The sequence below is a fragment of the Leptinotarsa decemlineata genome, unplaced genomic scaffold, assembly GCF_025532065.1.
Source record: "Leptinotarsa decemlineata unplaced genomic scaffold, Ldec_3_MD MMD2_tig00003557_RagTag_RagTag, whole genome shotgun sequence".
NCBI lineage: Eukaryota > Metazoa > Arthropoda > Insecta > Coleoptera > Chrysomelidae > Leptinotarsa > Leptinotarsa decemlineata.
In genome coordinates, this window is record NW_027412590.1 from 2736176 (window position 1) to 2808264 (window position 72089).

Here is a 72089-nt window from a genome sequence, read left to right on the forward strand (position 1 = left end):
AGTGAAACTACATTTTTATCAAGACTCGTTCCTCCGATCGACTTTCCACACGAGTACTTTTATTCATAAAATTGTCCAAGTAACCTTAATTTGTTGAAAAATATTGAAAAATATCTGTCATTTCAAAGTTTTGGGGTGTGGACCATCGGGGGTAGTCCGTTCCTGACTTTGTAGCAAAACAACTGACTCCTGCATGAAAGCTCATCGAAGGAATTCATTTGTTTAGTCAATTATCAGAATTTGGATGATTTTGAATATTCACTTGAAAAGTTATCAAAGAAAAACATTTTTCATTTTGTAACTTCGAGGGCCCGTTACTTGGTAACGAAGGATTTTAGGAAAAAAAGTTATATGAAGTACTGGTGATATTTTGACCCCATCTATACATTCCCGAGAGGAAAAGAGGAAGTCCAGGGACACCCTGTATATATATATATATATATATATATATATATATATATATATATATATATATATATATATATATATATATATATATATATATATATATATATATACTCTAGAAAGGGTAATGCAGTCAAGCAATAAATAGATTAGTACTTTTTGATCATTCCCATATTAATTTCAATTCAAGAGCCACCGGTATACAGCTGTTTCAGCCTATTGGGCATCGTCAGTACCGGGCAGGCGGTCCTTGATTGAGGACAAAATAAGAAAAACCAAGGAAGTACTTGATGAAAATAACTGCGTTAACGCAAGCGAAACATAAGTGGAACTACCTATTGGTGTGACACCCAAGTCAACTTGCCAAGTTGACTTGGCAATATTGCACGTAATTATTACACCCAAGAGATTTGTATTTCTACTCCGTCGCTCTGGTTATATTGACTTGCATTATTATAATCCTGACAACTTGAATATATTTATGTCTGGGAAGTCTCTGTTAATATTATAATATCACATTTGTATTGAATTTTTCCAGGTATTAAACACATTTCATTCTATTGATACTTCTAATATCAGTTTGAAATATCGAGGAGTTAGGTTCCATAATTGTTTTCAAAAATGAATCTAATTCATTGTCACGATTTATTTTGGTGGTTTTATATTTCGGAATGTCAAAGTCTCCCAAATACTGATCCATTTCCATTCAAGATATATACTGTTAAAGAGTTTTATAGTTGTCATGTATTCAGTCGAAGCGGCAACACCGCAGCGAATTCAGTTGTCAATCAGGCATCACGATGGTTTACATCTATTGTATACAATCATTATTGTTAACCATAATTTATAAATAAAGTTCATCAAGGAAGTAATTTAGAGAGTTACCAATGATGCACATATTTGAAACAATCAAGATTTCACATGATGACAGCGGTAACGTGTTCTGAATTAGTCTAAATCACTGAATCACTTGTTTTTGTGTTTGTGCTGCCAATTATTAGGTCAGTTGTTGCTGAACAATTGATTTTGCCGAATTTATCCGTGGAAGTCGACAGTTGAAGGTAATAAAAAGATATTTCATCAAATTCCTAAAACAAAACTATACAAATTTTAACACAATGGGTGATCAAACAAGAGCTCCGGAAGAATTCAATTTTAGTGGTGATCTCAGTGGAAACTGGAAACTTTGGAAACAAAAATTTTATCTTTACCTAATTGTGAGTGGAAAAACCTCCAAAGCAGATCCTGTTAAAAATAGCTATCCTGTTAAATTTACTTGGTGACGAAGCTGTAAAAATCTGTAATACTTTCGAGTATGAAGAGGATGAAGAAAGTGAAAAATTGGCCACTGTTTTATTAAAATTTGTACCGTGTTTATGAACATTTCAAGTTTTTCAAACGGGAATAACTTTCGTGTGAAACGATTGACCATCTAGTTGCTTCACAGCTCTGAAGCAACTAGCATCTACATGCGATTTCAAAGAAAACAAATTTCTAATTCGTGATCGGATTGTATTGGGTGTAAAAGATCCACGTGTTCAAGAAAAATTTCTTCCCCACCTTGAGCTAACGGAAGCAATTAATATTTGTAGATCCATGGAAGCAAGTGTCGCAACTCAAAAGGAAATATCGAACGATACGGTGAGTGAAATAAAAAGGCGTGATTGGAATAACAGTAGTGGTGACAGTGTAGTGTCCTCTCATAGATATAATCAAGAAAGGGGTTATCAGAGACGTCCAGGCAGTCAAGTCCGATATAGGGGTCATTGTGAAGAAGCTGGTAGCAGTCAGACTATTGAGAATAGAGGTAGTATAACTTGTAGATGTTGTGGCCAAAAACATGAACAGGGCAAGTGTTTGGCGGCAAACCGTTTCTGCAATTTTTGCACTCAAAAAGGACACTATTTCAAGTATTGCCCTCGTAATAAAAACCAAGTTCATGAAATTGTAGGGGTGGAGATGATGAAATTGAGCACAATGATGTAAACTATCGTGAATGTAATAATTAAATCTGTTTAAAATCTGTTTAAAATCTGTTTTTCCGTTAACCAGCTGTCGCACCCCTACGAACGACAACCCCCAGAAGTCGAAACTTGTGCGAGCTAAGGATTAACGAGGTCTTACCTTTTAACGTGTGATTCCTAACACGTGTGATTCCTACTCTATTATTTGGACTATTACGAGCTCAGACATCAATGCAATTAAATGGTTTGAAAATATTTTAGTATGCGGTGTCAAAACTAGAGTTGAAATTGATAGTGATATCGTTAATACCCTTAATAAAAATAACTTTTGTGCTTGGAACATACCATTGGAAAAACTTTCAGGTATTTCAACTCTGCCCTCTTATTCGGGACACAAAATTGATGTATTAGGACGAATTTATCTTGATTGTCAATGTGGTGAAAAAATGGAAAAAATTTCATTCTATGTATTGAATTCTAAAATTCAAAGTTCAATTTTGGGACTTTCTGCCTGTCAATTTTTTGGAATCCTTCCTGAAAAATCCCATATTATGGCATACATAACTAATAATGAAAATGTTGAAATTTTATTGAGTTCGTACAGTGCAGTATTTTCGGGTATGGGGAAAGTTAAAAAACATTGATATAATTTTGTCAGAAAATGCCATACCACATATTAGCGCCCTTAGAAAAATTCCTTTGGCTTTGAAAGAGAAAGTTAATCTAAAATTGGACGAAATGGTAGCTCAAAATATTATTTCACCTGTCACTGAGCCAACTGACTGGGTGCATCCAATTGTTGTTGTTCCAAAACCCAAGGGCGATATAAGAATTAGCATGGACCCAAGAAAACTTATTTAGTGTGAAGTTAGCCACGCTTTTCCATCCACAATTTCTGACATGCTGACTGCCGATGTTGGGATAGAGGAGATATTGTAAGCAGTGTTGCCAAGTTTCTCATAAATCTAAGGCTGGTATTTAATTGGGCGATATCATACAAATGAGCCGAACAAATCAAAAAACATTTTCTAAACGTATATACAAAGAGAACTTGAAATGAAATTTGTCACTGATAATTATTGATAACCGTATTGAGTAAGCATAGGAAGCGTATTGACAGTACCGATTTTGACACGCATTATTATTTTTTTGAAGATGAATACCTACTTCCTATTCTCTGACAAAACTTCGTATTTTACAAATAACGGCAAGAACTTCGTGAAATTTTGTGGAATACCTTTTAGTGCACTAATAGAGTGAATCATTAAATCAGCGTGACGTGCCGTATCGCCTTGATTACAATATTTTATACTTAGGAAAATAAAAAAAATCACGTATTCCAAAAACACTTTATTGTGAGATTTTCACTAAATTGTTTTACAAAAACGCAACACGTGTTTCGCCATACAATGGCTTCATCTGGCGTGTCTTTCAACAATGAGTTGAAAGACACGCCAGATGAAGCCATTGTATGGCGAAACACGTGTTGCGTTTTTGTAAAACAACTTAGTGAAAATCTCACAATAAAGTGTTTTTGGAATACGTTAGTTATGGATTTTCATCAAGTATCGGCCGATTCCATCATATATATAAAAAAATCATATTTTCCTATTTACGATGAGTAACCCCATGGAATTTGGTAGAAAACCATTTGCTTATGTGTACTAACAGGGTGACTCCTCAAATTGGCGTCACCTGCTGTACCAACTCTGATACGAATTTTTATTGGTGGGAGAATGAAAAAGTCATATTTTCCAATCTACGATGAGTACCTTCATGAAATTTTGTGAAAGACAATTCGGAGGGGTGTGGTAACAAGGTGAATCATCAAGTTAGCGTGACATGCCGTACGGACTACCATACGAATTTTTATTGTTTGAAAAATAGAAAATTCGTATTTTCCAATCTACGATGAGTACCCCCATAAAATTTTGTGACAGACCATATAGAGGGTTGTGCTATCATTTGTGAATCATTAAATCAGCGTGACATACCGTACGGACTGCGATACGAATTTTTATTTTTCGAAAAATAAAAAATTTGTATTTTCCAATCTACGATGAGTACCCCCATGAAATTTCGTGACAGACCAATAAGAGGTGTGTGCTAACAGGGTGGATCATCAAATCAGCGTGACATATCGTACGGACTGCGATACGAATTTTTATTGTTCGAATAATAAAAAATTTGTATTTTCCAATCTACGATGAGTACCGCCATGAAATTTCGTGACAGACCAATAAGAGGTGTGTGCTAACAGGATGGATCATCAAATCAGCGTGACATGTCGTACGGACTGCGATACGAATTTTTATTTTTTTTTTATTTTTTTTTATTTTTTTTTTATTTTTTTTTTATTTTTTTTATTTTTTTATTAGTCAATGGGCTATGCTTGAAGACTGGCAATAAACAAATCTAAAGCAAATGGAACTTCAAACGTTCAAGCCAGTCTCTATATACCTACACAGTAGGTTTAATGGACTGACGCCTATCAGAAAACAACTACTCCCCTGGCTAATACCACGAAGGGCGTTGGATTATATCAGACAGGCGTCAGTGCAGGAATCTTCACAGAAAATGTCCTGCATATGCAATTGGCAATACAACTGAAAGAGTCGACCTTCAATTATGGAACGGGCACACTTGCAGACCGGTTTCGGGCTTATTAGCCACTCATCAGTGCAAGATAGTGACCATCATCGACCTAAAGTCAATGATATTCCACCATTGAAAATCGGAATTCTTTCAGAGTATTTCATTCCTCTTCCGAAGTTGGAGCGAACATCAAAAATGTCACTCCATCTAGTGAACGAGGAACTAACCAACTGCACATCCGTAATTTGCCCGATTCCTCTAAATAAGGAATAAAAACTTTCTCATTAGTCAATGGGCTATGCTTGAAGACTGGCAATAAACAAATCTAAAGCAAATGGAACTTCAAACGTTCAAGCCAGTCTCTATATACCTACACAGTAGGTTTAATGGACTGACGCCTATCAGAAAACAACTAATCCCCTGGCTAATACCACGAAGGGCGTTGGATTATATCAGACAGGCGTCAGTGCAGGAATCTTCACAGAAAATGTCCTGCATATGCAATTGGCAATACAACTGAAAGAGTCGACCTTCAATTATGGAACGGGCACACTTGCAGACCGGTTTCGGGCTTATTAGCCACTCATCAGTGCAAGATAGTGACCATCATCGACCTAAAGTCAATGATATTCCACAATTGAAAATCGGAATTCTTTCAGAGTATTTCATTCCTCTTCCGAAGTTGGAGCGAACATCAAAAATGTCACTCCATCTAGTGAACGAGGAACTAACCAACTGCACATCCGTAATTTGCCCGATTCCTCTAAATAAGGAATAAAAACTTTCTTATTAGTCAATGGGCTATGCTTGAAGACTGGCAATAAACAAATCTAAAGCAAATGGAACTTCAAACGTTCAAGCCAGTCTCTATATACCTACACAGTAGGTTTAATGGACTGACGCCTATCAGAAAACAACTACTCCCCTGGCCAATACCACGAAGGGCGTTGGATTATATCAGACAGGCGTCAGTGCAGGAATCTTCACAGAAAATGTCCTGCATATGCAAATTACGGATGTGCAGTTGGTTAGTTCCTCGTTCACTAGATGGAGTGACATTTTTGATGTTCGCTCCAACTTCGGAAGAGGAATGAAATACTCTGAAAGAATTCCGATTTTCAATTGTGGAATATCATTGACTTTAGGTCGATGATGGTCACTATCTTGCACTGATGAGTGGCTAATAAGCCCGAAACCGGTCTGCAAGTGTGCCCGTTCCATAATTGAAGGTCGACTCTTTCAGTTGTATTGCCAATTGCATATGCAGGACATTTTCTGTGAAGATTCCTGCACTGACGCCTGTCTGATATAATCCAACGCCCTTCGTGGTATTAGCCAGGGGAGTAGTTGTTTTCTGATAGGCGTCAGTCCATTAAACCTACTGTGTAGGTATATAGAGACTGGCTTGAACGTTTGAAGTTCCATTTGCTTTAGATTTGTTTATTGCCAGTCTTCAAGCATAGCCCATTGACTAATAAGAAAGTTTTTATTCCTTATTTAGAGGAATCGGGCAAATTACGGATGTGCAGTTGGTTAGTTCCTCGTTCACTAGATGGAGTGACATTTTTGATGTTTGCTCCAACTTCGGAAGAGGAATGAAATACTCTGAAAGAATTCCGATTTTCAATTGTGGAATATCATTGACTTTAGGTCGATGATGGTCACTATCTTGCACTGATGAGTGGCTAATAAGCCCGAAACCGGTCTGCAAGTGTGCCCGTTCCATAATTGAAGGTCGACTCTTTCAGTTGTATTGCCAATTGCATATGCAGGACATTTTCTGTGAAGATTCCTGCACTGACGCCTGTCTGATATAATCCAACGCCCTTCGTGGTATTAGCCAGGGGAGTAGTTGTTTTCTGATAGGCGTCAGTCCATTAAACCTACTGTGTAGGTATATAGAGACTGGCTTGAACGTTTGAAGTTCCATTTGCTTTAGATTCGAATTTTTATTGTTCGAAAAATAAAAAATTCGTACTTTCCAATCTACGATGAGTACCCCCATAAAATTTTGTGACAGACCATATAGAGGGTTGTGCTAACAGGATGAATCATTAAATCAGCGTGACATACCGTACGGACTGCGATACGAATTTTTATTTTTCGAAAAATAAAAAATTTGTATTTTCCAATCTACGATGAGTACCCCCATGAAATTTCGTGACAGACCAATAAGAGGTGTGTGCTAACAGGGTGGATCATCAAATCAGCGTGACATGTCATACGGACTGCGATACGAATTTTTATTGTTCGAATAATAAAAAATTTGTATTTTCCAATCTACGATGAGTACCGCCATGAAATTTCGTGACAGACCAATAAGAGGTGTGTGCTAACAGGATGGATCATCAAATCAGCGTGACATGTCGTACGGACTGCGATACGAATTTTTATTGTTCGAAAAATAAAAAATTCGTATTTTTCAATCTACGATGAGTACCGCCATGAAATTTCGTGACAGACCATATAGAGAGGTGTGCTAACAGGATGGATCATCAAATCAGCGTGACATACAGTACGGACTGCGATACGAATTTTTATTATTCGAAAAATAACAAATTCGTATTTTCCAATCTACGACGAGTACCCCCATGAAATTTCGTGACAGACCGATAAGAGGTGTGTGCTAATAGGTTGAATCATCAAATCAGCGTGACATGCCGTACGGACTGCGATACGAATTTTTATTGTTCGAAAAATAAAAAATTTACATTTTCCAATCTACGATGAGTACCCCCACGAAATTTTGTGACAGACCAATAAGAGTGGTGTGCTAACAGGATGGGTCATCAAATCAGCGTGACATGCCGTACGGACTGCGATACGAATTTTTATTGTTAGGAAAATGAAAAATTCATATTTTCCAATCTACGATGAGTACCCCCATGAAATTTCGTGACAGACCATTTAGAGCAGTGTGCTAACAGGATGAATTATCAAATCAGCGTGACATGCCGTACGGAGCGCGATACGAATTTTTATTGTTCGAAAAATAAAAAATTCGTATTTTCCAATCTACGATGAGTACCCCCATGAAATTTCGTGACAGACCAATAAGAGGGGTGTGCTAACAGGATGGGTCATCAAATCAGCGTGACATGCCGTACGGACTGCGATACGAATTTCTATTGTTAGGAAAATGAAAAATTTCGTGACAGACCATTTAAAGCAGTGTGCTAACAGGATGAATCATCAAATCAGCGTGACATGCCGTACGGACTGCGATACGGATTTTTTCATTTTCCTAACAAGAAAAATTCGTATCGCAGTCCGTACGGTATGTCACGCTAATTTGATGATTCACCCTGTTAGCACACCCCTCTATATGGTCTGTCACAAAATTTTATGGGGGTACTCATCGTAGGTTGGAAAATACGAATTTTTTATTTTTCAAACAATAAAAATTCGTATGGTAGTCCGTACGGCATGTCACGCTAACTTGATGATTCACCTTGTTACCACAACCCTCCGAATTGTCTTTCACAAAATTTCATGGAGGTACTCATCGTAGATTGGAAAATATGACTTTTTCATTCTCCCACCAATAAAAATTAGTATCAGAGTTGGTACAGCAGGTGACGCCAATTTGAGGAGTCACCCTATTAGTACACATCAGCAAATGGTTTTCTACCAAATTCCATGGGGTTACTCATCGTAAATAGGAAAATATGATTTTTTTATTTTCTTAAGTATAAAATATTGTAATCAAGGCGATACGGCACGTCACGCTGATTTAATGATTCACTCTATTAGTGTACTAAAAGGTATTCCACAAAATTTCACGAAGTTCTTGCCGTTATTTGTAAAATACGAAGTTTTGTCAGAGAATAGGAAGTAGGTATTCATCTTCAAAAAAAATAATAATGCGTGTCAAAATCGGTACTGTCAATACGCTTCCTATGCTTACTCAATACGGTTATGAATAATTATCAGTGACAAATTTCATTTCAAGTTCTCTTTGTATATACGTTTAGAAAATGTTTTTTGATTCATTCAGCTGATTTGTATGATATCGCCCAATTAAATTCCAGCCTTAGATTTATGAGAAACTTGGCAACACTGCTTACAATATCTCCTCTATCCCATCATCGACAGTCAGTACGTCAGAAACTGTGGATGGAAAAGCGTGGCTAACTTCACACTAATGAAACAAAACTTAACCAGTACATCAAACGGGGAATTTTTGAAATTCCCACACAGAACGTGTTATTTCCACCATTAGTTGGTGCAAAATATTTCAGTCTTTTAGATGCTTCATCAGCCTTTCTTCAGTTGCCATTAACTTTCGAAAGCACATTTCTGTGTACAATTACTACCTGTTTTGGTAGGTATCGATACCTCAGACTTCCATATGGAATATCTTCAGCCCCAGAGATTTGTCAAAGATGTATCTATGAAATTCTAGATGGCATTTCAGGACAGGTAGCATATTTTGACGACATTTCGGTATACGGTCGTACACTTGAGGAACAGAATCATAACCTTAAAATTGTATTACAGAAAATCCAAAGTAGAGGACTTTAGACGCTCAGTCGTGAAAAATCACAGTTCTGTGTCAGAAAAATACAGTTTTTGGGACATATCATCAGTGACAAGGGAATATACCCTGATGATAATAAAACCCCTGCTATCCGTGAGATAAATCCGCCAAAGTGCAAAAAGGCTTTGCAACGTTTTTTAGGAATGATAGTATACCTTTCAAAATTTATTTCTAATCTCTCAATTGAAACAAATACATAAAGAAAACTCTTGAGTGACAAAAATGAGTGGGTCTTGACTTTGAACGAACAAAAATGTTTCATTCGTTTAAAACAATTGATTTCTAATGCGACACCATTATCGTATTTTGATCCTTCAAAGGATGTAGTACCTACTTTCCGTTGATTCTGGACCATACGGTTTCGGTGCTTTCATTAGTCAAGATAATCAGCCTATCGAGTTTGCATGTATTTCGTTGACTCCATCTCAGCAACGATACAATCATATCGAAAAAGAGCTCTTGGCCATTGTTTTTGGTTGTGAGCAATTCAGATACTATTTATTTGACATGAGTGGATTTAAAATTGACAGCGATCATAGACCACTACTGGGACTTCTGAAAAACCCTTTCGATTACATGACACAACGAATTCACAGACTTGCTATGAAACTACTGCAATATAGATTTACACTTACGTTGGTTCAAGGAGAAAATATGCAAATTCCTGATACATTGAGTCGTGACCCAACCGAAGAAACTATAAATACGGACTATCTAAAAACAAACAAAGTATTTTCTGTAATAGCAACCAGACCAGAGAATGAAAAAAGATTAAAAGAAACAATCAATGATGATCTTGAACTCCAAAAACTTAAATATTATGTCTTGAACGGGTGGCCAAAACACAAAACTATTGTTCAGTGTGGAATGAAAAAGTACTGGGATATCAAAGATGATATCTTTCCACACAAAGATGTGGTTTTTAATGAAAAGCGGCTTATCATTCCACGTAGCCTCAGACAAGAGTTTTTGAACTTGATGCATCAATCTCATCATTTATTACCCTGGCTGGTCTAGAGATATTGAAAAGCTAATTCTTTCTTGTCCATTATGTCAATCATATACTAAATCTAACCCTAGAGAACCTTTAATGCCTCATGATATTCCTCGCCTCCCATGGCAAAAAATTGGCATAGATTTTGAATCTATTGGTACTCAAGATTTTCTTGTCACCGTAGATTACTTCAGCAAATTTACTGTTGTAAACTAATAAAACAGGAGAGACCGTGATTTCTACTTTGAAAAATATATTCTCAGCAAACGGACAACCTCAAGAAATTTTTTCAGACTGTGGACCACCTTTCACGTCATATGAATTTCAACAATTTGGTAGAAAATATGACATCATCGTTTGTTTGAAGGTAATTGACAATGTTTCATGATGAATTTAATTAGTTCGGACTTCCATTATCTTATATTATATAAAATGATTTGAAATCCCTGAAATGATAAAAAAAGAGGAATGAAAATGAATAGCTCAAGACACAATTATATTAAGCAAAAACCTGAAATGAAAATTAGTGAAGTAAAATCCAAGTGAAAATGAAACAAATTGAAAAAATATAAATACAATAAAAGTTAAAAAGTTTAGAGATTCCAAGTCAAGGTAATTCAAGACGTTTTGATTGTAAGGTATCCACAGTCGTCTTCGGGTGATGTCATATGACATTATATTGTCAATATCTAGTCCATACTACCCAAAATCTAACGGAATGGTTGAAAGAGCCATCTAAACTGTCAAGAGCTTACTTACTAAAATGATTCAAGATGACGGGGATCCATTTTTGGTGATTCTCAATTATAATACCACGCCAAAACAACATTTACCTGCTCCTTGTGATTTTCTCATGGGACGTAAACTGAGAAAAACATTGCCAGTAAGCCAACAAGTTCTTGCGCCAAGATATTTAATTCAGGGTATAAGAGAGAAACTAAAGTGTCTTCAAGAAAGCCAAAAGAGTTATTATGTTGTTGGCACCAAAAAACTCGACGATTTTCAGTACAATCAGCCAATATTAGTTCAAGAAAAATGTCGGAAATGGAAACAGGAAACTATTTTGAATAAAATGGGCTCCAATGATTATAATGTTGAAGTTGATGATGCTCATTATCGTCGAAATAGGCAACACCTTGGACCATTACGAAAATCGACATCTTCTACTGAAAATCCTTAACAAATTATCATAAACAATGAAGAAGTTTCCGAACCGAAATGTGAAATTGGTATCCAAAATACTAAGTTCACTAATGAAAGTGAAATCACAACTAGAAGTGGTCGAATAGTTAGAGCTCCTGATAGAATAATCTTGTGATTTTTGTTTTCTTTTTTTTTCTTGCCACACATGATACTACCGATTTTTTTATCATATTTGATAATACTGCTTCAACAACTCTTAATTGTAATATGTGTAGATATATATTCATGTGTGTATATGAGTATTCATTCATTAATGATATAATTTTATAGACATTCATTTATGGGATAATTAGAATTTTGCTTTCATTCTTTCATTTTTATGAAAAGGAGCATGTCATGTATTCAGTCGAAGCGGTAACACCGCAGCGAATTCAGTTGTCAATCAGCCATCACGATGGTGTGCACCTATTGTATACAATCATTATTTTCAACCATAATTGATAAATGAAGTTAATCAAGGAAGTGATTTGGAGAGTTGTCAGTGATGCCCTTATTTGAAACAATCAAGATTTCACAATAGTGAATTCAAATTCCAAAGCTATTTTGAATTGGAGAGGAAAGTATCAACAAAAATGAACTATACACTTTTTTTCATTCATGCTAAAAAATTAAGAAAAAGAATCAGTATTAGTACAGTTCTTGAAGATTAAAATTTCACATTCGATTACGGAGAATTCTTGTAGATATAAGTTTTTCACTTAACGTTGAGTTAGAGGGTTGAATTTTCTTCTTTCTGATTTCTGTTCTGCTGTTGATGGATTCGAACGTTATTCAGTTTTGTTCGATTTCAAATCTTGTGGTTTTTCTATTTTTTTACTCTCATTGATTTGAATATTTTCTGATTCATTTCCAAAGGAGTTGCTTGTTTCAACCGTATTAACCAATGTTGCTTATTCAATAAAATTGCCGAATATCGCTGTTACTATTTATATTTATTAGTTATGGTTTGTTTGAAAAGAAGAAGGCAATGAACGTACCCCTCTGGTTTTTAAGACACATGCAAATTGCACTGTTTTCTCGAAGTAGGATAAATTTCACTATTCTCTAGTTCATACTAACGATTATATTGCAATTATTCAATGAGCGATTGAGCTGCGTGTAGGTTCAATGTAGAGTTCCAAATGAGACATGATTTCCTATTCTAGAGTACAACACATGTCTTGGTACTTATAAAAAAGAAAGAAGTTGAATGGATTATTTTTTATGACTCCATCTGAAAACTCAATTCTCAACTGTTTCATTGATGCATGAATTTTTTCAAAGACTATACATTCTGTTCAATGTTTTAGAATATTCTCTACTTATATTTTTCAAGAAACACGAAAAAATCACATGTGAATTAATCATTTCAAATTCGGAAACAAGGATACGCAAAACCTGAATCTATTTCTGGAATAGGCTACTGACCTCAGGAAGACTCGAATAACTCATAAAATCAGACTGTAGAATATATGAAAAATCTCAACATTGATCTGAAATGTTATTTGTTGCAAATTTTCTTACCAATCAATTTCAATTACACATATTCAGAGACGAAACGAGTTTTTATTTCGGTAGACATACAAGTAACCCGACTGTGCAAAATTGATGGATTCATATTTCATCTCTGAACGGAAAATAAATCGGGGATTCATCGTTTGCATAGGAATAGGATGCGGTTGTTATTCAGATGCTCGATGGAAAATGCATGTTTCAGCTGAAAAATGAAAACTGTAGATACTACAAATGTGTACCTTCGGAAAAATTCGGATTTTGAAATCTCTTTGTAGGGAATTTTCATAATGGCTCCAATGATTGGTTTCATACATATAAAGGTAGTGTAAGGTAAACGTTTGAGTTTTGGACATTTCAATTTGTAATTTATTCCGTAAAATGTCTTCGGAATGAGTTATAAACGATTTACCTATTCAGAAATCATGAAAATATCATAATATTTGTATAAATCTCCGTTCATATTCGGAAAGGTTTGAAATAGGATGAGAAATTAAATGAAGTCAAATTGGGAATATGAAAATCAAAAATATTTCAGTTCACAATTGATAGAAATTGGAGTGATTATTTGAAGAATTATAGAATTTGTAATGGAATCGGAGCCCTCGATATCAGATTTCAATAGAAAGTGGTCAGTTTTCTATCATGTGTATGGTTTCTCAATAGAAATTGTAAAACTTTACTTGAGCTCATGCAGACACACAGTTCGTGCTCAGGAAATTAGAAATCAATTGATCATATCACAAATAAAAAGACAAGTCAATAAATGCTGAAACAACGATCGAGCTGACATTTGCTTCCAGAATTTGTTTCAAAAATTCATTGGTAATGGATGTATTTTCTCATCCATTTTCTTCCACAATATTATAGTTCTCCACTTGTTCATTGCTGTATCAACTCTTACACATTATTATGACTGATAAAATTGGAATATTGAATTACAAACGAAGTTCAACTAAGGCGCAAATCATACGAGTTGCGAAATACATAGCAGACTTTAACGATGCCTAAAAAGTAATTGTATTATATTCACATTTGGAGAAGGCCGAAGTGCTTCGGAGTGATTTTGATGGAGTATAATCATTAATTAAGTTCAGAGATGCCATAAACGATCATGGTCAGACTTTGATATTTCTTCAAATCATTCAAACAATATAATTCACAGTATCTAAAATTGTAATTTTAGATGGGATCAAATTGAATTAACTAGAATTTAAGAGCTCTCATGGAAAGTGGCTGCAGTTTCCAGATACGTGCAAACAATGATTCTTAACTGTGCCGCAGTAAGCAAAATTCAAAAATTTTGTTAACTAAAATCATGCACAATACTCTCGTACACTTAGAAAGAAGCCAATTCACAGATAATTAGAATAGTGAACAACAGAGATAGAAAACAGAGGTTGCATCTTTTGATGCAACCTACTCATCTTCAGCCTCTCCCCTTTCAGTAAATGTTCACATTTATCTATTGTATCATTCTGGGAATGAAGACCTATTATTATTATTACTACCATACCATAATTCTGTTCAACAAATGATATCCAACCAACAATTAGTTTCACGTTTGACATGTATCTCAACCAACCCTTTTTTCTCAAAGTGACAACTCGGATTCAGACAAAAATTTGTGTACTGCAAACTCACCTATTCTAGATAGTATTGAAATGCTTTCAGAACATGACACTGTTATAATATATTCTCATTGTTCTCTCTGTTACTAATTTATGTTATTCACTCAAAAATATCATATTTGGCAACAAAAAAAATCCGGTAAAAGCTAACAGAATAGAACTGTGGATATAACGATGACATTTAATAATATATGTTTTGTCAAGTATTTTTCGTCAAAACATCGATGATTGTATAAGAATTGTTGAATTGAACATTTATTAGCAAACGTTGTTCTGCTACATGAATAATCATCCATCTCACATACAAGTGAGTGGACTGAAAAATCTCAGGATACTGAACACTGATAAATACTTTTACAATAATGAATGTTCACAAAATAATTGAATATTTCAACAGAATCAGTGGGAAAAATATATTGAACTCTAGAAAAACATGAGAGTCAGTCTCATGTTTTTCTAGAGTTCAATATATTACATCAAAAAATAATTTTGATTTCATTGTAAAACTCAATGGAGTAGAAATTTCAAACGGAGATCTCCTGGTGTGTTTCGTTGTGAATTTGTTCCAGTTGAGAAAACCTTCAGGAATTTCAGAACGAAATGAGAAAATTACACAGATCTGATAAAATGTTCTCTTGAAAGCCCAATTTCCATTTGAGTAGATGATGAATTTATTCGATCGCTGGTTGACATTTGATAAATACAACAACAAGAACTTGGTGATCGTTTCGGTTTTCGTTGTAGCCATACCGCTCAACTGATCAAATCACTGAACAATAATGAAGCAATTGTAAGTATCACTACTGAATGGGTGAGGTCACTTCTAGCACAAAAGTCAATGCTTTTTTGATGAGGTTCTTTTTTAAAATTTTCACACCTATGAGATATGACGTCCCCATTATCTTTGGTAATGGTCTTATAGTGATGTATGACACAACGTTATTACTTCGTTATTATTAGTCGTATCGTGAGATATAACACATCGAATAAAGATCGGATCGTGGAATGTGAAATGTCAAAGGGAAAAGTAAACTGAATTGAGAAAATACAAACGGAGATGAGAGCAAAAAAGATATTGAGTCGCAATATTTTGCTTTATGTCTAAGTTGTGGTGGGTAGCGTGGTAGTTGAATAGATCTTCTGGGGGTTACATTTCGGTAGTCGATTTGGGGGCATATTCAGAAAAAATTAAGAGGGGGGGGGATCGAAGTTTGAGCTTTTGTTTGGGGTAGTGGGACCTTGGGATACGATGTTGATATTTTACGTTGTTTGCTGAGAGAGTTGGTAGATGAACTCTGCAATATTGGATCCTGTTAATGATTGTGTGATTGACTGACAGAAGAGTAAAAAGAGTTTCAAAAATTAGTCTAGATTTAAATTACATTGCCGCATTTACAAAATTTGAAAACGTTTTCATATACAGTGTCACACATAAAGTTCGCATCAAAAGGGAATTTTTTTTGTTCATCTCTTCAAGCAACTTTTGATATCTCCGTTAGGTTGTGCTTTGAAAATGATGCCAAATGACATTTATATGACCGATCAAGTGATTTTTCTTTCCTGTCAAATTTGACATTTTTTCCAAAAAATGTTCAGAAAAGCAGTTATTGCTCGAAATTTCGAAAATCGGTAAGGAGAAAAGATAATTGTTTTTCCATTTTTTACCCATATACCAATTTTCAGCTCTCTAGTACAAATTTAGTTTTTTTACAGTTTTTTGAAAATTTTACATTTGCCGATTTCTCAAATTTAGCCAAACCTCAACAGAGTTAGTGCTTTATGCCTAACTTATCTTTCCAACGCATTTTTATTACCAATTGCAATTCTAAATACAACTTATTTCGCAAAAATTTAAAACACCTGATAAAATGATGCCAAAAATGATGCAAAGTTGATACAGTTTTTAAAACAAATAAATATTTCACTTTATTTCTACTTTTTGCGAAATAGTTTGATACATAAGCATAATTAAAAAACAATATCAATGAAAAGTCAATAATTTATTCTTTACTGCACTTTTCAAACAGTTAAACTTTGATTTACTAATTACGAAAAATTACAACGCAATTAAACTAAGGGAAGGAATTATACGAAAGTAATTTCACATTTACTAAATATCTTTTATGAGGTATGAATGAACAAAATTACTTCAGAAATCAATTTAGATTCTGTTGCCCAGAAAACTAAACCGTAAAGTATTCTAACAAACATCTGTTAAAATAAAGTTATAATTTAAATTAAGAACACTAAATCAAATCGAAACATATGCCTAAACCATGTAAATACCAATAGAAATACAAAATAAAAAGTCACATTTCGGTGTGCCTTCCACCACGTTCAATGCAATCAATTGTCCTTTTTAAAACATCTTCAACTGCATTCTTTATACTACGGGGTTTCGTGCTTACAACACATTCTTGAATAACTGCCTCAAAATGGTTTATATCTAGGTGCTTATATACCTTTTGTTTTAAGTAACCCCCCAAGAAGAAATCTAGTGGGGTTATATCAGGAGATCTAGGCGGCCAAAAGTGATCCATATTGCGACTGATTACTTTGCCCCTAAATATTTCCAAAAGACGCTCTTTAACCACCCTTGTAGTATGAATAGGTGCACCATCACACTGATACCACACAACATTTCTTACTTGAAGGGGCATATTATCCAAAACTTCAGATAGTTCGGTATTCACAAAGTGTAGGTAGTCCGCAGAATTTTAATTATGTCTAAAAAAGTATGGTCCTATAATTTGATCGTTTAATATGCCACACCATACATTCGTCTTAAACGAATGTTGATCTCGACATTCGATTACGAAATGTGGGTTTTCTTCTGCCCACCACCTGCAGTTTTGCGAGCTCACAACGCCATTTGAAGAGAAGGTCGCTTCATCTGTCAATAACATTTGATAAGGAAAATGATAATTTTCTTCTTTTTCCCCTTTAAACCAAAAAGAAAAATACAAGCGCATATCGAAGTCCCTTTCTTTTAATGTATTGATAAATTTTGGTTTATAAGACGTAAATTCATTTTTGTGTAAAAAACGTCGTACACTCTCTCGGTTAACATCTGCTCTATCTGCAATATCTTGAACACTTGTTTTTTTATGTTCTACGACATCCAAACATATTTCAAATTCCACTTCTTCAGTATGTCTAGAAGGCTGATATGCTTTTCTAAAATTACTCTCAACCGAGCCAGTAGATTTAAACTCAGCTATTATCCTACTAACTGTTGACTGATGAATATTTTTTGCAGGATGTCTGGCATTGAAAATATCAGCTACTTGTTGGTGACCGGTATTCTCGCCGCATATTAAAACGATTTCAGTTTTCTCTTGAAGATTCAGCATTTTTAACAGCACACTAGACAACGAATAAACTATTTTGAATCTAAAACTGATAAACACTATTTTGAGTTATTCAACAAATGTCATATGACAATAAAATATTTTGCTTATTCAGTTCAGTTCAATTGTTTCCACAGTACCCTTAGTTTAATTTCGTTGTAATTTTTCGTAATTAGTAAATCAAAGTTTAACTGTTTGAAAAGTGCAGTAAAGAATAAATTATTGACTTTTCATTGATATTGTTTTTTAATTATGCTTATGTATCAAGCTATTTCGCAAAAAGTGGAAACAAAGTGAAATGTTCATCTGTTTTTGAAAACTGTATCAACTTTGCATCATTTTTGGCATAATTTTTTCTGGTTTTTTAAATTTTTGCGAAATAAGTTGTATTCAGAATTGCATTCGGTAATGAAAATGCGTTGGAAAGATAAGTTAGGCATAAAGCACTAACTTTGTTGAGGTTTGGCTAAATTTAAGAAATCGGCAAATGTCAAATTTTCGAAAAACTGTAAAAAAAACTGAATTTGTACTAGAGAGCTACAAATTGGTATATGGGTGAAAAATGAAAAAAAATCATCTTTTCTCTCTACCGATTTTCGAAATTTCGAGCAGTAACTGCTTTTCTGAACATTTTTTGGAAAAAATGTCAAATTGGACAGGAAAGAAAAATCACTTGATCGGTCATATGCATGTCATTTGGCATCATTTTCAAGTACAACCTAATGGAGATATCAAAAGTTGCTTGAAGTGATGAACAAAAAAAAATCCCATTTGATGCGGACTTTATGTGTGACACTGTATATTTCATTTGATTCATCACTCACCTCCGTTGCATAAATTCTAATTCCTTCAGAAACTGAAATTGAAACAAAATTGAATGAGCTCTTCGGGCTTGATATTATGGAATAGGTGAACAAAATATTGAAATGGGTCTCGGTAATCGTACCAATTCTCAGATGCAACGGCGAAAGTTTAAATTTGAATGAATGTGCGGAAAGCAAATGAACATATTGCTGCACATTTTCAGTAACTCCCATGATTTGTTCCAGGTTAGATATAAAAAACGCTTTCTAGCTCATAAAACTATCAGAAAATAGCGGTTATATAACAATAGTAGTTACCAGTGGAGAACTATATAAGTACAAAAGGTTGAAGTTTGAAATATCATGTGCAGTGGGAATATTTTGGTGCATATATTTGAACAGGTCAACGCAAAACATTGAAATTTGGACTAATGAAATTAATGCAGGAATACTTTATTTTGAAGTGGAATTGACAGATGAAACTTTCAAGATGGAGACTGGGCGCCATCTGGTAAAAGAAAATTGAACAAAAGGGGAGTATTGTGACACATAATATTGATGCTCCTGACGAATACTTTACAACCCTAGAATATGTAGCCAGTATCTTCACTTACCATTTGGACCATTTATCAATTTCCTGAAGACAAACACGTTAATATCGATATTTCTAGAAATATTCCTTTTTATCTGCCATATAGCAATTCCAACAACCCGATAAGGTTTGTTAAGTTATTTTTGGTTTATAAAAACGACAAAAATGTCAGTACGACAATGAGCATCATCGTTCAGTTAGAATATTCTCATTTAGTTTTCGATTTCACTCGTAAAAAGGTAACACGTCAACAATTTCTGAAATGTTCAATTCTCGTCAATCGAAAAAAAAAATTGAAGTGATTATTATTTACGGTGCTACGCGTTACTTCCACGAGCCGAAAGGATTTTCAATGAACGTTTTCCGAATCGTCCTATCCGTAGAAAGTATTTGAGGGAACTTGTATACAAATTCACAACTACCGTTAGTGTACATAACAAAAAGCCCCCTAGTCATCCGTTCCTTCCGGAAGAAAAGCAAAGGCAAGTAATTGGTGGAATGGTAGAGAATCCTGAACAGTCCACTCATTCCGTCGCGAATGTTTGTGAGGTATCTTCTACTACTGTGTGAAAACTTTTGAAGAGGAATAGGTTTCATCCATACAAAATCAAAATAGTACTCCAATTAACTGACGCAAACCATTGCAAGGCATCATACCTATCTTCACAATATTCGTTTTAGTGACGAATGTATATTTTTTTAAACGGCAATGTTCACAGACAAAATTGCCCAATATCCAGAAAAAATATTGTTTGGGCGGGAATATTGGGAAACCATATTGTAGGACCCCTACAACCAAAATTCAACAGGGGAACTGTATTTGAATATACTGGAAACTACTATTGACCCTCTCATCACTAAAATCATCGGAGCGATTCCTAATGAATTCGATATGGATATTGTATTCCAACAAAATGGAGCACCTGCACTTTACTCCAGACAAGTGACAAACTATTTGGATACTATTTTTCCCGATGAGGTCCTACAGAATGAATAGCCTGCTTGCTAGATTTGACACCTTTGGACTTTTTTTATGGGAAACGAAACTGAACCTGCTTCAATATTGGATAAATGGCAAATGATAGAGATTTTGACGTTACTGTGTTAGAAAATGTTCGGCGTGAAATATCGAATAGGCTGTTCATATATCAAGAAGTTAAAGGCAACCATTTTGAGCATCTTCTGAACTGACTCCAAGCTTATTACCCCATATCATGTAGTTAAATGTCAATTTTTTTTTCCACCGTAGTTTGCGCTGGTCAGGCCCTATACCCCAAAGCCCCGATACATTCGGGAGGGCGTGCCAGAATTATCAACTAATAACCACTCCCCACTTCGGGGGATAAATGATCATTAATAATGATAATAATAATAATACGTCGACATTATACATGAATCTTCACAAAACTTGTGATAAAACAGATAAATACATGGACAAACACAAAAAAAAAGGAAAAAATAAAGTATATTTAATATTTATACAATACACTCTCATCAACTTAGATACTCAGCGACATTGTAAAAAGAACAGTTGATAAGGTATTTTTTCAGGGTTTCTTTGAAATTCATTTCTTTATTTTCCCTTTTCATGTAATCGGGAAGATTGTTAAGAACTTTTGCTCCTACGTAGGATGGACTGTTCTCATATAAATTAGTTGATTGTTTTTCCAACCTAATGAAGTTACCATCTCTTGTTGGATATGTATGAAAATCTGAACTGTGGAGATGATTGTCTAAATGTTTTCTAAAATTCAGAATAATTTTGTATATTTATTATATACGCAGAATACAGGCAAATTTTTTTTTCTGATAAAATGTTGTCTACAAGATTCCTCAACATCTAATTAGTAAATCAAACGAAATACTCTCTTTTGGCCAACAAAAATGTTATTTATAGATGTGGAGCAACCCCATACAGCGATATTCTATGAGATGTGAGAATAAATCACGGCATAATAAACATTCGAAAGCTAATCAGTACTGAGTGTGGATGAAAGTTGCCGTATAACATAAAAATCACAGCTCACTTTCTGACCTGACTCACAGCTGACTCCCAAGTCATGTGACTATCAACATAGGTACCAAGGAATTTAGTATTGTCTGACGAAATCTCATCACCACTACTCACTCTGACTCGAAAATCGGTAATTTTCCTGACAGTTCTTGACTAGAACTGCATTAAAACAGTATTACTGGGGTTTACAACCAAAGAGTTTTTGCGGCACCAATCTGTAAATGCGACAGACAGCTCATTGAGTTTAACTTGGAGTTCCTCCGGGCTTTCAGCATCTGCAGCAAGTGTTGTGTCGTCTGCATAAAAAATTATTCGGTTTGTATTCACTTGTTTTGGCATATCATTGATGAAAAGTAGGAACATCAGAGGTCTCAAAATGGATCCCTGAGAGACTCCATATTCATTACTGTATGATTGTGATGGGCAGTCATCATATTTCACGCACATCTTTCTGAGAGTCAAATATGACTCCAGCCATGAAAGTACATTTTCTCTAAATCCTAGCGAGAATAACTTACTCAGGATTATATCATGATTGATGATATCAAATGCCTTGGATAAGTCGAAAAGAACACAGATAAGTCGAAAGAGCACAGACGTACTTTTTCTTATCAAGGGCATCATAGACATATTCAAAAAACTCGTTTTGAGCACTTTCGATCGACTTACCCGGTCAAAAACCGTGTTGAAACCTGGTTATTATGTTGAACTTGTCCAGAAAATTGAACATCTTATGATACACACATTTCTCAAACACCTCACACAATAGCGTGGGTACTGTTATGGGTCGGTATTTTCCATGATGCTGGGTCTCCATTTTTTGAAATTGATGAGAGGAGACCAATTTTTAGTTTATTAAGGAATTCACCGAGTTCGATAGATACTATTAATTAAAAAAGCTGATGGTTTGCTAATATACATATAAATGAATGATTTTCAAGATTTTCGTAGAGATGCAATCAATTCCTACTGAGTTAGTATTTTTGAAAGACAAAATGATTTCACAAATATCGCTTGAGTGAACAGAGGAAAAATAGAAGGTTTGACTTCCAAACATTGTTGTATAGCTACTGAAAGACGTGGAACCAAAGTGTTTATATATGGTTTTTTCAGCTATCGTTGAAAAATTGGGTCCGCGAATCATGTACTCTGAGCAAGCGCAGTGAGACAAGAATGACAGCCTTCTGCATCTGTGCGGCTAAGTTTTCTGCCTTAGTGCGCCAATTATATTATTATTATTATTATTGATATTTTGTACCGTAGTATGCGTTGGTTAGGTCCTATCCCCGAAGCCCCGATACATTTGCACCATCATTATCAACCAATGACCACCCTCCACACCGGGTAAGTGGTCATTGGGTAAGAGAATCATGTGCCCTGAGCAAGCGCAGTGGGCCAAGAATGACAGCCTTCTGCATCTGTCCGGCTAAGATTTCTGCCTTAACGCGGCCGTTCCGCCATTTTGTATTGATTGAAGATATTGACATTATATTTGTCAATTTCACTTCAAAATAAAGTATTCATGCACTAATTTGATTATCCCAAATTTCAATTTTTCAAGTTGACCCGTTCAAAAAATGAAAGTGGGGGACAAATGTCCCCCTGTATAGTATAGTACTGTATACTTAATAGTTTACTCCCAGTCCATTGAATAACATAAGAAAAGGTGAAAAATAATTCAATTGGAAAGTTATTTTTTGCAAACAGTCACAGCATATGCTAGCTAGCTGTTTCATAAGATGTCTCCTCCATATATTTGACGAGACAGTAGACTTCACAGTTTATTTGTTTTCTGTATCTGATAAACGATGTCTCCGGTGACACAATTGAAATTCCTAATACGTTCCTTGTATATTGCCGTTCTTGAACCACACCTAAGAGCGAATTTCCGTAGTGTATATCGTGCTGCTTGAATGCATTCCACCCCTGACAACTACATTTCGCTTTTTATTACAGTATTTCACACACGCTTCTTTCTGGAAATACAATTCTATTGAATTTGGGACGAATTCGCATTACACAGAAACGTTTATTTGTACGGAAGTACGATACGTGATGGCTTACCTACCCGACGATGGCACTCGAAGTCCTGCAAATCGTTATTTCCACCATCGCATATAGGGATCGGTTTGGATAAAGATTTCCAAAGCATTTCATCCGAATCCATTCGAAATGTTTCACCTCATCTCATTCATTGAAGCGGAAAGATTGAAAAGCCACCCTTTGATGTACCAACTGACATTTCAAACACGGTATATGAGTTTGGAGAAACTCTCCGATTTCAGAGTTTCCTGTCAATCTGGAGATTGAGATGGCGAGACAACAAAATAAAGGAAATGGAAGAATTGACAGAATTCATGAAGAACGGTTTCGATCTGTCACTTTCCCTCTTGACTTTTGTAAAAGTCAACAAAAAAAAAGCTCATTTCGAACATCAGCTGCAAGCAATGCCGAAGGATTCCATCCTTCGGTTCTATCCTTATAGTTGAATCATTGCAGGGGGCACCCAACTTCTTTTTCGACACTCCTGGGAACCTGGTAATTAAGGAAATGTCTCTTGAACGTCAACCAATGAAGTGGCAAACCACAGACACGTGTTTCGGGCTTTCGGCCCTTCATCAGTATGGTGCAGCCAAGTGTGAGGATGGGCAACACTTGGTTACCAAAAGAAAGAAATACATATGCAAGGAGTCACGAGCAGGAGCCAGCCGCACATTTATGGTTTCAGTTAATAGATCTTGTATTCACAAGGAAACCATCAAAATCATCACGAAGGAAGCTATAACTAACTGCGTGACATCCGGGACTAGGATGTCTTGATACAGATACAGAAGTTAATAATCGGACATAACACTCAAGAAAGTGGCAAACCATAGACACGTGTTTCGGGCTTTTGGTCATCATTAGTATGGTGCAGCCAAGTGTAAGGATGGGCATGAGAAAGAAATATAAATGCACGGAGCCACCAGCAGGAGCCAACCGCACATTTGTGGTTTCAGTTGAAAGGTTTTGTGTTCACAAGACAACTATCAACATCATCACGGAGGCAGCTACAGCTACCTGCGTGACATCCGAGTCCAGGAAATTATACAAATATGAAGGTTACAGAGTGTCTTGATACATATATAAAAGTTAATAATCCGGATATTGCACTCAAGAGAGTGGCAAATCATAGACACGTGTTTCGGGTTTTTGGACATCATCATCATGCAGTCAAGTGTAAGGATAAGCAATAGAAAGAAATACAAATTCTCGGAGCCACCAGCAGGAACCAGCCGCATATTTGTGGTTTCAGTTAATAGACCTTGTGTTCACAATAAAACTATCAACATCACCACGGAGGCAGCTATAGCTACCTGTGTGACTTCTGTATCTGTATCACGACTCTTGATAACCTTCATATTATTATTTCCTGCATCCGGATGTCATGCAGGTAGCTTTTGCTGCCTCCGTGATGATTTTGATAGTTTTCTTGTGAACACAAGATCTGAACTGGAACCACTGGTGGCTCCGTGCATTCGTATTTTTTTTCTTCCGATAACCAAGTGTTCTACTTTACACTTGACTGCACCATACTGATGATGGGCCAATAGCCGGAACACGTATATACATATATATATATATATATATATATATATATATATATATATATATATATATATATATATATATATATTATATATATATATATATATATATATATATATATATATATATATATATATATATATATATATATATATATATATATATATATATATATATATATATATATATATATATATATATACAGGCTGATTCACGGTGGATGGCACATTAGACGTTTCTGGTGAACCAGACAACCGATCACTTTGAAAATTTCGGACATTCGGACAACTAAAATATTTTCGACAATGCGATGTTGCCGCATCTATTAGAAAGCAGTAGCAACTTTGATTTTTCAAATAGAACACTCTGTATATAATATTATTTTTGGAATCTCCAACAATTGCCCGACAACTTTTCCTGATATTTCCCTATACCTATCTGTTACCGTTTTCAAAATAAAAATTAATTTCAATTTTTTTCTTCGAAAATCATGACTTCTAAAAATGCCGATATCTTTTAGTTAAGAAGTACTATGATATCGAAATTTGGTTTGGAGTTAGGTGATACTTGGACACTTCCCACACGTCCGCCTAATCTCCGTTAATTCAATACAGGGTGGTAAGAAAATACAGTTTTTTCGTTTGCTTGAAAAAGTTGCTGAAATTTGATTATTTTAAATGGAACACCCTGTATTTTATTGAAAATTCGGAAAGCTGCTGAAATTTGCTTCCTTTCTATGTATATCATACCTATACCTAACTAGTCAAGTTTCGGACTTATGAACATTTATTTGTGAAAATGTCCCTTCAGAATGGTATTTCCATTCGGTATTTGGTAAGCAAGCCATGATTACTATTTGACAGTAGCGTTGTGACATTCTCCTAATAATATCGACATTTTCGTCACTTCAGAAGTTGCAAATACCTTCAAAACGATGGAACAAAACTATTCAAACGAAATTCTTATGAATTTGTTTATTATTTTTGGACAGTGTGACAAAATTATCAGCAGAACATGTAGAAAGTTCAATGAAATGTATCCGAATCTACCGCCAATGAACCTCAAGAAATTTATACGAATTCAGAACAATTTCAATATGTTTGGATAAACTCTAAAAAAGCACCAAAAAACTTGAAATTGGAAATATTGATATGAATAATTATAAAAAAGTAAAACAATCATGTGGAATATTTCAAAATATTTTCGAATCGCTGGCCGTTCACTTCCAAGCACTTTAAAATGCGGGTGTTGACTGCTTTCGTGGTGGCAGATCTGATTTCATTGGGATCCAAATCTTCAAATGTTTGGGCAATCCTTTCTAACAATTCATCTCTCGAACGCACGGATATTTTGTAAACTTTTTCTTTAAACATTCCCCACAAATAAAAATCTAATGGATTAAGATCGGGTGATCTCGCTGGCCAATTCCATGGTCCCAAGCGTCTCATCCACCGATCGTCAAATAGTCTATCCAGTTCTGCGCTCACTTCTCTTGTGCAATGTGCAGGAGCTCCGTCTAGTTGGTACCAACAGTTTCGATAATCTTCGAGTGGCAGATTATCCATGAAACTGTCTACAGTATTCTCCACCATATTCAGGTAGCTTCTGGATGTTAATGACTCCTCGTATATCACGTACCTCAATTTGTTGTCCATCAACATGCAGAAGACATTAAAACTAATTTTTTTTTTTTAAATCCGGCTCCTTTTGTGACGTGAGGATTTTCACTGGACCAATAATGACGATTTTTTCTATTGAAAATCCCTTCTCTCGAAATTTTCGATTCATCAGTCCAAATAATTTTATTTAAAAGAAGTGAATCTTCTTGAATGCGTGTCAACAACATTTCACAAGATTCTACTCTCTGTTGAGGATCTTGAGGCTTCATTGCTTGAATTTTGGTGAATTTATAATCATGCATTTTATGTCTTCGCAAGATTCTTTGAACCGATGAATATTTTATACCCAAATCTTCTTCAGCACTTCTTATCGATGACTCGGGAAATGCGTGAAAATATGCTAAGACATTAATCTGGTTGTCTTCGAAAGTTACGGGTCGAGGCAAGTTTCTTGGTGCTTTTAAAGTTGATCCAAATGCATTGAAATTGTTCTGAATTCGTATAAATTTCTTGAGGTTCATTGGCGGTAGATTCGGATACATTTCATTGAACTTTCTACATGTTCTGCTGATAATTTTGTCACACTGTCCAAAAATAATAAACAAATTCATAAGAACTTCGTTTGAATAGTTTTGTTCCATCGTTTTGAAGGTATTTGCAACTTCTGAAGTGACGAAAATGTCGATATTATTAGGAGAATGTCACAACGCTACTGTCAAATAGTAATCATGGCCTACTTACCAAATACCGAATGGAAATACCATTCTGAAGGGACATTTTCACAAATAAATGTTCATAAGTCCGAAACTTGACTAGTTAGGTATAGGTACGATATACATAGAAAGAAAGCAAATTTCAGCAGCTTTCCGAATTTTCAATAATATACAGAGTGTTCCATTCAAAATAATTAAATCTCAGCAACTTTCTCGAGCAAACGAAAAAAATGTAGTTCTACTCGACGACATCAAACCCGCTCGTCCACCATTATTTGAAATGAATAATTATCAAAGCAGAAATAATAATGATAACGTTAATTCAACAACATTTATAACAGGAATAATACAAAGTATGCTGAAATGAAGTCGTAAACAAAAAGTACAGTACCTATATGGAAGTTTAAGTCACAATTGTGATAGCAGATATTTTTTCAAAAGAAATATCAAGTTCTGTAGATTCGTGGTGTTTTTAAACTAACAAGCTACTCTACTATGAAATATCGAATTCATTCCATATTTTGTATGTACATAATACGTGTGGAATAATCACGTTTCCTGTTGATCAGTTATCTGAATCTCATGAAACTCAACATTCGAATGTTTCAAATTCTTCTTCACAGCTAAACTGTTGAGGAGTTTCACTGATAATTATAATTTTATGGGAGAAATTCTTTAACACGAATCTAAATTTAGCTGAAAAAACGCACATCGGAAAAAATATTTACTATACTAATAAAAAGCAAACGAATGAACTACAAAAACGGCTGCACATGATCAGGTGAAAAATATCCAGGGAATAATTTGTTCCATTTCTTTCACAGATGTTGACAAAAAAACCTTTCAGAAAGTTTTGATAAAAAATGTTTCGTTTTGTTGAGTGGTGCGTTGTCATATGACTATCATTGTATTGTCAATATTCTATAGAATATTTTGAATTTTTTTGATATGGCCGAACAGTTTATATTCAATGAATATGCAGATATGCATGTATTTTATGGACGAGCATTTTGTAATGCTGCAGAAGCTCGTCGTCTGTATTCCGAGCATTTTCCCAATCGAACGGTACCGTCAAGAGAAACATTCGAGCGTGTCAATCGCAGCTTGAGGGAGACAGGTATGTAATAATTGATAATTAATTTGAGCACGTTGTTTTATTTCGATATTATTGTAGGTACAGTTTTGCCAAAACGAGGTGGTGAGGGCGCTCCTAGGACTGTACATACCGTTGTATTGGAGGAAAATATTTTGGAAGCCGTCGCTGATGATCCTTCAATGAGCATCAGAAATCTATCAGAACAGTTCCATACATCCAAGTCCACTATTCATAGAATAATTAGGAAACGACTGCTTCAGCCATTTCACATCCAGAAGGTACATGCCATGACACCTCAAGATTTTCCAGCACGACTGGACTATGCCAATTGGTTCATGGATAGGCAAAGAGAGGATATGACTTTTATTAATCGAGTTTTATTCACTGATGAAGCAGGTTTCAGTAGAGATGGAGTTATCAACTCTCATAATCTCCATATATGGGCCGAAGAAAATCCCCATGGGATATTGCAAACCAAACACCAACGGAAATTCAACGTGAATGTTTGGGCTGGTATCATAGGAAACTATCTTATAGGACCATTCGTTCTACAGGACCGATGAATGGAGAACGTTATTTGGAGTTCATTCAGAACGATTTGAATGGACTTTTGGAACATGTTCCATTGCAAACCCGAAGAGATATGTGGTTTATGCATGATGGCGCTCCTCCTAACATTACATTGTGAAGCCATACGAAACGACCCTGGAATGCTATTTCAAGTACAGAGAGGGTGTCTTCGCAGACTAAGAAAATGTATAGAGAGAGAAGGTGGTCATATCGAGCAGTTTCTGTAGCGGATTTTTCATTTCTGTTTGCTCTTGAGGCTCTTGAGTTTCGTTAGTTAAACGTGTTTGCATTATAAAAATTCGTTATGAACATTTTACCTATCATTTCCATTTTCCTTAAAAACTAATATTTTCGAATAATGGTAGACATCTCAGGATAAATGTTGTTGAATTAACGTTATCATTATTATTTCTGCTTTGATAATTATTCATTTCAAATAATGGTGGACGAGCGGGTTTGATGTCGTCGAGTGAAACTACATTTTTATCAAGACTCGTTGCTCCGATCGACTTTCCACACGAGTACTTTTATTCATAAAATTGTCCAAGTAACCTTAATTTGTTGAAAAATATTGAAAAATATCTGTCATTTCAAAATTTTGGGGTGTGGACCATCGGGAGTAGTCCGTTCCTGACTTTGTAGCAAAACAACTGACTCCTGCATGAAAGCTCATCGAAGGAATTCATTTGTTCAGTCAATTACCAAAATTTGGATGATTTTGAATATTCACTTGAAAAGTTATTAAAGAAAAACATTTTTCATTTTGTAACTTCGAGGCCCCGTTACTTGGTAACGAAGGATTTTAGGAAAAAAAGTTATATGAAGTACTGGTGATACTTTGACCCCATTTATACATTCCCGAGAGGAAAAGAGGAAGTCCAGGGACACCCTGTGTATATATATATATATATATATATATATATATATATATATATATATATATATATATATATATATATGTATATATATATATTACTTCTATTGTAATTTCTTACCTTTTTTCTTTTTCTTAGCTCAGCTCAGTTAGTTTTTAGAATAATTGTATCTTTATTTATTTTTTTTTAGATTTATTCTTTCAAGAGAATTCAATAAATAAATTGAAATGTAAAAAAACTGAATACTGGTAAAAATACAACCTTATGTTCTACCCTAATCTGCGACGAAATACCTAACCAACCTAACACTCACTTCTTTACCATGGCAATGAATTTGAAATTTGCCAAATTCCACACTTTGATTAATTTACACTTCTTATATTGATGAATTTCACTAATATTTATACAATCATAATAATAATTACCAATTTTGATAACCCTACTTCATATCAGGTTTTCAGTTTTTATAATTTCAATTCTAAAATTGTTGACACCTACTTGTGTCATTACACTCTTCTCATTGGTCATTTATAAGTTGCAACATATTAATGTACTGAGTGTTTTATTTATTGGTTAGATAAGAAACTTTGAAATCATTTTTGGCAATCTTTGTTTTATAAATTTCAAATTTTTATTTTGTTTATTTATAATCTATTTCAGCAGAATGTAACTGGTGATTAATGGTTTCATGAATATTGAGCTGTTAAGAACTACTTCGAAACAAACTCTTACCGAAATGGTTCATAATTGAAGTCTTATGCACTACCATTGCTAAGAAAATGAAAATAAGATATTACAAACCAAGGTTAAGTATCTAGCCTATATTATTCATCAATAATCAGAATGAAATTTCTGATTTACTCAAACTTTCAACATCAAACTTTCCATAACAATATATACCACCGGTAGACAGCTACTTCAGCCTATTAGGCATCGTCAGTACCGGGCAGGTGGCCCTCGATTGAAAACAAAATGTAAAAAACCAAGAAAAGTTCTTAATAAAAATAACTGCGCAAACGCAAGCGAGACATAAGTGGAACCACCTATTGGTGGTTCCACTTATAATATATATCACAATATATATATATATATATATATATATATATATATATATATTAATTGATGCAATATATATATATATATATATATATATATATATATATATAAAATGAATAGATAAGTACTCTTTGATCATTTCCATATTGATTTCAATTTAGGAGCCACCGGTATACAGCTGTTTCAGCCTATTGGGCATCGTCAGTACCGGGCAGGCGGTCCTCGATTGAAGACAAAATGAGAAAAAAACCAAGAAAGTACTTGATAAAAATAGCTGCGTAAACGCAAGCGAAACACAAGTGGAACCACCTACTGGTGTGACACCCAAGTTAACTTGCCAAGTTTTTATGTCAGTGTTGGTGGTTTGACCAATCAACCGACAACTGCAGTGGCAGAAATTTGGGAAGCTAACTTGAAATGCCATCGGAAAACGAATCCACATGTTTCTAGAAATGATATGAAATCTAGAAAGGTTAATGCAGTCAAGCTGCTGGAAAATAATTCCATGAAATTTAAAAAATGAATAGATAAGTACTCTTTGATCATTTCCATATTGATTTCAATTTAGGAGCCACCGGTATACAGCTGTTTCAGCCTATTGGGCATCGTCAGTACCGGGCAGGCGGTCCTCGATTGAAGACAAAATGAGAAAAAAAACCAAGAAAGTACTTGATGAAAATAGCTGCGTAAACGCAAGCGAAACACAAGTGGAACCACCTATTGGTGTGACACCCAAGTTAACTTGCCAAGTTTTTATGTCAGTGTTGGTGGTTTGACCAATCAACCGACAACTGCAGTGTCAGAAATTTGGGAAGCTAACTTGAAATGCCATCGGAAAACGAATCCACATGTTTCTAGAAATGATATGAAATCTAGAAAGGTTAATGCAGTCAAGCTGCTGGAAAATAATTCCATGAAATTTAAAAAATGAATAGATAAGTACTCTTTGATCATTTCCATATTGATTTCAATTTAGGAGCCACCGGTATACAACTGTTTCAGCCTATTGGGCATCGTCAGTACCGGGCAGGCGGTCCTCGATTGAAGACAAAATGAGAAAAAAACCAAGAAAGTACTTGATAAAAATAGCTGCGTAAACGCAAGCGAAACACAAGTGGAACCACCTATTGGTGTGACACCCAAGTTAACTTGCCAAGCTTGACTGCATTAACCTTTCTAGATTTTATATATATATATATATATATATATATATATATATATATATATATATATATATATATATACACACACATCGGAAAAGTCTAGGGATATTTTTAAAAATGGCAATATTTTTTTAAGATCGCTTTAGGGAAAAAAAGTTGACGGGTGATTATATTAAACGAATGTAACTTAAGTAGCAGATTACAGCCGGTTCTGGGCCTCCCCCCACCACTATGACGTATTAATTGCTTTTTTTTGTTGTTGTTTAGTAATATCAAGGCGATGTGACCTTGAAGGGTCTGATGCAGGGATCGTTCAGAATTTTTTTTTCATATGAGATTTTTGGGTGTGTGTGTGACATAGTGACGTAATTACATTTGATTGGTTTGTGTGTGTGTGTGTGTGTGTGTGAGAATGCACGGTACAGGGTTTCATCATGTGCTTGTCTATGTACAAACATACGTCTGCATACTTCGAAGATCCTTCAAGTGATGAATGTTTCATCGGTGTGAGCCCACCAATTTAGTAGTGGTGTGACGTCACAGCATCAGCCGTCCAACGGTAAGAGAGCAAGATGTTCACTCCACGACGTGTGGCTGAGTAAAGCGTATTCATCGGTCTGCTCTCACCTCTCTCGAAGCGATGAAAGTTGTGACAAAACACATCGCTCTAGCCCCGCTATCGATGGCCGAGGACTGTCTGCCTAACGTCTACCCTCTACGAGAGCGCAACGACGACTGCCTCTTCGTATCTCATCTGGTTGGGAGGTGGGCTTGGCTGTAACGTCAGGCTTCTCTAGTGGGTAGCAACTAGCAATGTGAACCTTTCACGATTTCATGGTGGGGATGACTCGCACTGTTTAATATAAAAGAAATGCCTGGCACACTATGAAATCAGTAGACGAATATATCTGCAGCAGTTACCAATTGGTAGAGTGTTATTCAGTTCGTAATAGAAAGAAGACGGTGAGACGTATTTCGTTGCAATTCAGTGATGATGATATAACTTGTATCAATTCATCGGGTGGTAAATATACGATGACGTATTTAGGACAGAGCCCATAAAGTTTTGCTGGCATGAAAACGCGATCTCTAGTCAGATTCAATATGATTGAATAATAATTGTAATTATTAATGGTGAATTTCTTTAAGTCATAGTCCACAAAGTTTTGTTGGTATGAAAACGTGAACTCTAGTCAAATTCAATATGATTGAATAATAATAGTAATTATAGTGAATTTCTTTTTGTTTCAATAATATTCATATATTAGATGATAATTATATGGAAATATAAACATTACTAACTCAGTTGAATACACTCACTTTGTAACTACAAGTAAAATGGGAATGTGAGTATTATATCATGGAAACAAGTTGGAGCTTGCTTATTGTTTTTTTTATTTGATTTCAGTTCCACCATTCAAAGATGTGGATGCAGTATGCTAGTCAAGATTGGATCGATGTTGTAAATCTTAAATCATCGATTCAACATTTGTCATCTAAATTGAAGGTGTTGGGTTATGAAGCCAAACATGCAAGCGTTTATGATATGAGCGTATGCTATGATGAAAAACAAATTGAATTATGTCTTCGTGATGCTGAGAACTATCGGAGTGGTGCAGAAGTTTGTAACAAATTTTTGGATAATGAATTGGAACTGTGGCAACTTTGTGAGGTTATGATTGAACTGAACCTGAGAAGATTCCTGTATAGCCTCCAACCATACTTGCCAGAATGGATTATTCATCACTTTGAATTGAATGATGAAAATCGAGAGGAAACTGAAGATGGTGGCAAAAACGATGACTATGAGGAAGAAGTTATTTTAGATAGTCTGTATGTTCCTGTAAATCATAAATAATGTCAAATAAAAAAACTTTGTATCATTTTCATGTTTTATTTATTCAAATCCTATTATTATACAACAGAAAATTATTACAAAACAATAAATATAATATATATTTGGAAAAAAAATACAATACATGATATAAGTCAGTTACAAATGGAAAAAAAATCATAAAACAGTACATTATAGAGTGGAAAAATGAAATAGTATCAATAATTTAAAGAGTGTCAATATCTGCTGTGAACTGAACCATCCAATGCATTGTATGTTAAAACTGTATCATGCAAAATCAATGCATATACTTTAGTGGTGTCTGGAAACTTGGTCTTCCTCGTCTCAAACTCAATCTTTATATCAATAGTCGATGATTTGTTTGCATTCGGTTGATGGGAACAATCGATGACGAATAGTGGATTCTCTTTAAATTGTCCAATGTCCATCAGAGGTTCACTCATATCTTTATCATAATAACTTCGTTGGAAACTCTCAAAAGCATAATAAGCAGGAGTATCAAGTTTTCTATCGAAATTCAAATTCCAACGCTCATATGGATAAACTTCAGAATTCAAGTACCTATACTCGAATACTATTGATATCAGCAGTTGTAAATTTTGTAATATCCTGTGTTCTATCTTCAGATGTGGTAGTACTTCGGAAAGCGATGATGACAAAACGAGGAGTTTCCAGAGCGTTAGTTGTTTTGATGGCCCATATGTCTGAAGAAGTCCCACGTAATGATGGTAGTTCATAGAGGTCCCACATGCGATAAGCCAACTTGATTTTGGCATTCAGACCGCTTTTGTTTATTCTACTCAAAAGTTTGAGCTTGTGTTTATCATCTGGTACAATGTGTCTTATTTTCCATTCGATTTTATTTATTTCCAAATCAGCATCAACCTCACCTATATATAAGTTTTTGAATGATCGGGCGATAATCAAAATCAATTCATGTTTAACATTCAAGCATTCAAGATACTTTTGTTGTAATCTTCAGCAAAACCCATCAAATATTTCAGTGGTAGTTTTCCACTAAAAACATGACTGTTTGTATCCAAGATATCTTGTTTCAATTGTGAAAGTCCCCAGCCAGATGTCAATAATGTGTTAGCATGTGATTGTCCAAATGATATCATGGTTTTCATTGTAGATGTTATCCCAGGTTTTCTAACAACAGCTACTTGTTCACCACCCATTTCGTAACGAATTTCATGATAATATCCCACGTGATTCTTCACCATTTATATATGAACCAGATTTTATATTGCAATCTAAGCGGATAAGTCTCACAGTTGTAATGTTTATTGGTAATGAGGATTCATGTATCTGATTTGGTGGAAATATGCCATAAGCGAACCCCATCATTTCTGCTATAGAATTTGGATGTGTCAGATCAATTTCATATTTGGATCGCATTTCACATTTGAATGTATTATTATTGGCGTGTAGATAGAAAATATCAGCTGCAACAATATCATTTGGTTTTTTATCATGAAACAATCTGAACATGATATGTTTCTGTATGACGGCATTGATCTCTTCTATTTCGTAAGCACCACATGGAATTTCAATTGTAAACTTTTGGGAATTCGATGAGTTGTTGTTACTGAATCTGAAACTCACTAAATTATTACCTTCAGTTATATTATTGATTGTATTGCATCCATAGAATCCCGTAAGTCCTAATCCATAACGACTGTTCCTATCCAATTCAATTGGTGGAAAAAAATCCGCACTCAAGACACTTGTCCCGACAGCTTGTAGCTCGAACTTTCGTGACATGACTGATGAATATTTTGAAACACATTTCAATTTATTGTTGTACACAGCAACATCACATTTGAGACAATTTACACTTTTTCGGAGGTGTTGTATTGTAATAAGTATCATTTTTATTGATACCAATATTCACATCCTCTATATTACAAATACAACACATACATTTTCGAGGTATAGGACCATCATTAACATCCGAATCTGAATTTTGATCGGGGTGGTGTTCATAACAATATCTATGTTTCATATTATCGATGTCATCTTGTAGATGTTTAGGTAACTATGCAATCTCATGTGCAACACATGCAAGTATCACTTCCTTGGGCATATTTGCAAGCATCACTTCATCCATTTTTTCCAAGGTACCATATTTTGAAAACATTCTAAGTGAAAACCCCATCCCCTTGATAGCCTCCCGATCCAGTTTTGATCTTGTATCCATTTTTATTTGGAAAATTATTCAGAGAGAAACTGTAAGCACAAGTGACCACAGAGAACTGTATTGAATTTCTGTTGACGATCATAGTTATATTTGATTTTCACATTCGAACATTTTCGAAAGAATCGAGTCAATTCTAATGGTGGGGGTAGATCTCCAAACCTATCGAAATATGCGACTTCTTTCCCGCATTTTTATATGCCACCCAATGTGTTCCTGGTCCACTTATTCCATCTAAATTAACAATAACTGTCTCGTTTTATCTTGGACCTGAAGAGGGTAATCTGTCACGCATAAAAACACCACGAAAATGTGGAATTTTCATTTTTTGTGCATAATAACTGAGATCGAGATCAGTAAGAGGCCTCTGAGGTAGGGGTTCAATTAGTTTTTTGTTTTGTTTGCGGCTTTGTATGGTTTTAAATAAAGTCCTAAACCTTTACGGTACGGTTTGAGGTATATTCCACTTCCGCGTTTGCCCAATGCTACAGCCTCCATGGTTTTATTGTGGTGATTGGCTTCCATTAAAGCCGCTCTGCTGGCTTTTGCTGAATTCACGGCCTTGGTTATACCAGCAGCGAATTATATTTCTCGTTCACACAAAAGGGTTCATAAAAACTTTTTATTTGAACAGAGTAACAACTATGAAATATAAGTACTGGCTATTACAAATCAATTGCACCCATTTATATATAAATTATTGCCGACTTTGCAGGTATCAGCAAAATAACTGATGTCGTCTTCGGGTCATCGAACAATATCCTGCTGATGTAAGAGGTTATCGAACTGTAACTTCTCCATCCCCTGGGAAGTCTTGTAAGGGACGAACAAGACTGAAGATGATGTTTCGTGTTCGGGAACTGGTGGATCATCATTGGAGGTTCTTTCTTCGTTTGCCTTTTCTATCTGTAAATTATGTATAGAATGAAGATGGTGATTGAAATGTAAATGGGAGTCATCCAGAAATGGCTATTATCAGATTGTCTGGTTTCTTCTGGGATGAGTTGTAACCTCTCTTCTTCTAGGGTCAGATGTTGTAGTTTATCCAGGGGAATCTTATCTAATTTCAATGGTTTGAATTTCAGCGAGGAATTGATGTGAGCTGACTTGACATTTGGTAAAGTGAGGGGTTCGTCTAATATGACACTTTTGGAGTTTATGAAGGCTTCGTTGTTGGTTTTGAATTCACAACCTGGTGGAAGTTTTATCAGATGCACTCCTTCCAGAACCATAACTTTCGTACTGGAACAATGTGTAGATATCTTCGTGGCCTGTGGAAATATTCCTATGTAATTTGCTTCTGACATTTGCAGAATCAGTGTTGCATTCATCGAAACTGGAACGTGTTCACATCTTGCTTCTTCATCTGTTATTTCCAACATCTGGGTAACACAGTCAGGGGATCTGCCAGTATCTTGGAGGAAATTTTTTTCGCAAAGGTAATCCAGGCCAATTCGTTCACAAGGTGAATTTAGGTATTGGTAGAGGTAGGGACTGACTGTTAGGTAAGGAGTTGGTGGAATGATTATTGTCGAATTTTGTGTAGGAATGGGAAATAAGTGGATGTAGGTGAATGTATCAGGGAATATTAAGGGAACATGAAGGATGAATACGATTTTATGATCCGTGTAGTGTAGTGATGACGTCGTAGTATTTATGGATGTCGTCCTCCTGGTTATAGAGTAACTGGTTTTCTGAGTGGTAGGTGAGCAGTGTCCTTACGATCCAACTCAAATCTTCGCTTTTGAGGACGCTGTTATGGACTGTATTGATCCTTGCCAGGGATACTGCCATTTCTAAGTCATTCAGTGTTTGTAAAATAACTTGAAGTATCAGGTTGATTTGATCCAATACGTTTCTGGTTTCCAGATAGTGATTGAATTCAAAAACGAGTCTATTGAGATCGATTTCAATTCTCTTGACTTCTATTGAGATGGTATCTTGATTATGTGTTAATAGAGAGATGGTTTCATTGTAGCTCTCCATTATTCTTGTGTTCAAACTGATGTGTTGGTTCACATGACTTATTATGTTCCTTTGGTTGTTTTCTAGGGAAGCAATAGCATTCTCATATTTCCTTGCATTTTCTTGGTCCATATTTCCAGAAATTGCTTTGATCACACTTCCTAAGCCATCTATGAGTCCTCTTTTAGGTCTACTGAGAGGATAAAGAGTCTGTAGCTTTTCCTTGGCAGTTTTCAGTTGGTACTTCAGTCCTTGATCGAAATTTTGCAAGTTGAAGAAATAAGGGTCACTCAGTCCGTTACGAATTGCTGTGGAGACGGCATCATATTGGGATTCTATAGCGAATATCTCTTCGTGGATGGGTTGATCTTTGCTTGTCCCATCTTGAGGGGAAGTAGTCCTGGATTTGTCTTGAGGTTCTGAATTTCGATCTCCTGTCCTCTCGTCAGATGAAGGCTGTAAAGGGACGAAGAATTCAGTTATTTTATTAGGCAAATGTTATATTTTTCTTATGGACGTTTGCATTTTCTGTCTCGACAGTTACTGTTTGGTCTTTTTGAATGGATTTTGGGAAGAAGGGTGGTAGCAGTTTGTTTTGTGTTTGTTCTTGTTTTCTTGTGTACACCTTGGTGCAGGTTTTGTAGGTAATAGGAGTTTCTCTTTTCCTGTTTCTCTTCTCTATGATATTTGTTTTCTGTTTCTGTGAATCTTTGTTGAGTTTCCTATATATTTCCTTCGTTTTCACCCTGTGTTGTTGGACGTAGTTGTTAATCAAGGCTCGTCTTATGTCGATATCGAATGGGTCTTGACTATTGAGATGTCCGTTCAGAATATCCATAGGTTTCTGTCTTGTTGCTGAATGGATAGAGTTGTTGTATCCTAGGATGGCATAGAGCATCTGTTCTTTGATGTATCTTTTCTTATGCGTATCTCTCGATATTCTCAAGTGCTCGATCAATGTGGAATGAAATCTTTCGACTATCCTGTTTGACTGAGGGTTTTCTGGAGTGGTATAGTGAATGTTGACTTTATGTGTGTCAACAAATTCTTGAATCAGTCCATTTTTGAATTCCGTTCCATTATCAGTGACGATCATATGTGGTATTCCATGATGGTTGATGAATACTAAGAGAGCATTGAGAGTGTTGATAGCATTACATCCGACTGGCCATATTTTGAAAATGCATCCACAATCGTCAGGAATTTTTGTCCACTAGCCTGAAAGGTATCCATGTGTATTATTTCAAGAGGCTTCATTGGGGTAGGTGTCAGCATGAACTTTGGCTTCTCTGGTCTTCGATCATACTCGTTGATTTGACAAGTTTCGCATAAGTTGATAGCTTCTTCGATATCCTTCTTTATATTGGGCCAATAATACAATCTTTTGATCCAAGTTTCCGTTTCGGTGATTCCTCTATGGTTTGTTTTTCCTTCATGATGCTGCTTGATTATTTCATTTTGTCTAGCTGAGCAACTGACATCTTCCAAAAGGCGGTTGCATTTTATGAGATCGAAAGAGGAATTCTTGAATGTCTCTCTCAAGATTCTGCACATGCTGGGGTAGAGTTCTTCATCTTCGAACATCAAAGCGTATTTCTTTCCCGGGCTGATATATTCTTTGAAAAAGTTAAAAACATTTTCGTCCATATTGTCGACTCCCAACTGAGCATGGTATTTCTTTTATTCGGGAATATTTTTTCTATCACCGTTCTTGCTGGGTTATAGCTTACTCGTTTGAAGATGACTTGGTTATTGAAGACATTGAGAGGTTTCTCTGATATTGGTATTTCTAATATTGGACTTTCTCTGGCTGTATGGTTGGTGATGCCACTAGTATCTTCGTCTGGGGTAATTTCCGGGTTCAGGTTCACGCATTCCTTTTCTCCTTCGGTTGGGGTTTCATTATGAATTTCTTGTTCTTGCGGTATGGGGTCCTTATCTTCAGGAAAATGTTGATGAAAGCAATCTTTAAACAGATAATTGATGATGTCATCTGCAGACTCAGGAACTTCTGATGGAGGATGGTTGAATAGACATGCCTTTTCGTCGTCGTAGTTTGCTTCATGGAGCTCTTTTGTATGTATCTCTATTCTGGAGAGCGCATCGGCGTTGGTATTGCTTGTGCCTTTTTTGTAGACTACTTCGTAGTCATACTCTTCTAGCTTCAGGCGCCATCGGACCAGTTTTGAGTTTGGATCCTTCAAGGAGAAGAGCCACTGGAGGGGACGGTGATCTGACAGAATTTTGAATTTTCTGCCGAAAAGATACGGTCGAAAATATTTGGTGGCCCAAACTATTGCTAGCATTTCCTTTTCGATGGTAGAGTACTTCATTTCAGTTTCGTTCAGGGTCCTGGATGCATAAGCTATTGGCTTGTCTTTTCCTATGGGTCCTTGGGACAGAACGGCTCCTGTGGCGAAATTGCTGGCATCTGTGGTCAGATTGAAGGGTTTTGTGAAGTCCGGATAGTGTAGTAGTGGTTCATTGGTGAGCAGGTTTTTACAAGTTTGAACACATTTTAGAAATTCTGGCGTATGCTCTATATGGGCATCTTTCTTGAGACAGGAGGTTAACGGTTTGGTCGTCTTGGAGAAGTCCTTGATGAATGAACTTCCTGTAGTACCCTAAGAGTCCTCTGATCTCTTTGACAGTTCGAGGTACAGGATAGTCCATGATTGCTTTGACTTTTGCTGGGTTTGGTTTTATCCCATTTGGAGTGACGATGTGTCCTAGACAGCTGACTTCTTTTTTCAGGAATTCGCACTTGTCTACTTGTATTTTGAAACCAGTTTCTCGTAAACGTTGGAAAACTTTTGTGAGGTTGACCATATGCTCCTGCAGAGATGATTATGTCATCATATAAACCAAGCAGATAGTCCCTTGTAGACCCTTTAGGACATTGTCCATAACCCTTTGAAAGGTAGCTGGAGCATTTTTCAGTCCAAACGGCATACGCAGGTACTCGTAGTGTCCGTTTTCGACGTTGAATGCGGTCTTAGGGATGTCCTCCTCTGCCATCTCTATTTGGTGAAATCCGCTTGCCAAATCCAGGGTAGTGAAATATTGACACCTTCCCAGTGTGTCGAGGATGTCAGAAATGTTCGGAATAGGGTAGCGGTCGTCGATTGTCTTCTCGTTGACTTTGCGGAAATCCACAACGATACGCCATTTTGCTTTTCCAGAAGCGTCCAGTTTTTTTGGAACGACCCAAATTGGTGAGGACCAGGGAGATTGGCTAGGTCTGATGATTCCTTGGTCCAATAATGAAGTTATTTGCTTCTTAACTTCATTCTTGTGTACATACGGATATCGGTATGGTTTTGTGTAGACTGGGATTTCGTCTCTGGTTTTTTTAAATGGTGTTTGACCTGATTGGTGAATGTGAGTGAGGAATCTGGATGGTGGAAAATATTAGCATATCCTCTGCATAGTTTTCTGATATGCATCTCCTCTTCTGGATTCAGGTGGTCTGTTCTGATTAGATCATCCATGTTGTTAATTGGATCTATGTTTCCTGATGGGATTATGTCAGCAGAATAGATATGATGCTCTTGAAGATTTATTGGGCTGCTGTGTACTGGCTCGGCTAGAACGATTTGGAGTTTATCTGGACTGAAGTTGACAATTTCCGTCCAGGCTAGATGATCACGGGCATCAGTGAGAGCTTCACGGATGTAAGCGCCTTGCAGTTTCTGTCTTGATATCATGATAGTTCCATTCTTCTCCTTCACCGGTAGTCGTACTTGGGTCAGGCTGTCTGGCTCCAATTGAATAGAGTAGAACTGGGTCTTATTGGTTTCGTAGTACTGGATTGGGAGAGAGGAGTATTCGGTTAAAAGGGAGGATTCAGGAAAATTCAGTTCAGCTTTGAGAAATTTCAGGTTGTCGAGTCCAATGAGGCCATCAAAAGTTTTGTGGAATTTGAAGAGGTAGAATTTCAGAATGCCGTTTGAGTTAAACTCAGGAAATATGGGAATTTCTGCACTGAAATCTTGAGAATAGTTTTGGAAAATGGAAGTGACGACGAAGGGATCTTTTATGATGCAATCCTTGTAATATTGAAAAGCTAATTCAGGATTGAGAAAGGATTTTGTTGATCCGGTGTCAATGAGGAGTTTGAGGGGAGGATTTGCAATGGTTATATAAGGAAGTTCTCTCTTATCGTCGAATGTATGCAGTTCCACTATGTTTCTTGGTTTTGTCCTGGATCCAATGGAAAATTTACATCTGGTTCCTGTGGGTCTTCTTGAACCTGGAATTCTTCAGTTGGTTCTTGATTGGGATAAGAGCAGGTTTCTTCAATGTTATAGGGATTCGCTTCATATGCAAAGTCTTCGTCATGTTGCTCAATGTTGAACATGGTAGCTGGATTGAAATTTGGTCTTGCCTGAGGTTGGGTTCTCATGCTTCTCGTTGGTGCTCCATAAGTATTTCTGGTACTGATGCTCATTGGTGTTGGTTCTTGTCCGTTCTGCCTGTTTGGTTGATTCTGTCCAAAACGTGGTGGTTGGACTGAAGGCCACATCTGTTTCTGTTGAGTATTTGGTTGCCAATATGGTCTGAAGGTCGGTTGTTGAAATTGTGGTTGGAGTCCCATTGCCTGATGAGGTTGTTGTTGTCCGGGTCGTTGAAAGTGTTGCATGGGTTGGTACATCCGCTGTGGTATTGATTGTTGGGCATATTGGTGATTTGCAGTTTTTTGCTGGGTCTGGAATGGTTTCTTGGGGACTTGTGGGGGTCCAAACGTCCTTTGTAGATAACGGATATTGTTTTCTTCTTGGATGTACTGCATTGCTGTGGCCAAGTCTATTGGTTTCATTGCTCTTATGGTGGATCCCATGGGCTCTCGTAGTCCGGCTAGGAATGTTGTTAGAGCTTGTTGTTGGAAAACGCTTTTCTTGCTTTTTGGCGGTGTGTAATTCGATATAGTTTGATATTGTGTTTAAAAGTCCCATGACTTTTTCGTAGAAACGTTGTGGTGTTTCGTTCTGGTCTTGTCGCAGGTTTACCAAATCTCTTGTTGAGGAATTTTCATTCCGTTGGTCGGCGAAGTTTTGGATTAGAGTTCCTTTGATACTGTTCCAGTCACTACATCCATGAACTGAGATGACGTCTTTGGCTCTGCCTCGTAGCTTGTTGAGTAGTCCTTGTATCAATATATGGTTCTGAAAACAACTGGGGTCTTCAGTATTCCAATATTCGTTCAGAATCATGTTTGATACGTTGATGAACTGGTATAATTCATTTGGGCTTCCATCGTATTCGGGTACAATCCAAAAATTCTTCAGGTCTTATTGTTTTGCCATGTTGATGGGATTAAAAGGTTGGTCAATTGTTTGAGGAATAATGGATGGGCGAGAATTGGTACTTGAAGGTGAATTTGGTAAAACTAAGGTAGGGGGGCGTAAAATAGTATTTGCAATTGATGAAGTTGAGTTCATTTGTGCTTACAGGATGACGATGATGGCTCGTTGCATATTCTGTCACCAAAAACTTATTTCTATGTAGATATTCCTTGACGGACGATAGTGAAGAGGTATTCTTGTATACGGCCGGAATTCTTCCTGAAGTACTTGCTTTTCGGTGGAACTTGGTTCGGGAGAATAGTGGATAAACGTTTGAGAACGACGAGGATCTTCTAAGGACTCTTCCACTTTCCTAATGACTGCGCCAATTATATTTCTCGTTCACACAAAAGGGATTTTAAAAACTTTTTATTTGAACAGAGTAACAACTAATAACTATGAAATATAAGTACTGGCTATTACAAATCAATTGCACCTATTTATATATAAATTATTGCCGACTTTGCAGGTATCAGCAAAATAATTGATGTCGTCTTCGGGTCATCGAACAATATCCTGCTGATGTAAGAAGTTATCGAACTGTAACTAGCGGCTCCCGCTAAACTCCCTAGTGCGGATAGTCCAGCAAAAATTGGTATCAATAGCAAAAGTCCACCGATCTTGGGAATAGGAATTATGCGTGGTGTGCGGATTTTCTTCTTTCCACCGGCAGCTTTGAGGTATTTACGTGCCGCCTGCAATGCCACAGTGATAGCTTTTTTCTATTATTCGTCACAAATTGATAACCACCAGCCTTCTTCAATACATTTCGCACTTTATGGACTATCCCAGCACCAAATGCAACTTTTCTAATTTTATTTTTCTTCGTTTGTTTTCTGTTACATTTTTTCTTATTGGTACTACAACCCATGCCCATATGTCTTTTCGCTTTCATAATGTTGGTGACAAGTAATGCAGCTGCTCTTTCCCCAATACTCGCGTCCTTCGATTTAACCCTATCCCAAGCGCTGTATTCAAGTTCTTTGTCGGCTAAATGTCCTGCTGCAAGATCGGATGGATGCTTAGAATATTGAATATCGTGTTTTTTGCATTCAATATCTAATTTATTGATTCCAGGATCGTTGCGAGCTAAACGTTGTTTCAATTTTGTACCCGGTCCACAGTATTGATAACCTCCGGGTAGATGTAATTCGAAAGGAGGTTTGTTTATTAAATCATTAACAAAATCACAACCTCTTTAAATTTTACGATCACTTTCAATACGTCCGTATCGTTTGATGGTACACATTGAAATGAATAAGCTAACAACATTTATATAGTCTCCAACCACAGCACGATGCGCATTGTAAAACAGAAAGAAAAGTTTGCTGTAGATAATCTAGATAAGAAATTTGGGTGTGGATTGAATGGACAAAGGGTATTCAGACATGGTCCACTACTTCCATCATCAGTTCTAGGACTCATTATAGGACCTTCAAATTGTGGAAAGACGAATGCAATGATATCACTATTAACACATCCACAAGGACTGAGATTTAGAAATGTGTATCTCTATTCGAAATCACTCAATCAACCTAAATATCAGTACTTGCGAAGTGTTTTGGAACCTATAAAAGGATTAGGTTTTTATACATTCAGCAATAATGCAGAAATAGTGGAACCCTCCGACGCTAAGCCTAATTCTGTTTTCATTTTCGATGATGTGATATGTGAAAAGCAAGATATTATTAGATCATATTTCTGTATGGGACGTCATAAGGATGTTGATTGTTTTTATCTAGCACAGACATATTCACGGGTACCCAAACAGTTAGTGCGTGACAATACCAATTTCATTATAATGTTCAAACAAGGTGAGACGAATTTACATCACATTTATTCAGATCATGTTTCACCCGATGTAACATTCAAACAATTCCAATTGATGTGTGTTAAATGCTGGGAGGACCAATATGGATTTCTAGTCATTGATAAGGATAGAAAAATAAATGAAGGTAGATATCGCAAAGGATTCGATAGTTTTATATACCCATGATCTTGTTTTTGAAACTTATTCGATCAGTGAATATTGTAGAGGTCACTTCATCAGCGAATTAAGCTATAATTTAAAAAAGGCATTATGAATACAAAAAACGATTCTGAAAATAAAAACAATGAAATGAATTTGAGACGTCAACTAGTAGAGACAACAGAAGCTGTCAGGCAGAAATTCAACTCTATCAAGAATGATAATATTGAAAATCGTACGACACTTGAAAGATTGTATGAGCCCATAATGAAACCATTGAATGTTTTATCATCAAACGCTACTTCTAAATCATCAGTGTTATCACCAAATCATGAAACTATTCAATCTTTTGCTAGTGTATCATCTGTGAATAGTGACACGAGAACACTTCAAGAAGATATGAGAACAACTCTATTCGAAACACCATCATCGTCCCACATCGATTCCTCGGGTCCTGACACCTCACCTGAAATGAATGAAAGTGGTAAATATGTTTTAATGGAACATTTGAATAATGTAAAATCTAGAAATCAAGCATATGATGGAACATTTGGCGTACGTATGGACCCTATTACACAAAAGCTGAAAATGGGAAGTCTAGTGGTGCATTTCAAAGATGGGAACATTTCATTTTGGGATGCTAATAAAGTGAAAAAATATGAATGCGCAGGTAGTCCAGAATTGTATGATATGATCTTTTTGAAGAATCCACAAGATGTTGATAATGAAGAAACTCGTCAAGTATATTCCAAAATATTGAAAATAACGAATGCTCCATATAAACAATATCATCTGAAGATTGGTTTTAAAAATACAAATTCTAAAAAATTTCGTAAAGTTATCAAACCTCTATTAGACTCACGAGAATATCCAATAAGGAGTAGAAGTAAAATTGGTGGAGCACTCAAACGAGTGAAAATGGAGAAAATATATAATTCTAAACCTGTGAATTATGTGTACTGGAATTCACCGAAAGAATTAGTTGCTCGCCTACGACTATTGGTAGCTTCAAAGTCAGCTGGACATACCGGACATGATAATGAAATAATTTCAATAATTGAAGAATTACGTGAAGAAGGTATAATATATTAATATATATCTATAAGTAATGATCACTGTCGCATCATCATTCAGTGCAGTAACATTATCAGTTTTTTCCTCTACAATCATATTGAAATAGAATGACGAATGAAATGAGTGATATCAAACGACAAGTTGTTATTGAATTACATAGAACTGCAAGACGTAATTTTCGTAGAAGAATAACCACCATCAAAGGTTTCGCAGATCTATGGCAAATAGATCTAGCTGAACTACAACCTTATGCAAAAAGTAATAAAGGATACCGATATATACTTGTAGTAATTGATTGTTACTCAAAATATCTGTGGACTGTGCCAGTTAAAGATAAAACAGGTAGTACAATAACTAATGCAATGGAATATGTAGTGAAGGAAGCCAAATTATCCCCCAAACATATACAAAGCGATCAACGGAAAGAATTTTTTAATAGTAGCTTCTCATCTCTCATGCGAAAATATAAAATCAATCTTTATTGAACATTCAGCACAAAGAAGGCAGCTATAGCAGAAAGAGTGATTCGTACAATAAAGGCATGGCTGTACAAGGAATTTTCGATGAGAGGTCACCACAAATGGCTTGATATTCTTCCAATCATAACTAGTAGATATAACAATAAAGTTCATCGTACACTAGGTATTGCACCCATCCATGTTGATTCAACAACAAAATTGAAATTCAAAGGTATCAATGGAATTGGAGGAAAACAAAGTCAACCCAAATTCCAATTGAATGATATTGTACGTATAAGCAAATACAAAAATATTTTTGAAAAGTCTTACACTGCGAATTTTACCACGGAGGTCTTCAAGATTGTTAAAATTAATAAAACCACCCCAACGACTTATAATCTTGAAGATATGGATGAACAACCGATTAGAGGATGTTTTTACGAAGAAGAGTTATTACGAACCGAGAATCCTGACGTATATCTAATTGAGAAGGTGTTGAAGAGGAGAAAAAATGAAGTATATGTAAAGTGGTTAGGCCTTCCTAGCGAACAAAATTCTTGGATTGATGAATCAAATATGGTTTAAATGTATCTAATAGTGTATTTATGAATGAAGTAATATTGAAGTTCATTATTGTTTTCATTTCAATTATAAGTATGTGAATTGAAAAATATTGCAGCGGTAAACATTGCCCCAGCAACGTTCTGTGTATACCAAACCAAATTAATTGTATACTCCATTCTCGCTTATATTTTTCAACTCACGATATTGAAAATACATTATCATTCCCAAAACTAATCGCCGTCACTTTGAAATGCAGTATCCAAATCTTTTTGCCAATTATCTCTCACTGATAAAGGCGTCTTATAAAGCTTAGTCGACTCCACAAGCTCAGCCTGAGCTTGCATTCTCGAACGTTGATGGAATTGATTATCTTTACCAATTTTTGAACGGAGTTCATCAGCATCTTTAGACATTCTAGCCAATTCAACCTTCAAGAGTTTCATTATTAGCATTAATAGCTCGCTCACTCTTTTCAAGTTCAGCAATAGTCATCTGTGCCTTTACAAGACAACATTTTGCTTTCCTTTTCATTTCTCCAAACCGATGGAGTGGACTGAAAGAAGATAGCGGTTCAGCTTTCAAATCACTCTCCATTTCTTTAGGAGTACCTTTCGGCTTCATCTTCGATCTGTCACTTTTCGTTGCGGGTTTTTTCTGTCGCACAACACTTTTGGATTCGTTCTTTTCTTTAAAGTCAGTGACAATCGATGAAGATGCATTAGTAACCTTCCTCTTGATTGTTCTAGATTTCTTATCAACACCAAGAGGAATGGTACATGAAGAGTGTTTGAGTGATGATAATTGCGAAACGATAGGATTTTCAATAATCATTTGCTCATTTGGTTCCGGTACATCTGCAAAGTTAACGAAGTCGTTAATATCAAAATCATTTATCGAATCTTGGCTCGATAAATGTAACACTGGAATATTTTCAAAATCAGTCTGATCGATATCAACAAGTGGTGAACCATCTTCAGCAATCAATAGCGGCATAGAGCTCATGATAATGATTATTAAGGTCTGAGGAATGATATGTGATAGCAATAGAATGTGGATAGGAAAGGTGATGATGTTACTGAGAGCTCACCATTTATAGAAGAAAATGAACTAGCGCATGCGCTCTTCCACTAAACTATTCACGCATGTAACAATCTTAGTCATTTAAGAGGAAAACTTTGTGTTGCATGCATGTATTTCTCTAAATGTGAGAAAATAATACAAATAAATTCAATATATATATATATATATATATATATATATATATATATATATATATATATATATATATATATATATATATATATATATATATATATATATTATATATATATATATATATATATATATATTTATATATATATATATATACATATATACAGGGTGTCCCTAGACTTCCTCTTTTCCTCTCGGGAAAGTATAGATGGGGTCAAAATATCACCAGTACTGCATATAACTTTTTTCCTAAAAGTCTTCATAACCAAGTTACGGGCCCTCGAAGTTACAAAATGAAAAATGTTTTTCTTTGATAACTTTTCAAGTGAATATTCAAAATCATCCAAATTTTGGTAATTGACTAAACAAATGAATTCCGTCGATGAGCTTTTATGCAGGAGTCAGTTGTTTTGCTACAAAGTCAGGAACGGACTACCCCCGATGGTCCACACCCCAAAACTTTGAAATGACAGATATTTTTCAATATTTTTCAACAAAATAAGGTTACTTGGACAATTTTATGAATGAAAGTACCCGTATGAAAAGTCGATCGGAGCAACGAGTCTTGATAAAAATGTAGTTCTACTCGACGACATCAAACCCGCTCGTCCACCATTATTTGAAATGAATAATTATCAAAGCAGAAATAATAATGATAACGTTAATTCAACAACATTTATAACAGGAATAATACAAAGTATGCTAAAATGAAGTCGTAAACAAAAAGTACAGTACCTATATGGAAGTTTAAGTCACAATTGTGATAGCAGATTTTTTTTCAAAAGAAATATCAAGTTCTGTAGATTCGTGGTGTTTTTAAACTAACAAGCTACTCTACTATGAAATATCGAATTCATTCCATATTTTGTATGTACATAATACGTGTGGAATAATCACGTTTCGTGTTGATCAGTTATCTGAATCTCATGAAACTCAACATTCGAATGTTTAAATTCTTCTTCACAGCTAAACTGTTGAGGAGTTTCACTGATAATTATAATTTTATGGGAGAAATTCTTTAACAGGAATCTAAATTTAGCTGAAAAAACACACATCGGAAAAAATATTTACTATACTAATAAAAAGCAAACGAATGAACTACAAAAACGGCTGCACATGATCAGGTGAAAAATATCCAGGGAATAATTATGTTCCATTTCTTTCACAGATGTTGACAAAAAAATCTTCTAGAAAGTTTTGATAAAAAATGAGAAACTGGAATGCGATTTTGTTTTGTTGAGTGGTGCGTTGTCATATGACTATCATTTTATTGTCAATATTCTATAGGATATTTTGAATTTTTTTGATATGGCCGAACAGTTTACATTCAATGAATATGCAGATATGTATGTATATTATGGACGAGCATTTTGTAATGCTGCAGAAGCTCGTCGTCTGTATTCCGAGCATTTTCCCAATCGAACGGTACCGTCAAGAGAAACATCCGAGCGTGTCGATCGCAGCTTGAGGGAGACAGGTATGTAATAATTGATAATTAATTTGAGCACGTTGTTTCATTTCGATATTATTGTAGGTACAGTTTTGCCAAAACGAGGTGGTGAGGGCGCTCCTAGGACTGTACGTACCGTTGTATTGGAGAAAAATATTTTGGAAGCCGTCGCTGATGATCCTTCAATGAGCATCAGAAATCTATCAGAACAGTTCCATACATCCAAGTCCACTATTCATAGAATAATTAGGGAACAACTGCTCCACCCATTTCACATCCAGAAGGTACATGCCATGACACCGCAAGATTTTCCAGCACAACTGGAATATGCCAATTGGTTCATGGATAGGCAAAGAGACGATATGACTTTTAATAATCGAGTTTTATTCACTGATGAAGCAGGTTTCAGTAGAGATGGAGTTATCAACTCTCATAATCTCCATATATGGGCCGAAGAAAATCCCCATGGGATATTGCAAACCAAACACCAACGGAAATTCAACGTGAATGTTTGGGCTGGTATTATAGGAAACCATCTTATAGGACCATTCGTTCTACAGGACCGATTGAATGGAGAACGTTATTTGGAGTTCATTCAGAATGATTTGAATGGACTTTTGGAACATGTTCCATTGCAAACCCGTTTATGCATGATGGCGCTCCTCCTCATTTTAGTTTGATTGTGCGTGACCATCTGAACCATATTTTCCACAATAGATGAATTGGTAGAGGTGGGCCATATCCATGGCCATCGCGGTCTCCGGATTTAAATCCATTGGATTTCTTTCTGTGGGGGCATCTAAAAAGCCTTATTTACGCTACACCTAGTCACACAAGAGATGCATTGTTGAATAGAATAACATTACATTGTGAAGCCATACGAAACGACCCTGGAATGCTATTTCAAGTACAGAGAGGGTGTCTTCGCAGACTAAGAAAATGTATAGAGAGAGAAGGTGGTCATATCGAACAGTTTCTGTAGCTGATTTCTCATTTCTGTTTGCTCTTGAGGCTCTTGAGTTTCGTTAGTTAAACGTGTTTGCATTATAAAAATTCGTTATGAACATTTTACCTATCATTTCCATTTTCCTTAAAAACTAATATTTTCGAATAATGGTAGACATCTCAAGATAAATTTTGTTGAATTAACGTTATCATTATTATTTATGCTTTGATAATTATTCATTTCAAGTAATGGTGGACGAGCGGGTTTGATGTCGTCGAGTGAAACTACATTTTTATCAAGACTCGTTGCTCCGATCGACTTTCCACACGAGTACTTTCATTCATAAAATTGTCCAAGTAACCTTAATTTGTTGAAAAATATTGAAAAATATCGGTCATTTCAAAGTTTTGGGGTGTGGACCATCGGGGGTAGTCCGTTCCTGACTTTGTAGCAAAACAACTGACTCCTGCATGAAAGCTCATCGAAGGAATTCATTTGTTTAGTCAATTACCAAAATTTGGATGATTTTGAATATTCACTTGAAAAGTTATCAAAGAAAAAAATTTTTCATTTTGTAACTTCGAGGGCCCGTTACTTGGTAACGAAGGATTTTAGGAAAAAAAGTTATATGAAGTACTGGTGATATTTTGACCCCATCTATACATTCCCGAGAGGAAAAGAGGGAGTCCAGGGACACCCTGTATATATATATATACATATATATATGTATATATATATATATATATATATATATATATATATATATATATATATATATATATATATATATATATATATATATATATATATATATATATATATGCTGAACTGGTTTTTCCGGGTATTTGATCCCTGTATGTGATATTATCTCTGATTTCACCGACGTTTCGACAAAATCTCATTTGTCATTATCAAGGTGTGCTGTTACGAGGTCAGAAATTTTTTGACCTTGCTCAACTCACTTCTTACTATAATGGTAAAATGGTATTCGTTATGTGTTCAGAAATAGAGTAGTCCATAAACCCTCTACTACCTACTATTTAAACGTTGTTGAGTTTTACCTGCGTTCTTCTTCTTCTTAGTTGACCTCATCTCCCCGTTAAGGTATTGAATATGTAATCTGAAGTTTTCACGGATAGGAATATGCTGAACTGGTTTTTCCGGGTATTTGATCCGTGTATGTGATATTATCTCTAATTTCACCGACGTTTCGACAAAATCTCATTTGTCATTATCAAGATGTGCTGTTACGTGTTCAGAAATTTGTTGACCTTGCTCAACTCACTTCTTACTATAATGGTAAAATGGTATTCGTTATGTGTTCAGAAATAGAGTAGTCCATAAACTCTCTACTACCTACTATTTAAACGTTGTTGAGTTTTACCTGCGTTCTTCTTCTTCCTAGTTGACCTCATCTCCCCGTTAAGGTATTGAATATGTAATCTGAAGTTTTCACGGGTAGGAATATGCTGAACTGGTTTTTCCGGGTATTTGATCCGTGTATGTGATATTATCTCTAATTTCACAACGTTTAAATAGTAGGTAGTAGAGGGTTTATGGACTACTCTATTTCTGAACACATAACGAATACCATTTTACCATTATAGTAAGAAGTGAGTTGAGCAAGGTCAACAAATTTCTGAACACGTAACAGCACACCTTGATAATGACAAATGAGATTTTGTCGAAACGTCGGTGAAATTAGAGATAATATCACATACACGGATCAAATACCCGAAAAACCAGTTCAGCATATTCCTATCCGTGGAAACTTCTGAACACGTAACAGCACACCTTGATAATGACAAATGAGATTTTGTCGAAACGTCGGTGAAATTAGAGATAATATCACATACACGGATCAAATACCCGAAAAACCAGTTCAGCATATTCCTATCCGTGAAAACTTCAGATTACATATTCAATACCTTAACGGGGAGATGAGGTCAACTAAGAAGAAGAAGAACGCAGGTAAAACTCAACAACGTTTAAATAGTAGGTAGTAGAGGGTTTATGGACTACTCTATTTCTGAACACATAACGAATACCATTTTACCATTATAGTAAGAAGTGAGTTGAGCAAGGTCAACAAATTTCTGAACACGTAACAGCACACCTTGATGATGACAAATGAGATTTTGTCGAAACGTCGGTGAAATTAGAGATAATATCACATACACGGATCAAATACCCGGAAAAACCAGTTCAGCATATTCCTATCCGTGAAAACTTCAGATTACATATTCAATACCTTAACGGGGAGATGAGGTAACTAAGAAGAAGAAGAACGCAGGTAAAACTCAACAACGTTTAAATAGTAGGTAGTAGAGGGTTTATGGACTACTCTATTTCTGAACACATAACGAATACCATTTTACCATTATAGTAAGAAGTGAGTTGAGCAAGGTCAACAAATTTCTGAACACGTAACAGCACACCTTTATAATGACAAATGAGATTTTGTCGAAACGTCGGTGAAATTAGAGATAATATCACATACACGGATCAAACACCCGGAAAAACCAGTTCAGCATATTCCTATCCGTGAAAACTTCAGATTACATATATATATATATATATATATATATATATATATATATATATATATATATATATATATATATATATATATATATATATGTATTAATAATAGAGGACAATAACGATAATAAAAAATATTATTATGTCTCTGTGGATGTGGAACGTTCTTTGACTCTATTCCTCAATATTTGTTGCTCATGTGTCAGGCACCAATAATGAAAAAAATGAATGATTCCAACAATTCATGGAATATGTATCACAACGCAAACAACGTTGCAGTGGAGCTGGAACGGCAGCACAGGTACCACAAATATTCCTACAGATACCTATATTATTAAATATTATAGGTTCGGAACACTTCAGACACTGTAACTGTTGTTGACGATAATCCGATTTTGTTCGCTTCGGCGGATGAGAAGGAGGCGATAGTTGAATCCGCGACACACAATCACTACACATACCAGTACATGGATTAATTGTTTCTTTAGGTCTACTTATTTGGCAAAAGTAGTACACAATAGCCCCTGCAATCATCATTGGGTAGACACACACTTTTGGTTTTTCATTCCATTCTTTTGGAAACGGCATTTTACTAATTCGATTAGAAATATTAAGAGATGACTCACAGAAACTCTGAATGCTCTCTCCTATACCGACGATCTCTATTTATACAAATCAACATCATGTGAAAGAATAGTGGGATAACTTCTCCTTCTCTTCCACTCTAAACGAGTCAAGTGGGAGTCGCACTACCACCACTACCTATATAAGTCGACTTGCAAACCTTGAGTTCATTCATTCACTCTGCATCTGTGAGAAAACGTTAGGATGAATACTCAAAAAATAGTTGCTGCATTAAACAGAATATCTGCTATTGATACTAATAATAGACGAGATAGACGAGACAGATGATGAGGATGTCAACATTCCGCTAGAGGAAGTGATAGTTGAAGAAGGTGTTGGAGTTGAAGAAGGTGTTGGAGTCGATGAAGTGGAGATTGACCTTGAAGTCAACGAAGTTGAAATTGAGGCTGAGAGTGATGAAGATGAAGACATGGTCGTTGAGCTAGTCGTGGATGGTGAAGGAGAAGATGAAGGGGTTGTAGCAGATTCATCTGAAGGTGATAGCGCCGTGAGAATCGGTCATCGAATGCTCAACATCACCGATACCTTAGAAGATCCTGCCGATTTATATTGCGTGATGACTGCGCATGTGCAGATCGAAACGATTGATAGCAGCATAAAAAAGTTATGTTGGTGCTGTTTCCGATTTTATTCAATAAGGAACAATAACGGTGGCTGGTATCAACACGTTAACTTCCACGATACGGTCTCTATGATGGAGATGGGTCAATATTGGTGTGAGGTATGTGAAAGACCGCTTACGACTTTCACGAGAATATCAGCTTGCGTGATATGCAATAATGTGAAACCTGTGGCAGAATAAGCCTGGACCTATTGGTCAAAAAAAAACAACAGCCCTTTTCAGGGCTACAATATTCACACGAACAGTAGTTAGTTGTATTAGTATTCATAGATTATATGACAAATGAATACTTAGACTAATAAAAAGTCTAAGTTGGAAATTTGTTAGTCTTTGAATATCTATACATTATATGACAAATAAATTACTACTTTGACTGAAAAGTCGAGATTTGGAATTTAATAGTCATTGAATATCTATGCATATGATGAGTACTACTTTAAATGAAAGTTGAAGTTGGCATTTTGTCAATCATTGTATGCATATAATGATGAATAATTTTACATACATACATTTTGTTTGACACTATAATGTTAACATAATGTTAACAATGGTATGAACATGTTTCTGTTCGAAAGTATAATGATAGCTCTGAAAAGAGCTATTTTTTTCATTGTTTGAGTCTTTAATTGTAGCCCTGAAAAGGGCTGTTTTTTTATTAACCCATGCAATGATATGGACTAACGCTCCTCATCATCAGAAACAATAATTATGGTATCGTCATCTGAATCAGATGATATTCTAATGATGTCATCCTCATAGTCATCTGAATCAGATGATATACTCATGATATCATCGTCGTCATGATCATCTGAATCAGATGATATACTAATCACATCATCCGCATAATCATCTAGATTGTTATCGTCAACAGCCATCTCAAACTCTGCATCTATGTCCTCCTGAATACCTTGTTCTACTCGTTCTGCGAAATCATCAGGAAGATCATAGATTCGCTGCAGAAATTGAGCGAAGGTTGTACTCAAATGATCAGACGTTGAATCTATTTCATATACTTGGATGGGTCCTGTACTCGACATTGTGGAAGAATGATATAGAACTGGGATTGATACTATATTTATATTGGAAGAAATAAAACGGAGGGGGTGAAGTGTAAATGTAGAACAGTGTTTGAGATTCGAAAACATTAAGAATGACGATCTTCATGAAACTCTGAGCGATTATTATGAGAAATTCTAAGTAATTATTATGAGAAAGCTAATAAGAGAGAGGGAGGAAGACACTGCCCCAGCCTCGCAGTGCCTCGTGTACACCAACCAAAAAGTGTGTACTCCGTGGAAGGAAAGGAAAGGAAACGAAAGGAAAGGGTGGGAGAAACAGGAAAACGATTACATATCGTCGTCGGAATTTAGGACACCATCGTCATCAATTAGGATGGGAGATGGTGGAGGACTGTCCTCGATAAGGATTGGGGATGGTAGAAGTCTGATGTCGCCAGCGTCATCGTGGTCGTCGTCATCGTCATCATCTGTGGTGTCTCCAGGCGGTGGGTCACCCCATTCGTCATCCCATTGGTTGGGATACGGATAATCCCCGTCCGATAGGTCAGCTTCATCACTCCCAGTGACATGCTGAACCTGCACCCTGTAGTCATTATTCAGGAATTCGAAGGGAATGTCATGAGGTGCCGTTGTGGAGTGCACGAATCCTTCCTGTATAGATGCATAGTAAGGGATCTGAGGCTCCGGGACACTATAGGGCTCAGTAGTTGAATCAGGTTCCATCTCGATGCTAGCTGATCAACTGAATGTTTCATCAGATGATTCCTACTTTTATACTTTTGAGAGGGAGTGGGAGAGGAGTGGGGATTGAGTAGGGGTGAATTGCAAAGTGACATAAGACATATTCAATGAAAGAGATACTTGAATGGATAAAATACAAATGAAATATACTTGTCAATTTCATTTTGAAAAATGTCTATTTTTTAATTTTTTAAATTTTCTTCACATGAAATTATTTACAAGTGATTAGAGAACACCAAAATTGATGTGAGGTATTTGTCTAGAAGAACTTGGAATTGAAATAAAAAAAAGTTAATAATAATATGAGGAAGTGAAGAAAAATGCTCCCAACAATCGCATTGTTCAATGTGTACCAAACCAAAAAAACAATGTACAGCCTTTATTTCTCTTCCTTTTCCTTCATTCAATATAAACTTAACAAATATAAACTTGAAACTACCATAATTAAATATTCCTAACTAACCTAAAACTAATCTTATATTCATACTTAATCTACAGAAAAGAGTCCATAGCAGTCCATAACCTTTTGTGTAGCTCTATCGAAGAGGTCGCCGCTTCACACCTTTCCTCCAGAGATGCAATATCACGATCTAGTTCAGCCATTTCTTTCTCTAATTCCCTACGTCGCTTAACCTTTTCACCCTTTAGGCGGTTCATGTTAGCCAACGCGGCCTCATTAGATCAGGCAGCATGTTTTATTTCTTCGCACCTCTGTAGTAAAGTATTCATCTTTTCACTCACCTCTCCGATAGGCTGTCGCACTTGTAGCACCAACACCTCAGGATCCGCCGATGTCGCTGGCAGCGGTGGTAGTGGCGCCACCAACGGAGTCAATATGACTAACTTCGGAGAAGACGCCCTCGGAGTTTTCAGTGCTGCTGCAGGTGGTGTAGAGGTCCTCTTACGGGAGGTCGACCAACTACCTTCATAAGGATTAGTCCTATTGCAAGTAGCTCGGTACTTAGGAATAGGACCAAGCCTCGCTGCAGGTCGTTGACAAACCTTCTTCACAGCCCTGACTTCCTCCTCCTCCTCGAATAAGTCAGGGCTGGTAGATCTGCACCTAACTCGCGAAGTGGTTGCCTGGTCACTGGTCACCGGCCCCGAAGTGGCTGCCTGATCACTGGTCACCGGCCCCGAAGTGGCTGCCTTCTCCTGGTCACTGGACACCGGCATGATGGATGCCACAGCATTATTTGTCTCCTGGGTATTGGTTGCCATTCTGAAAATGAAAAATAATACAAAGTTAGCTGATATAAAAAAATAACATTGGTAAATTACTCAAAATTTAAGTTGGTCACTGGAAGGTATTGCGCTATACTGGAGTGGACTGCTCTCGATGAGATGACTTGTCGTACTGAATGTTGTAGAATGCTCTCCGGAGAGTATCGACATCAATGCGCGAGTGGTGGGAAAATGGTGGGAGCGCGCACGCGCGTTGAGGGTAGGGGTGTGTATGCGCAAGTGTTGGGAGTTGGGGGCGGGGCGGGGCTTCGGGAAGAGGGCGGGGCTTCGGGAAGGGGGCGGGGCTTAGGGAAGGTGGGCGGGCTCTCTGAAAAGTGGGTGGCGACGGGGGAGGGGGGCGTGGCCCTTTTGGGTATTGGGTATTGGATGTATCAAACCTACTTATGTTACTTTTCATGGATTCATAAAAATTTTCTGTATTTACTTTCAAAATGAGTGAGTCGGTATCTGAGTACAGTAAAGAGACATTTTCACCAAAGTGTTGTTTGATGCATCCATAGAGAAAGTCGTACATGACTGTTTTTGATAATTCTAATATAGAAAATCTCAAATATAATGGTTTATCATAATGGACTTTAACTTTACCCAATTGAATGGCAACGAAATTTTCTGTGAATATTGAACAATTTTTAAAATTTGGTCTGGATATGAGAGTGCTGACACCTATATTTTTCTTTATATTTTCCCTATGTGTGACGAGTCTAACATCAATTCTGTTATCCACATTCTCCATTGTCTTACCATAAACCGCATTATTCATTAGTTTATAGAAATCTTCAACAGATTTTTTGTTAGACCTATTACGCATTTCAGTATTGAGATCTTTATAGGGTTTCATCCAACGTGATTGTTTGAATTTCAATACTCAGAATGTTCATCATGCAACTCTTGTGGATAATGAATGTCCACTTCAAACACATACCCATACGGACTATCAGAACTCACATTCATCACATCAAGGTTAAGAATTTCATTGTTGGTAGAGGTTGTGACATGCTATGACCGTATAGATTCGTTGCATCTAAATATGTAATGAATGTGGAAGGTTCATTGGGATTATAATTTGGTAAAAATTTATTATCTGCTATATGTTTCCTCTCACTACACTGACTAATTCCACCTCGTATACCTTTTTGAAAAAAGTGAATCATATCAATGTCAGTTAGTAATTCCAATTCAATATTCGTATACTTCAACATAGCATCCCAAGATAATCCAGGTGCAGTGTGATAATGTGCTGGATCTAAATTATAAATCTCCAAACTTGTGGTGCGAAAGTTTTCAAAAATATCACATAATAGCAGTACATCCGACTTCAAATACGAATCAGAGTATTCACCCAAATTCTGACACTCGAATAAATTCCACACATTTCTAGCCCTATCGTAATCCTTTTCTGATATGTGTTCACAAATGAGTTTGTCATAAAACTGATTTTTTGTTGGAAGTGATGGATAATTCAATTTGTCAATGTCATCAACGAAGCTATATGGAAATACACCTTTCTGCCTCATCAAATTGAATTTCTCAATTCGTGGGAAATGTTTATGCATCTCCAAACATTGATCAGAGGTCAAGTTAGCACCCAACTTCTCCAACGAATCAGTCATAAATTTATAACTATCAATAAATCTCATTTTGAGATATTTCTTCTTAACCTTACCATCTTTATCGATATAGGTGTGAGTGAAGAGATGGTGAAAGATATGTATTTCTCTTTTGTTTGTGGGATGACATCAATTTTCTCTTTATTCCTATACAATTCTTTTATGAATAAATGACAATCATTGCCGCTTAAATTGTGGAAAATAATAGGTACAAAGTTAGGGATTTTGAAATTCAAATTACATTTGGAATGAGCGGCATATGATCTTTTCTTTCCTGTAACATGACAATGATCTCTAACTTTGACTTCACCATCAATAAATGCTTCATTACATATACCACAAGTTCCGGCTGCAGCAAATTGTTCCTCTTCTTCGAGGATTTGTGCATCCATTGGTATAGGGTATCTGAGATGATTTTCATATATCTTTTCCAAATCATCTTCAATGCTACTCACAAATTTCTGAGCTGCATCTACACCCCTATATGTAACAAATTTTGACAAATCATCATGATATGAACATTTTATCAGATGAGCAAATGAATATGAAGCATGTTTGAATGTTTTAATCGTGTATGCATTTTCTGGATTTGGCTCATTCACGTGAATCGGTTCAAGTACTGATTCAAAATCAGCATATACTACAAATGGTACCCTCATTTGTCTCTCAAAATTCTCAAACATAAATTTATTTTCCGCAACCATCCGACCATATTTATTGATCTTAAAATTGGTGGTTGGTGTTGTTGTACTAACGAGATTACAATCATTCATCTTATGACGTAAAAGCAATCTCTCGCTGGAAAAATATATCAAACATCCATCACAAAAATATTTTTTGTGATCATGAGCTGATAGTTGACTAGAAACTAATCTTGGAAGATCTTTGATCCAACAATAGTGACTATTGCCGGAGTCATCAGTTATAAGTAACAAATTGACATGTCTCCGAAGTCTTCTCTGTGAGTATCGCAATAGACCAATCACATCATACTTCACTTTACCCTTATCAAATTTACTCTCTTAACCGTAAACATTAATTGAAATATCATTCCTATCTTCAAATCTTTCAATACTCTTATTATCAACTTTAACCGGAAAATCCATACCTGTGACATCTAAAACATTGGAAAAATGTGGATATGACGTAACTTCGGACACTCTACCATTTGCAGGATATAATGCTGATGTTATAGCCCAAGCAAAACAGTGTTGATCTTCGTTACGAACATTCACGACAGCTTTCCTCCATTCAATGCATTCAGGCAGCTTCACATATGAACGTTCTCCCAGTGGACTGTAATTATTAATATTGACTTCGAGAAATAGTATTTTTTCACAAGTCCAACCTAAATTACAAAAAAATAAATATTACTACTCAATCTCGTTGGAATTTACAAAAAAATTAATACCTGAGTCACGTTCCTGGAATTCAGTCGTTTGAGCCACAATTACATCACGGAATCCATCAAAAACAGCATTCAAATCTGAAGAATGGTCCACTATTTTATTTTGGGAATTGAATGACTTCGTGTCCCTCGAATCTTGAGTCTGAAGACTATAATTCCCAAAAACTTCCATATTCACCTTGATGCTTTTATGGATCCTGATGGCCGATTCCAGTAATCAATGACCTTCTGCCTAATCTCATTGAAAAATGACATGTAGTCAGTGGATACAATCGAACTCTCAGACAATTAAACACATGCATTATTTATATGACTCATGGTTCTTCGGTGAGAGTTCACTTGCGTCATAGGAATTGTCACATTACAGCAATTGCAAGTAAACATTGGTGTTGCATTGTCCACTCTCATCCGTTTCACAGCAGGTCCTTCTTGGCAACTCTGGAGCTGATGCCGACGAAGATTATCACTACGAGTGAAAGATTTACCACAGTCACAGGAATACATTTTATATAATAGTTCTCACCAACTCACTTGTTGTAAACTGACATAACCAACACTTGTCCGCTTCTTAAATATACTCTGATAGGACCCGTCAAGACGTAATAGCCAACCCCACTTCTCAACTACATGCGCCAAGATTACCTCCCAACTGAATGCGATAACAGATGTCGATACGAAGAGGCAGTGGTCGTTGCGCTCTCGTAGAGCGTTAGGCAGACGATCCTCGGCTGCCGTGGTGTCACCATCGATAGCGGGACTAGAGCGATGCGTTACGTCACAACCTTCATCGCTTCGGGAGAGGTGAGGGCAGACCGATGAATACGCATTACTCAGCCACACGTCGTGGAGTGAACATCTTGCTCTCTTACCGTTGGATGGATGATGCTGTGACGTCACACCACTACTAACTTGGTGGGCTCACACCGATGAAACATTCATTACTTGAAGAATCTTCGAAGTATGCAGACGTATGTTTGTACATAGACAAGCACATGATGAAACCCTGTACCGTGCATTCTCACACACACACACACACACACACACCAATCAAATGTAATTACGTCACTATGTCTCACACACACACACACACACACCAATCAAATGTAATTACGTCACTATGTCTCACACACACACACACACACACCCAAAAATCTCATATGAAAAAAAAATTCTGAACGATCCCTGCATCAGACCCTTCAAGGTCACATCGCCTTGATGTTACTAAACAACAACAAAAAAAAGCAATTAATACGTCATAGTGGTGGGGGGACGCCCAGAACCGGCTGTAATCTGCTACTAACTTACAACAAAATTTATTAAATGGTCAAAAATACTGAGTGCGCATATAAGCAAAACTAAAAAAAATATGGCTCTTCTTTGGCACCCCGAAAAAAAGTCATAATACAAAAAAAATTGGAATCAGTACAAAGTATGGCCTCCACGCTGGTTTATTACGGCCCTACATCTATCGTGCATCGACAAAATGAGATTGTCCATGTCTTGTTGACGTACATTTGCCCATTCAGCGATAAAAAGCACTCTCAATTGAAACGTTGTGTGAATGGTCCCCATATGCGGAGTAATTCTTAGTTGAAGCATGTCTCACACATGCTCGATGGCATTCAGGTCCGGTGATTGTCCTGGCCATGGCAATACATCAACTCCTTCGTTGGTGAGCCAGTCAGTCACAAGACGCGCGACATGTGGACGAGCATTATCGTGCATTAGGTGAAAGTTTTCACCAACAGCACCAGCAAACGGACGGACGATAGGTAGAAGAATGGTGTCGAGGTACTGTCGAGCTGTGAGGGAGCGATTTGGAAAAACGAAATCGGTTCTGCCGCCGATCATGATTCCGCCCCATAGCATTACAGTAGTTGTTTACAGCTGATTCTCGGCCTCCCCCCATTTTACAGCTGATTCTCGGCCTCCCCCCAGTTCACAGCTGATTCTCGGCCTCCCCCCACCACTATGACGTCACGTGGGGTGGATGACCTAGACCGACTCATGTGACCCTGAGAAATATGTCTGGTGCATGCCACCTTGAAAAATATGTATGGTGCATATGACTTTGAAAAATATGTCTGGTGCATAGGTGGTATGTGTACATCACAGATTACAGCCGGTTCTGGCCTCCCCCCAACACTATGACGTATTAATTGCTTTTTTTTTTGTTGTTATTTAGTAACATCAAGGCGATGTGACCTTGAAGGGTCTGGTGCATGGATCGTTCAGAATTTTTTTCATATGAGATTTTGTGTGTGTGTGTGTGTGACATAGTGACGTAATTACATTTGATTGGTGTGTGTGTGAGAATGCACGGTACAGGGTTTCATCATGTGCTTGTCTATGTACAAACATACGTCTGCATACTTCGAAGATCCTTCAAGTAATAAATGTTCCATCGATGTGAGCCCGCCAAGTTAGTAGTGGTGTGACGTCACAGCATCAACCGTTCAACGGTAAGAGAGCGAGATGTTCACTCCACGACGTACGGCTGAGTAATGCGTATTCATCGGTGTGCCCTCACCGGTGTGCAGTGAAAGCTGTGACGTAACGCATCGCTCTAGCCTCGCTATCGATGGTGACACGCAGACGGCCAAGGACTGTGCTAACGTCTGCCCTCTCCGAGAGCGCGACGATCACTGCCTGTTGTTGGTATCGACATTCAGTTGGGAGGTGGGCTTGGCTGTGACGTCAGGCATCTCTAGTGGGTAGCGAAGTAGGGTGAACTGAAGAGAGTTAAATAACGTGCATTTGTATAGATAATATTGTAGAATCTCGTGAAGTAATAATCTGAAAATTATCAACTTGAGCTGTGCCAAGGTATGGTTAGGGCGAATTGGATACATATAACAATTGACAGAAATTCTCTCTATTATAGCAAAATTTGATCTCACATTTTCGCTTTGAAACCTCATTGAACTATTGAGGCCCGCGTCGGACTGCAAAGTTAAAGGTTATAAAATAATTGGAGATAAGTAATGAGAAGAGTTCATTGCATGTATTCAAATGATTCAACATGAAACAAACCAATGAAGCACAAGTGATAAGAAATGAGAGTTCAGAGAGTGGATTCTTGTTGCTTGTAACTATCCAATGGAATTTAAGATCTGAATCTTGTGCAATGTTATATTTATGATGACGAATGAAAGAACAGTTATTATTTAGGTCTATTTTATGTTTCTTCGATTGACGACTTGTTTATTTTGTGGAAATTCATGTTCACTGAGGATACACTACAAAAACACACTTTTGTCTATTTTCCACTATATTACATTTAAATGTAACCAGTTAGTTTTGATAATGGTATAATAGCCGAAACCGGTCAACAATAAAGAAATATAGTGGAAAATTGACAAAAGTGTGTTTTTGTAGTGTATCTTCTATTTTATGTACGGAAAACACTGAAGAGAGTGGAATTGAATTACAGAATACATATTCGGAAGAGAAATAAATATAGTAGGATTTGGAAAAATCTTGAGGTTTGGTTAGAATTTAAAAATTGTCGAAAGAGACAACTGCTTTGATGAGCCGATTTTCTATAGTTTGTGCCTGTATTTCTTGGTCCCGTATGACAAAAACTTGTCGATTTTGATATTGCACGTAGCTTCTGCATTCCGTTTCGACCTTCACAGCATATGACATCAGCGTAACTATAACTGAAAAGTAGGATGTGCCATCACTTTGATCGAAAATAAATTCATTCACCTGTCATTGCCAGATTTACCCGGCAAGTTTGATTTGACTTTGAAATAAATGCAAGGTTATTATCTGCCCCAAAACAGATGCGTAGACTCAAAACATAACATTTCACAGGAGAACAGACTGACATTTCCCACGCATATGCATGTCTAACATGAACTAGGTACCGCATACTTGATGATAATTCAAAATGCTACACTATATTTTTTCTTGAAATATGATTACATTACAATTTGAACCAACATAGTGGATAATATTGACGTAACTTCAACTGAAACGTGGGTACCGCCTCACTTTGGTCTCTTTTTTTCCACACATTGACAAATCTGATGGTGAAGTTTGGTTTACCTTTGAAACTAAATACTAGGATTTTCTCGAGGGTCGAGTTTTCATGTATGCCAATGACATAACATTGTGACGTCCCCAGATCTGAATGAAATTGAAAATGAAACGAAACTAGTAATCAATGAATTCGAATGTTGGTGTAGAAACAATCATTCAATAAATAATGGAAATAAAACAACATTTATCCAGTTCCAGTTCCAAATAAATCTAAGTTTCGAGACTGAATTGTCTTTCAATAATCACATCGAATACTTGTGCACTTCTCTGAAAAACGTATTTTGCCTTCCTAACAATGAAATTAAATTTTTTGAGACATAATCTCTTGGATATATACTATGGTCTAGTGTATTCTAAGCTTAATATAGATATTACCATTTGGGGACACTCATAAGAAATAAATAGAATCTTTATAAGGCAAAAACGCTACATTAGAATAATTTTTGATCTCAAATACAGAGAATCTTGTAAGAAAACATTCCAAGACACAAATTTTTTTCACATTACCATGCATTTATCGTTACAAAATATTAAGCTACGTTCATGTACATTCCCATTTGCTAACAAGAAATGAGGAAATTCACTGTCATTAAACGAGACGGAGAAACGATTTCCACCAGGAAAAAATTAACAATAATGAAAGAAATTTTCTCATATTCAAGAAAAAAGTCAAAGACTTTTTGGTAACAAGTTGTTTTTACTTCCTGATAGAGTATGAAAATAATCTTTTTGTGTAACATGTGCTGTTATTGATATAAGTGCTATAAGATAAAATATCTTTTGTAAAATGTGACGTGTCATATATACATTCATGTATCAAAAATGATGACTAAAATTTGACTTTGACTTCTCCGTCAATGTCATGCTAGACGGAGATTTGTAGACATGTAGTGTCAACACTTGACATTTTACAGGAGAACAGACTGATATTTCTCACACATATGCATGCCTACATGAACTTCCGCATGCTTAAAAATGATGTAATAATTTAAAATGTCACACTACGTTTTTCTTTTCGAAACATGATTGATTACAAATCTGAAGCCATACAGTAAATGATTATGATATGATTTCCACTGAAAAGCAGGTTTGTTCTCACTTTGGTCTGTTTTTCCCCCACCATGTCAAGATCTGACAGAGCAGTTTAATTCACTGTCTTTAAACGAGACGGAGACACGATTTCCATCAGGAAAAAATAAACCATAATGGAAGAAATGTTCTCATATTCAAGAAAAAAGTCAAAGACTTTTTAGTGACAAGTTGTTTTTACTTCCTGATAGAGTATGAAAATAATATTTTTGTGTAACATGTGCTGTTATTGATATAAGTGCTATAAGATAAAATATCTTTTGTAAAATGTGACGTGTCATATATACATTCATGTATCAAAAATGATGACTAAAATTTGACTTTGACTTCTCCGTCAATGTCATGCTAGACGGAGATTTGTAGACATGTAGTGTCAACACTTGACATTTTACAGGAGAACAGACTGATATTTCTCACACATATGCATGCCCTACAGAAACTTCCGCATACTTAAAAATGATGTAATAATTTAAAATGTCATACTACGTTTTTCTTTTCGAAACATGACTGATTACAAATCTGAAGCCATACAGTAAATGATTATGATATGATTTCCACTGAAAAGCAGGTTTGTTCTCACTTTGGTCGGTTTCTCCCCCACCATGTCAAGATCTGACAGAGCAGTTTAATTCACTGTCATTAAACGAGACGGAGACACGATTTCCATCAGGAAAAAATAAACCATAATGAAAGAAATTGTCTCATATTCAAGAAAAAAGTCAAAGACTTTTTGGTAACAAGTTGTTTTTATTTCCAGATAGAGTATGTAAATAATATTTTTGTGTAACATGTGCTGTTATTGATATAAGTGCTATAAGATAAAATATCTTTTGTAAAATGTGACGTGTCATATATACATTCATGCATCAAAAATGATGACTAAAATTTGACTTTGACTTCTCCGTCAATGTCATGCTAGACGGAGATTTGTAGACATGTAGTGTCAACACTTGACATTTTACAGGAGAACAGACTGATATTTCTCACATATATGCATGCCCTACATGAACTTCCGCATGCTTAAAAATGATGTAATAATTTAAAATGTCACACTACGTTTTTCTTTTCGAAACATGATTGATTACAAATCTGAAGCCATACAGTAGATGATTTTGATATGATTTCCACTGAAAAACAGGTTTATTCTCACTTTGGTCTGTTTCTCCCCCACCATGTCAAGATCTGACAGAGCAGTTTGGTTTGAGCTTGAAACTGAACGCCCAGGTTATGCTAGACGGAGATTTGCGGAGTTTCTAAAAGATATGCGTAGGGTCATGCCATTTTGCAATAGAATAGATTGATATTTCTCACACATGCATATGCTCGCCTAACAAGAACTTTCACGTATTGCAGTACAATCTAATCATTTGAAATTCAACACTATATTGCAGTATCTGACGGTGGAGTGTGGTTTGACTGTGAAAATGAATACAAAGTTCATTCTTAACGATAATCCGATTTTGTTCGCTTCGGCGGATGAGAAGGAGGCGATAGTTGAATCCGCGACACACAATCACTACACATACCAGTACATGGATTAATTGTTTCTTTAGGTCTACTTATTTGGCAAAAGTAGTACACAATAGCCCCTGCAATCATCATTGGGTAGACACACACTTTTGGTTTTTCATTCCATTCTTTTGGAAACGGCATTTTACTAATTCGATTAGAAATATTAAGAGATGACTCACAGAAACTCTGAATGCTCTCTCCTATACCGACGATCTCTATTTATACAAATCAACATCATGTGAAAGAATAGTGGGATAACTTCTCCTTCTCTTCCACTCTAAACGAGTCAAGTGGGAGTCGCACTACCACCACTACCTATATAAGTCGACTTGCAAACCTTGAGTTCATTCATTCACTCTGCATCTGTGAGAAAACGTTAGGATGAATACTCAAAAAATAGTTGCTGCATTAAACAGAATATCTGCTATTGATACTAATAATAGACGAGATAGACGAGACAGATGATGAGGATGTCAACATTCCGCTAGAGGAAGTGATAGTTGAAGAAGGTGTTGGAGTTGAAGAAGGTGTTGGAGTCGATGAAGTGGAGATTGACCTTGAAGTCAACGAAGTTGAAATTGAGGCTGAGAGTGATGAAGATGAAGACATGGTCGTTGAGCTAGTCGTGGATGGTGAAGGAGAAGATGAAGGGGTTGTAGCAGATTCATCTGAAGGTGATAGCGCCGTGAGAATCGGTCATCGAATGCTCAACATCACCGATACCTTAGAAGATCCTGCCGATTTATATTGCGTGATGACTGCGCATGTGCAGATCGAAACGATTGATAGCAGCATAAAAAAGTTATGTTGGTGCTGTTTCCGATTTTATTCAATAAGGAACAATAACGGTGGCTGGTATCAACACGTTAACTTCCACGATACGGTCTCTATGATGGAGATGGGTCAATATTGGTGTGAGGTATGTGAAAGACCGCTTACGACTTTCACGAGAATATCAGCTTGCGTGATATGCAATAATGTGAAACCTGTGGCAGAATAAGCCTGGACCTATTGGTCAAAAAAAAACAACAGCCCTTTTCAGGGCTACAATATTCACACGAACAGTAGTTAGTTGTATTAGTATTCATAGATTATATGACAAATGAATACTTAGACTAATAAAAAGTCTAAGTTGGAAATTTGTTAGTCTTTGAATATCTATACATTATATGACAAATAAATTACTACTTTGACTGAAAAGTCGAGATTTGGAATTTAATAGTCATTGAATATCTATGCATATGATGAGTACTACTTTAAATGAAAGTTGAAGTTGGCATTTTGTCAATCATTGTATGCATATAATGATGAATAATTTTACATACATACATTTTGTTTGACACTATAATGTTAACATAATGTTAACAATGGTATGAACATGTTTCTGTTCGAAAGTATAATGATAGCTCTGAAAAGAGCTATTTTTTTCATTGTTTGAGTCTTTAATTGTAGCCCTGAAAAGGGCTGTTTTTTTATTAACCCATGCAATGATATGGACTAACGCTCCTCATCATCAGAAACAATAATTATGGTATCGTCATCTGAATCAGATGATATTCTAATGATGTCATCCTCATAGTCATCTGAATCAGATGATATACTCATGATATCATCGTCGTCATGATCATCTGAATCAGATGATATACTAATCACATCATCCGCATAATCATCTAGATTGTTATCGTCAACAGCCATCTCAAACTCTGCATCTATGTCCTCCTGAATACCTTGTTCTACTCGTTCTGCGAAATCATCAGGAAGATCATAGATTCGCTGCAGAAATTGAGCGAAGGTTGTACTCAAATGATCAGACGTTGAATCTATTTCATATACTTGGATGGGTCCTGTACTCGACATTGTGGAAGAATGATATAGAACTGGGATTGATACTATATTTATATTGGAAGAAATAAAACGGAGGGGGTGAAGTGTAAATGTAGAACAGTGTTTGAGATTCGAAAACATTAAGAATGACGATCTTCATGAAACTCTGAGCGATTATTATGAGAAATTCTAAGTAATTATTATGAGAAAGCTAATAAGAGAGAGGGAGGAAGACACTGCCCCAGCCTCGCAGTGCCTCGTGTACACCAACCAAAAAGTGTGTACTCCGTGGAAGGAAAGGAAAGGAAACGAAAGGAAAGGGTGGGAGAAACAGGAAAACGATTACATATCGTCGTCGGAATTTAGGACACCATCGTCATCAATTAGGATGGGAGATGGTGGAGGACTGTCCTCGATAAGGATTGGGGATGGTAGAAGTCTGATGTCGCCAGCGTCATCGTGGTCGTCGTCATCGTCATCATCTGTGGTGTCTCCAGGCGGTGGGTCACCCCATTCGTCATCCCATTGGTTGGGATACGGATAATCCCCGTCCGATAGGTCAGCTTCATCACTCCCAGTGACATGCTGAACCTGCACCCTGTAGTCATTATTCAGGAATTCGAAGGGAATGTCATGAGGTGCCGTTGTGGAGTGCACGAATCCTTCCTGTATAGATGCATAGTAAGGGATCTGAGGCTCCGGGACACTATAGGGCTCAGTAGTTGAATCAGGTTCCATCTCGATGCTAGCTGATCAACTGAATGTTTCATCAGATGATTCCTACTTTTATACTTTTGAGAGGGAGTGGGAGAGGAGTGGGGATTGAGTAGGGGTGAATTGCAAAGTGACATAAGACATATTCAATGAAAGAGATACTTGAATGGATAAAATACAAATGAAATATACTTGTCAATTTCATTTTGAAAAATGTCTATTTTTTAATTTTTTAAATTTTCTTCACATGAAATTATTTACAAGTGATTAGAGAACACCAAAATTGATGTGAGGTATTTGTCTAGAAGAACTTGGAATTGAAATAAAAAAAAGTTAATAATAATATGAGGAAGTGAAGAAAAATGCTCCCAACAATCGCATTGTTCAATGTGTACCAAACCAAAAAAACAATGTACAGCCTTTATTTCTCTTCCTTTTCCTTCATTCAATATAAACTTAACAAATATAAACTTGAAACTACCATAATTAAATATTCCTAACTAACCTAAAACTAATCTTATATTCATACTTAATCTACAGAAAAGAGTCCATAGCAGTCCATAACCTTTTGTGTAGCTCTATCGAAGAGGTCGCCGCTTCACACCTTTCCTCCAGAGATGCAATATCACGATCTAGTTCAGCCATTTCTTTCTCTAATTCCCTACGTCGCTTAACCTTTTCACCCTTTAGGCGGTTCATGTTAGCCAACGCGGCCTCATTAGATCAGGCAGCATGTTTTATTTCTTCGCACCTCTGTAGTAAAGTATTCATCTTTTCACTCACCTCTCCGATAGGCTGTCGCACTTGTAGCACCAACACCTCAGGATCCGCCGATGTCGCTGGCAGCGGTGGTAGTGGCGCCACCAACGGAGTCAATATGACTAACTTCGGAGAAGACGCCCTCGGAGTTTTCAGTGCTGCTGCAGGTGGTGTAGAGGTCCTCTTACGGGAGGTCGACCAACTACCTTCATAAGGATTAGTCCTATTGCAAGTAGCTCGGTACTTAGGAATAGGACCAAGCCTCGCTGCAGGTCGTTGACAAACCTTCTTCACAGCCCTGACTTCCTCCTCCTCCTCGAATAAGTCAGGGCTGGTAGATCTGCACCTAACTCGCGAAGTGGTTGCCTGGTCACTGGTCACCGGCCCCGAAGTGGCTGCCTGATCACTGGTCACCGGCCCCGAAGTGGCTGCCTTCTCCTGGTCACTGGACACCGGCATGATGGATGCCACAGCATTATTTGTCTCCTGGGTATTGGTTGCCATTCTGAAAATGAAAAATAATACAAAGTTAGCTGATATAAAAAAATAACATTGGTAAATTACTCAAAATTTAAGTTGGTCACTGGAAGGTATTGCGCTATACTGGAGTGGACTGCTCTCGATGAGATGACTTGTCGTACTGAATGTTGTAGAATGCTCTCCGGAGAGTATCGACATCAATGCGCGAGTGGTGGGAAAATGGTGGGAGCGCGCACGCGCGTTGAGGGTAGGGGTGTGTATGCGCAAGTGTTGGGAGTTGGGGGCGGGGCGGGGCTTCGGGAAGAGGGCGGGGCTTCGGGAAGGGGGCGGGGCTTAGGGAAGGTGGGCGGGCTCTCTGAAAAGTGGGTGGCGACGGGGGAGGGGGGCGTGGCCCTTTTGGGTATTGGGTATTGGATGTATCAAACCTACTTATGTTACTTTTCATGGATTCATAAAAATTTTCTGTATTTACTTTCAAAATGAGTGAGTCGGTATCTGAGTACAGTAAAGAGACATTTTCACCAAAGTGTTGTTTG